Below are 72,089 nucleotides of genomic sequence, written 5' to 3' on the forward strand. Positions count from 1 at the left end.
AGTCTAAGCTATGTATTTTTAATTAACAGGAAGTATACAGACAGTCATCTCAGGCCTGGTTTGGCAGGTATTGTTCACTTATGCAACTCTTAGTAGACTGACTTTATCCTTGACTTCCACAAAATGTCTACCACTGTGCCAGACACCACATCTACATTAAAGACAAACATGAAGCAAAACTCACAGTAGCAAAGAGCATTACCCCTTCTTACATATTCATTTTAGAAGGAGACATAGAATTTTCTAGAAATCCTTAGCCTCTGTTCCATCTATTTTATTGACCTGCATTGGGATACATTGATGGCCATTAGCAGCTAAGGAAGGCAATGGGCAGCTTTTGCCATCTTTGGTAAGACAGATAATCAGGAATTAAGACTAGCTATTGCATCAGCCAAGCAGTATGTACCTTCTCTGAAGTATTAAACCTGACTATAAGCCCTTTGAATACAAGAGCTGGTGGCATCCCTGGTATGTAATAATGAGATGGAATGAATAAGACAATGATATAAAGTCACCCAGCAAAGAGGTAGCTTGACTTATCGTTTGAACCATTACAGGCAGCTGTATATAATAGCATGGTAGTTACAAGAGCAGGAGGCATGAAGACAGACTGTTTTCTCAAGTCTGAACACAGGTGTGCTGCTCCCTAGATGAGAGAACACTAATAACCCAGCTGAGTCCCACTGGGAATGAACAAATTCAAACATAAAAGTTTGTCCACAGCATGACTCTTATTGGTGTGAAGTTCAAACGCAAGCATAGTGAGTTTAAACAGAACAAGATGGGATAGGAACTCCCTTAAAAGAGACATGTGATGAGAGGACATGGGAGAAGTCTCCAGAAGCTGGGAGGGCTCAGATGCTTTTTGGCTATGAGTACAGTGACTTAACTATTTCTGGGAGCCCCAGCCACTGATGGCAGTATACACCTGACAAGTTGCCTCTGAAGAAAAAGATTCAGTCTTGAATCAGGACAATGTTATGGGCTTTGCTAACTTCTGTTCTGATGTTTCCAGGCCAATAGGGATGAAAAATGGCTTGCTTGTGACTTTGGCATTGGAGGTAGAAAATATACATTGGGTCATCCCTTATCCAGGCAAGAGACCTTTGCATTTTATAAACACCCAGACAAAAAGATGTTATTGTTTATGATTTATTAAAGCCACTTGAGGTCAAAATAGCAAAGCAGCCATACTAGTTAGCCATAGAAGCCAATCAGTGGTGACACACACCTGTAATCCCAGGACTCAGGAGAAAAAGGCAGATGGATCTCTCTGAGTTCAACGGCACTAGGGCTACTCGAGATTGAATCAGTCTAAAAGAGTAACAGGGCTCACCCCTTAAATTCCAGCACTAGAGAGGTATAAAAGATAAGAGCACAGGAGCTCTGTATCAGTCTGAGGTAGAGGCAATGGATAGTGGCTTGGCTGCTTTGTGTCTCTGATCTTCAGCTTGAAGCTTAAACCCCAATATCTGTCTTTGGGTCATTTATTTTTCGTGTTACAAGATTTCTGTTTTAATTTCTTAATAGGAGAGGGACAGAGAGCTGGACTTAGCTTGTAAGCCTAAGAATATGGCCTTCCCCTCACCCTCTCTGGGGAACAGAAAGGGTATAGGAGAGGTAGGGTGTTAGTTGTGGGGAGCAGGGGAGGAGGGGAGGCAGAGGGAATTGAGATTGACAAGTAAAATAATCTTGTTTCTAATTTAAATAAAAACTGGAGAAAGAAAAAAAAAAAGAATGTGGCCTTCCAGCACAGGATAAAGGGACATAGGGAGAATCCCAGCCTCAGTTCTAGGAAGCCTATCTCTGGTAAAGCATCTAAAGTTGTTCTGGCATGTCCTCCTTGCTCTTTACTTAGCAATGTCTGCAAAATGTCAGAAAAGTGAGGTATAGCAAAAGAGACACTTTCCACCAAGGCTACCTGGACACTACATTCAAGCTTATTCCTTGATCCTAGGCACTCTTTCAGACCATCTAAATCCCATTGACCTAGGGGTCAGTACAGGGGTGCCCTAGGAATGGGCCACAGAGATCTGGAGGAAGCACAAGGCTGGCCATAGAGACATCTTCATTTCTAACACTGGAACATTCTAAGTCAACATTTTCTGTGTGGAAATGTGACATGCTTGTAACACTGCCTACTGTGTGGTGGATGATGGACACATTCAACCTGAAATGATCCAAGAGAAGGTACCCTACTTCCTATGTCCATGTTCCTTCTTCCCACCTTCCTCTGAAGAGCATCACAATGATGCCTTTAGCATTTGGAGCACATGTCAATCATCTGATGGTATCCTTTCTCAGTAGTACCTCCTGGGACTGAGCACTTCAGGTCTTCTCAACCAAGAGGAAATGAGTTTTGGTGGGGCCTTGACTGACGAAGTTACATGTTAAAAAAACAAAAAACAGGATTTTTCCCCAAGAGGTACATCATTCTTTATAAATGTTGTTTTCTCATCATCATATTAGCATGCATAACAGGGACAGAGAGCTGATGATGTGAGTAATGCTGACTGTGTGGATGGAAAAGTTGAGTCATACAACATGGCTGCAGACTCTTGATTTAGTGTTGATGTAGCAGGTGCTCTCTACCCACTTTTCGGACCAAATGGGGTCTCATTTCCATAAGCAATGCACTCAAGGCAATATGGCTTTTCTAGTAAAAACAAGTGTCTTCTAAAACAGAGTTTGATGGTTTAGGGGCACACACATTCTGTCTAGACATATGACAGTTTTAAAATACCATATGGTTAAACCACACTACAATTAGCAATGGATTTCCAGATGCTACATGAAATGTCTAGAGCATTGGGTGCCCTGAGCAGCCCCAACCAAAGATAGCATGAGTAATATTTGTGAGTTAGTTTTACTCACCCCAAAGAATATAAAGTCCCAGCTTAGATACTGAAGGAAAACTCAATCTCTCCTCATCTTCTAAGGATCTCTTGATGATCAGTCTATTTAATGTGGAGATATTGAGACAGGCTTGTCATTAAGCCAAGTCATAAAATAGATAGTATTTCAAGAGCTGATGGCTCTGACTTATGTCATTATTATGGGAAATAAATCCTGGACTCAAGATGTATGTAGCTGAGTTGATAGACTGTTTGCCTAACACATACAAGGACCTGGGTTAAGTCCGTAGCACTGCACAAAAGCATAAAACTGGACATGGTTTTCAGGCTCATGCCTGAAACCCCAGCACTCAGGAAGTAAAGACAAGACAATCGGATATTCAAGGTCATCCTTAGCATTATAATGAGTGTAAGACCAGCCTAGGCTACAAGAGAACTTCTCAAAAGAAAAAAGAAAAAAGCCTTTAATCTCCAAATATAAGTCAGTAGAAATATCAGATGTCGGTTTAAAGCCCATCTGAAATTTCATGTTAACTATTCATTTTTATGGAACTTACAAACAAGGCAAAGAGGTAGGGAGGCACATTTTCTATCATGACCCAGCTTTTAAATCAGAAAGCACATCTGTCTTCAAAGGATACAAAATCCTTGCTTTTCCAATCTTTACTGAGCCTGTTCTCTCTATCAGGCACTAACACATCAAGGTTCAGTCCTGCCAGCTCAGTGGGAGGAGGCATCGAGGAAATGATTGACAGTAGAGTGTGTGCCTGAGCAAAGGTGTTTTGTAGTTGGAGTATATTTCACAGAGGAGGTCAGGCTCCCTTTTTTAGAAATGGGTGGCAGACTAGAATCAGAGAGTCAGACTAGGAAGACCAAGAGCCAAAGAAGGGAGGCAGGCAGGTGGGACATTTCAGGAACTCATGGTGGTTCTGTGCCCAAGAGTCCAGGATCTATCCTGAAGACACAGTGGAGACTGTGGGAGCATTGAAGTTAAGAAGAAGTGCTCATATAATCATACACCATTTTTAAGAGCATTCTAATGACACACACTAGACAGTATTATCTGGGGAGAGAAGAGAAAAATTTTCAAATGTGGGGTCCACAATTCACATAAATTCCCCCTGCATTTTCTAATTATAGAGCAGCTAAAAGGCCAGGCTTGAGCAAGGTGGTGTAGGTCCAAGTTTCAGCTTAGAAAACTTGGTTTCCTTTTCTGAGTCTGGCTCTGGTCATTTGTGAAACCTGAGATAGAAGATGTCAGCCCTGTTAAGGCTGTGGGAAAGTCACAGGGTATGATGTACAGAAAGTACTCAACCTAGGCCCTGTATAAAATACTCACATATTTTCTCAATGTGAATGTGTGTGTGAGTGTGTGTGTGTGTGTGTGTGTGAGAGAGAGAGAGAGAGAGAGAGAGAGAGAGAGAGAGAGAGAGGGGAGAGGAGAGAGAGAGAGAGAGAGAGAGAGAGAAAGAGAGAGAAAGAGAGAGAGAGAAAGAGAGAGAGACAGACAGACAGACAGAGAGAGTGCGGTGTGTGTGTGTGTGTGTGTGTGTGTGTGTGTGTGTGTGTGTGTGTGTACATGGCACTGACTCCTCAGAGGCTGAGCTGGTACTGTGTAGAGTGACTGTCAGCACTTAACACACAGCCCTTCTGCAGCCCAGGCCTCTGCCTGGAGACCACAGCCAGCACTTCAAACTAACTTGGCAGCAGCAGAGGAGGGCTGACTGCACTTTTATTAAGTTTCACCAAATTTTCCAAAGCTTTGTCGTATCTTTTTTTTTTCAGGTGCCAGGCAAACTAAGGACAAGGAGAAAACAGGGAATGGGCAGTCATCAAACCAAGCTGTATGAGACTCCAGCACTAGCTGTGATTGCTGCTCATGGAGTTTAGGGACAGGGTCAGAGGCTAGGGTGGTGAAGCATGGATGTATCAGGAGGCTCAGGACAGACCCTCTAGTCTACACTGTCTCATAACCCCCCACCAGTGGGAGAATATGCCTGAGTGTCCCATCCGTCAGCCCCAGAACCCTCTTCCTCACGTGGCAGGAAGCCAGGATCAAACCAAACACCTAGTCTTTCAAGTATCAAAGAGCTGTAAACAGGGACACTGATATGCCATCAGGACAATGTACACAGGGACATAGAGGTTCTGCATATCTCATCAGGACAATGTACATGGGTACAAGTAATTGTCTCTCAAATGAAGAATCTGCTTTTTTTATGACAGCCATCTGTCATATCTTCTTGCAACATGGAAGCTTGAGTCTGACCAAGCCAAGATCAGCTGCTGGAGTAACTTAAGATTAAGTTGACCTTGTGCCCTTTTACCACACAGCTGGTCTAAGATCTATTCTCCCTGAAGTCAATCCATTTGACACACGTGGGCCTGACACTGCCCAGGCAGTGCACACCATGTCTGCTAATGTCACTCTGTCTTTAAGCAATGATGTCACAACTCTAACAGAGAGGTAACTGGGTTTAATGTCTTCATTCTAGTAGCTTCCATTTTCTCAAGGAAATACTAAAACTCCATTGGTTTTCCAGAATAAATTGGCTCTGCTGTGGAGGGAAATTGGATGGAGCACAATGCTTTCCCAACCGTCTCTTGATGTGTCCTGGGGGCTCTTGCTTGCTAACTCTGTAATGGCAGCTGGAAGAGTTAGGTCTTCCAACCATGTTGAGGCTGTGGCACAGTATGCCTGGAAGGGTCAGACATCAATTGCTCAAGTTATGATTCTGTCTTCGGGGACACTGTCCAGTTCTTGCTCTTGGATTTGAAAGATAGAGCACATGACTTTCCCTGCCTGTATCTGTTCCCTTGTTTGCAGATCAGAGGTTATGTTCACTCTTCAGCCCTGACTATTTTCTTCAAATGTTCAGAGAGTGAACATTTGAACAGAATATGCACTTCTACCTGTTAGACTTTTTCAGTTTGGTGTGCCTATGAGAAAATAAGTCATCCATATGAAAAAGCAGAAACCATATGCCATAGAGGTTCTGCATAGTGAAACTTTAGCTCCTAAATGTGATGATGCTTAGAGACAGACCTTTGGGAGCTAATTAAGGTTGGGTGTGGTTATGAGAGAGTGGGATCCTACTGATGGGATTGGTGCCTTGTAAAAGACATCATAGCACTCAGGAAGATAAGACAGAAGAATGTCCCACAAGTTCAAGATTGGCCTGGGTGACATAATGAGTCTTGGGCCAGCTTGGGCTCCAAAGTGAGATCCAATCTCAAAGGAAGAAAAAACATACAGGAGAAGAAAGAAGAGAGAGAGAGAGAGAGAGAGAGAGAGAGAGAGAGAGAGAGAGAGAGAGAGAGAAATGCTAGCTATTCCTACTCTATTCTCCACCCAAATTCCTAGAGGAAGGGCTTGTGAGAACATCTAGTTGATGGCTATCTATAAGCCAGGAAGAGTGTCCTCACCAGAAACTAAATTGCCTAGCACAGTGATATTGGGTTTCCCACCTTCTATAACTGAGGTACTTTGTGTTAAGCACCCAGCCTGTAGTATTTAGTTATAGCCGCTGCCGCTGCCACCGCCACCACCACCACCACCAGAAAACAAATGCAGGCAACATTCTCTAAGATAGTCATGGTATGTTTACCTGGGATGTCTTTATGCTTGAAGAAGATCTGCCTTTGGGCAGGCAGGGCAATGGGATACAGACAACACAGCAGAGCTGAGATTTTTAATGCTTTATACAAATGATGGTAACCAACATTGTCATGCGATTTTGTGAATTGTTGCTTAGTTGTGAGTAGAAATTGCCTGAGCTGGACCATAAACTGCCTTAAATAAATACACAGCAGGTAGCCATAAGAAGTAAATGGCCATCTCTAGACCTCTTTGGAAGCAGGCAGGATGGGAGCAGAAAATGTATTAGTAAGAACTGCACAATAAGTGGAAGTCTCCAGCAACATACCAGCGTGTGGAGCAGTCATTTTCAGACCTCTAACAATATAACAGAATAGCTTTTGGCTCTGCCTGATATAACAATGCAAGTTTCATCCTGAACAACACACATCTTGGGTGGTATCATGTATATTCTTATCCTTTTAGAAACATCTCGAATATCATCTTTTCCATGACTTTTATAAATGTCGACTGAAAATGACATTTGTATATTTTTTACATGCTGTAGTGCAGAATTATTTATTAATCTTTCTTTGAGGCTTCAAATGAAACTTGGTCTTACTTTTATAAAGTGCTTACCACATCATGTTACAGGAAGTTGGGTATGGTTTCTGAATTCTGAAGGCAAAACTGTGGACAGAGAAACTACTCAGCAAACATTGGAAAGAATGAGGGAGTAAATGAATGAATGAGGTGAACAATAAATAGAAGAATGAATGATGAACCAGTTAATGAATTAGTTAATGATGAAGGGATGAATCTGTGCTCTTTTGGTGAGTCCTCACTTATCTCAGACTTCTAGAGATTCTTCGACACTGCTTCCAGACCAAAGCTGATGTCTGCATCTGCTCATGTATGAAGCTCTGAAATGTGTTTAAGCACCACCATGTTTCCACCTGCAGAGTCTTGAGTCAGCCATAGCGCTGCCATGATACACAGGCAGTAAGCTTCAGAGCAACATATAATATTCCATAATTTACTAGTATCCATCCCACTGTTGTTTCGCCTTATTTTAAAGATCCCTCAGCTACTAAAAGATACCATAACAGCCTTTACTACTTACTGTGTAGCCTAAGCTTGGAGAGCTGTCCTCTTGTTTCCTAAGGAAGTAATTGTCTCATCATCCATATCCATAACCAACTTCTTAAATAAATGATTTCCTTGCCAGTCACTGAATGGGGGACGTCATGCAGACAAGACAAGTGCTGCTAACACTCAGTCTAGCCTCTGACCAATGCTTTTGAAATAAAATTAAACCAGTCACTTTTAGGGACATCCAAATGTTAAGTTCAGTGTAGTCTCTGAAGTACATATTCCATTAGCTCCTTCTCTGTTATCTATCTTATCTATCAGACAAAGTGGCAAATTCTATCCTGATGCCTGGAATGCCTCCCCTCTAGTCTTTTCCCCTCTAGTCTTTGCTGATATCTGGCCCATGCTTTATTCTTACTAAACACTGTTTAGGCCTGCCCTTACCATTGTGAATCCTCAGGAGAAGACTCCTCAGGGCTGTAGGGTTAGATAGTTGAGGACCTGCCATGAGTCCTAGCATACATTATGGTAGAGGGACAGAGTGAAACAAATAATGCCAGACAGGCAATTGTCCTGACAAAGCTGTGGTAGACACAGCTAATGGCCAAATGACATGTAGAATAGATGAGATGATGTCAAGAGTAATCAGGAAGAATGGTTTCTATTTTATCTTTTTAAAAATGTTTTGTCTGCACATACATGCCCGCATGTCTGTGCACCACATGCATGCAAGTGCCTGTGGAGCCCAGAAGACAGCATCAGATCCTCTTGAAACTGGACTTATAGGGAGCTGGGAGCTGCCATTTGGGTGCTGAGAATCAAACCTGGGTCCTCTGGAAGAACAGTCAGTGCTTTTAATCACTGAGCCATATCTCCAGCCCCTCAGGAAGGAAGATTTAAGCATTTGGTTTTCTCTACCTTTTTTGCTGCCTGCCTTCTACAAGTACTTACTTAATATTAATTAAAATTAACTATGTCCTGGACACTGTCCTTAGGAAAACAACAACGAATAATGTCATGTCCTTGTGCCTTTGCTAAGCTTACATTTTGGTACAAATGAAAATATGTAACTCCAAAAAGAGATACAAATATGCAAAAATAGGCTAAAAAGTAGGTCAGTTCCTCAAAAAGTTAATCAGGATTACCCTATGACCCAACAATCTCACACTTGGGTAGATCCCAAAGGAACTGAAAGCAGGGAGACAGCAGGTATCTATGTACTAGTGTCCATGGCAATAGTCTTCTCAAGAGCCAAAAGATAGGAGCAGCCCAAATGTCCATGGATGATGAGCTGATAAATACAAGGTGGAATAGATAGGTAGATAGGTAGGTAGCTAGGTAGATAGATAGATAGACAGACAGACAGACAGATAGACAGACAGACAGATAGATTGATAGATAACAATAAATGGGGTGTTTTAGAGCATGCTATTGTATGGGTAAGATTTAAAGACTTTAGGATAAGTGAAATAAATGTATATTAAAAGGACCAAGCCTACATTATCCAACTTTCATGAGTCCCCTAGACGATCAGTTTCGCACAGAATATAGAAAGACTCTTTGCAGGAGCTGCAAAAGTGAGGAGGAAGGAGCAGCTTAATGAGAATGAGCCTGACAAAATGAAAAGGTTGTGGAGATGGATGGTGACACCTCTGAGACAATGTTAATAAACTTAATGCCACTGAGCTGCACATGAAGATTGTTAAGATGGTAAACATTAGCTGTGATTTTTACCACAGCAGTCTTTCTTACACTTAAAAAAATGACAAGAAGCTGGAGTGGGGATGATTTTAATTAGAATCGTCTAAGAAGGGCTTCTGAGGTGATTTTGAGTAAAAGCTAATCACAATGAGAAGAACATGAGATGACATGGGATATTTCTGATTTTGTTCTAAACACAACAGAATGCTTTTGAAGTGTTTTGATCAGTTGAAAAATGAATTCAGACATGGTAGCACACACCTTTAATCTCAGTGCTCAAGAGGCAGAGGTGGGTAAATCTCTGGAGTTCCAGGCCAGCCAGGCTACATAGTGAAACCTTGTCTCAAACAAAAGAAAAGAAAAAATACCTTAAAAGATTTTAAAATTAACTTAAAAGACTTTCTCGATTGTGTGTGAAAAACACACAGAGCATTCTTCTGGGAGAAAGCCAGAAGCCAAGAGGTTGTTTAAGAGTTGAGATAATAATGATAACAAGTGAGATATATTGGGTTATAGTTCAAGGGAGCAGCGGATTTGAGTAGGAGGACAAAAGATGGCATCTCTATTTTTGGCTGAGAACTTTGCAAATGGAAGTTCCCTATATTGAGGTGGAAATGACCAGAGGCAAAGCTGGTTGGGGATGATGAATGGTATGGAGAGACAATCAAGAGATTGTTACACAGAGAGTGAGGCATGAGCCCAGTATCTGCCAGATACCAGCACTAACTCCAAGAAGTCATTGGTTAAACTTAATGAATGATAAAAGTGAATGACTCAGTGGAGGCTAGGAGCAAGGGAAAAGTCAATGACTCATAAGGTGGAGGCTGGAAGCAAGGGAAAGTAGATAAGGGAAGAATTAATTCTAAACTTTACAAAATGTGATTTGGCAAAATCATGATTGTAAAAACACCAGTCTAGAATTCCAATGATACTCTCAAACCACAAGTGGGGGCTTTGTTCTGAAACTCATCTTCCTTCCATAGGTACATGCTTATAAAGCCACCAAGCCCTGCCTCATGGTACATAAATGCAGAAGGGGCAGAGGGAGGAGTCAGGTTCTCCATGGTCCTGATGGCTTTGAAATAGGAACAGGGCCACTGAGGCCCCTCTGAAACTCTACCCCACTCCTGCCACTGATTTTACTGTCCACTACACCCCCCCATACACACACACCCTTGGCATTCCCAGTGTGCAGGTGTTATGCGATGACACTCAGTCATGCAAGCAAATACTGGGAGTTTCAGCAGAAGGCCTCACCCTCTAAGGACAGTGATTTAAACTAGCAGGAGACAAGATTATTTCTTTCCACCTGATGCTGGTCTTGAGTTGACTGATCTACTAATTGCTCTTATGGAGCTTCAGGCCAGTTCCTAGTAGGAGTCACAAATTAAGGGGAGGATTTGTGAGAAGAACAGCACTTTCACAATTCAGTGTCACCTGCACAGTGGGGGAAAAAAAAGAAATACCTAGAATTACACTACAAAACAGTTGTGCAGTTGACCACCTGTTTCGTGTGGTGTGTGTGTGTGTGTGTGTGTGTGTGTGTGTGTGTGTGTGTGTAATATATTTATATTATATATGGTGTTTATGTGATTAACTGTGTTTGTCCTGATTCTTTCTTTCATAGGACTGAGGGTACAGGGCATACCAACATCAGCCCCCTTGCCTGTTTCTCTTATGACAAAAATCACCCCACCTACAGCCACCTGGACTACCTCTGCTCAAAACACTGCTATGGCCACCACCCCTGTGACCAGTGACACTCTCAACGCCTCAGTCCTCCCCACTACTGCTGCGTCTCTGACATCTCAGCTCCCCAAGAACATTTCCACTGTCCCCAAAGAAGAGGATGTCACAAGCCCAGCTTTGAAGTGGAATGGCAGCAACACAGACCCCTCACCTTCCGGCTTCTCCTCAACAAGCAGCAATGTCCACTTGACACCCACACCCAAGGAACCCAGCCTTGGCAGTCCCGAAACAAGTGTGCCAGCCACTTCGTCACAGCCACCCACTCTCACTTCTTCTCAGGCGCCAACCTCGACATCTACATCCCAGGCAGCTTCCCCACCTGAGGCTCTGTCTGTCTCCAGTACCTCTAATCACAGCTCCACTGTGAGCAGCATCCAGCCCACAGGAGCTCCAATGGCACCCGGGTCCCCAACCGAGGGTCACAGCTCTAGTCACATACCCACTTCCCGTGTCACAGCAGAGCCAGCACCGAAGGAGAAATCACCCCAAGATGCTGAGCATGGCAAAGTGGTCTGTGAGTCTGAGACCACCACCCCTTTCCTGATCATGCAAGAAGTGGAGAATGCCTTAAGTTCAGGTGAGTTCCTCTCGAGATAAGGTTAATGTTCTCGGTTATGCTAAGTTCAAGCACCCTCCCATGGCAGGCAGGTGGAATGCACCATACCTAAGGATAATAATTATAAGACTCAGTAATTTTTAACAAGAATGCAAGTTTTCAGTCACTCACTATTTGACATTCTTCGTAATCAGTTGTCCTCTGTCTGATGTGTCTTCACAGACTGTCACAGGGATTGTATGTAAAGGAGACCATGGAGTAAAAAGAATTGGGCCAAACTTTCCTAAGTTTTGCTTCCAACAACTTCCTAGCCCCCTCTCAAAATGAAGGAGGCCCCCGCCCACAGCAGGATCTTTTTTCCCCTTTGAATATCACAAAGCCAAAGAGAAAAAACAAAGCTGAACACCAGGGGACCACAGCTGTTTATGTCAGAGAACGGAGAATTGGGAGTCTAAGATTAGAAGTCAGTGGTTTACCTTGCTTGAGGTGGGAATGTCATACATACAGGGTTTTCAAAACTAATATGGGAAGAATCTTTCCCCCACTCCTATGTTGTGGTGCTTCCTGTCATGGCAGCTGGTGGGTATGTCACAAATATAGATTTCGGTTATAACGAAGTTCGAGGTTGTCTGGTCATCACTCTGGAAGAACTTAGATCCAACTAGTTTTGGCTAACCTGGCTGAAGGGGATGCTCTGGCCTTCAAAGACAAGATTAAAACCAAGTAAAAATTCAACTAGGACCCTGGGTGACAGTTACAGCTCTGAGTCCTGACCTGGGCCACACTCTTTCCTTATGCCCTTCTTTTTCCTCATCTATAGTGTCCCACCACACACTGTTCTGGTGGTGACCAGATGACAAACACAGTGCTTAGGAGAGATCCTGGCACAGAGTAACTCAGAAACCTAAATTCTGCTCAGAGTGCTAATGAAATGTTGGCCTTAGAAGCTGATCACTGTAGGGTAGAGGTGGAGAAGGCTTGCTCATTGACACTTGTGCTCCTCCTCGTGGAAAAGAGCATGGATTTTATAGAACTGCATTCATTTTTATTCTCTCAAAATCCCTGTAAAGTTAGTGTCATGTTAGCCTCATTTTGCCACCTTGGAAATTACGGCAGACAGATTTTCAGGAATCTTTTCTAAAACTACACATACCAGACACCAACGTGAAACTACAAACTTCTGGACCTTGGGCAGAGAAAGCTTCCATGAAAACAATTGTCCATGTGGCAAAGAACCAGTGAGGCAAGAATGGCCAGAATTCGAAGTGAAAATGGACCCTAAGCCTTTCCCTGGGTGATTATGGGATAGGCTTGCATTAAGAATATTTCAATCTGATCATGTATGACAAGCTGTCCGTGGTGAGAATAGACATCTTTTGTTGAAAGCAAACAAATGCTGGGAATGAAAATAGTACTGCAGAGTGACAGGAAAGGAGAAAGCTAAAATTAATGAAGGAAGAGCCAATAGGCTAATCAGGCAAGCAATCCCAGAAAATTGAGCAGTAGATGCTGTAGAAACATGTGGACCTTTCAAAGGATAAAAAAATATTTTCAAATCGTATTTCAAAAGCTGGGGGCATACCAATGAGGGAAACAAGAATGAAAGAAACATTTCAACTGGCATGACAGAGTCCACTGCAGAGGCCTGACTGAGGTACAGGAGGCATAGTAAGGACTAGGCCTGAGACAGGAGAGAACAGAAACCGGAAGTCAGGATCACACCCTGTGGAAAGAACGCCTCCATGAGAGCAGAGACTGGCTTGAAGGATCTGCTCTCCTACCTTCCATCTGCCCTCCTATTCTACCTCCCTCTGACATGTAGTCAGAAACCAAGTAAGGCCAATAGTGTATTGGAGAGCCAGGTGGAGAAGGGTAGAGGGCAAGCCGGCAGAAGGTCAGAAGAGACTTATTTGTATCCCATTGATACCTTGTTAACAACTCCATGTCAGTACTAAACATGTCCTTAGGTATGTGCCTCTGTTACTGTCTCTCCCTGACTTCCTGCCCAAGTACGGAGGAGGTACCTAAAGCAAAGTGGATTGTGTTAAATCCATCTCTCATAAAGAGACCATTCAAATACAAGTCTGTGGGCACGGTCCCTGCCACCGTTTCCTTCCTAGTTTGGGCTCTTAGCACCATTGCCTGTGTGTCTGCTTCCCTTTGCTTCTCCTTCCAGAATTCTATAGATGGACAACTTGATACTCTAAAGTACAAAGTCGAAACTTGGCGAAATGGATATTCAGGGTCTGATACATCTACTACTTCCTAAAATCTCCTACTTTCTTTACTGGAACTTTCAGGAATGTTCTGGTATTTTGGCTTGGTCTTTAGCTCACATATCTTCTTTTCTTCAACCTAGCAGGGCCAAAGATTCAAAATTAGTGGCACAACTGGGTCGTGGTCCTTGGTAGGTCAAGAGAATATGCACACACAGGAACTCTGCGTGAATAGAAGCTTGAATGGGTGGGGAAGAGAGAAGAATAGCAGGGGAGGGTGATTATCAAGTCCAGGCCCAGGTACATTCGTAGAACATGGAGAATTTGTCCCTTAAGATCTCCTTTAATACAAAAATACTTAAAGTGCATCTGCCGGGACCCACTGTCTGCCCTTTGAGATTCAAGTAAAGGGAAAGAACACAAGTGACTCGCAATTCCACTCCTTGCTTCTAACCCAACAACAAACCAAGGCAGGCGGGATGAGCATGGGAGCCATGAGATTCAGTCTGTTCATTGCATAGGTGAAGAGACTATTCCCTGGAGGAGCAATGTGCCTTGCTCAAGGTTATGCCTCTCTCAGGAACAGAGCTGGGCCCAAAGTGATCTGGCTCTGGGCCAAGCCAGCATTGCTGCACGTACCTAATCAGGCCTTGGCTCCCCTGAGTTTCTGCTTCCAGACAGCTGTGCAGGGATGCTCTTGTTCAGAGATTTGTTGCTGCAGTAGTAAGACCACACTTTGTATGACAATTGGTCTTATTCTGAGTGAGTTTACATAGCATATTTCTATTACTCCATCTGGTCAACAAATACTTAGACCTAGTCTACTGATTCATTGGGAAACAAAGCAAATTTTATATGAGTTCAAATCAAACAGAGAGAGTGTGATACTCCATGCCGAAGGGAGCTGGGAGCTTCAAGAAATGAAAAGCGTCTGAGCAAATGGGTCTGGAAGAAATCTGCAGAGGTGAGAGTCCAGAAGTACTACACATAATGCTGAGGGGAGCCTACTGCAGCTGAAGGGCTGCCTGCTCTCAGTGAGGAAGCCGGCACCTTCCCTAAACACAAACAGTCCGTAACTAAAATCGTACTCACTGGGTTTCAAAGACCCAGTGCAGAAAAGAACGGAAAGTCAACAATTTTTATATTGTTTACAGGCTGAGATGGCAATGTTTTAGATATATGAATTTAAATAAAAATGATTTTTTAAATGAAGAAGCAGCAGCTGCAAGCAGATCCCATGGTGCTGTGGCTCTAACGGTCTAATTGCTTCCCATCTGAAGCAGGATGAAGGTCCAGGGTTTAGGTCATGCCCACAAAGATCAGCATGCCCTCCACTCGTACAGACTCTCTACTCTAGAATTTTCCTACCCTCAAGCTCCCTGGCAACTTTCCTATTAGCTGGGCACAGAGAATCCTCCTGCCTCAGAGCCTTTGTGCTCACTGTTCCCCTGCCTGAAACATCCACCCACCTCTTTTTAATGGATCAGTGCTGTTCCTTGTCTGGACTCTATTCAACTGCCGTCTCCTTAGCATACCTCTGCTCCACTAAGTGGAATGATAACTGCCATCAATGCAAATCCCTTTACCATGCTTCACATGTCTTGCTGTTCTCTGACAGCATCCCCTCTATCAGGAGATTCCCTGCTTTCTGCTGTAGGCTAATGGAAGGACCCTGATCACAGGGAATAAGGGGGAGGTTACATCTCCAACCCTCTGATGTGGCAGATCCTCAGCAGCAGTCAGTGGATCAATGAAAGTGTCCATCAGCCAGCACCAGGGGAGCTGCTGCATTTATCTGAGACCCATTTTTATCAATAAGATGACTATGGAGAACATCTGTAGGATGTAACTATTAGAAGGTTTAGGTAGCATGTACACTTAGCTATTGCACAGTGCCCCCAAACAATGGCTTTGGTTATTGTTTTACTATTATTTGCTATTTTATTAACTTTTTGATATTGCAACTATTACCATCTTTGTTATCATATTTGCCATAATGAAGGTTGCCCGAAATCTTCAATAAGCATTTACTAAGCTAAGTATCCAGCTCTATACTAAAGATACATGTAGCTATGCATAACAGTAACTTCTCTGGAAATTTTCAATGTAGCCTGTATATGGCTCAGAAAGTAATGAAGAGTTCCAGTCTTCCTGGACTGGTACATCACCAATAAAGGAGGAAAGAGCTTCAGGAGGGATTCCAGAGACCCTAGGTCATGAGGTAAGGTTGTTAGCTGTACCTGGTAGTGCACTGGTAGTCACTGAAGGGAAATTTAGTCTAAGAATTATACTTAATCAGTATTCAACAGAAGGAAAAATGTGCTTGGTAAATTGTAAGCAGTTGAGGACCAAAAAGACACACCAGTTCATACATGGTTTCTGGTTGCTCATCATCAATTATAGATAGGTCATGTTATTTAACTATTCTACTGTTAGGGCTTTCCACTCTAAGCTGAATACAGGAGAGGCTATCTTAAAGTGCTTTGTGCTTGTTGTACTATGCTAATGGTTTATTGCACTGACCAATGTCTAAGAAATGAGATCCTTGTTTGTGAGAGCCTTGCTTGGAGATCAGACCATTCCCTGACACAGGCTCCCCTTACACAATCCTTAGAATACACCAGCAAGGGCAGATCAGCTGCATCTGTTCTAAAGGTGAAAACTATGTACACAGAGACCAACTTACTCAAGCCTCACATGAGTGACAGGGCCGGGGCTCAAACTCCATCCTCCAGACAGGTCTTAAGCCAAGGCTTCCTTCTACTGAATACATCCTGTCTGACGTAATGGAAACACAGAGTCAGGAGAGCTAACAGTCACCAGCACACTTAAATAGGCTACATGGGATACTGTCTGATCTCACCACCTGGGTCACCAGTGGGAGGAGAAGAAGGTGGTGTTGGCAACCATCGAAAGTCAGCTGAACAGTAGACAAGTGTTCTGATTTGCAACTTTTGTCTAACTAGTAAGGAAAAAAAGAGTAGCTGGTGTTAAATTTGGGTCATAGTGTTATTAAGCCAGAGCCCCTCGTGTGTAAATACTATGATGGTTTTCATTCCCTGAGAAAAGGCAGTGCAATGCACAGATCAGGACAGAGTGAGTGTAGGAGGGAGGGGCTGAGATGCTGAGCAAGTTACTCACATTGTCTTCAGGTGGCACTCACAGGCACTTCACAGTTGTACTCATTCTGCTTGTTACAGTGTAAAATCCACGTGTTCATTGAGAATGTGATGCATTTTCCATTACAATGAGAAGGGCAGGGCTGTGAAAACTGGTGGCATTTTCTGAACTGTAAATTGCTGGTTTGAAGCCTAGCTTTTATTCAGCAGGAACTGTGCTAATAAACACCCCTAAAGGGCAGCACTGCAGAGATATCTGGACATCTCTGTGTCTCCAGCTCCAGGAATTTTCTGTGTAAAAGACATCCATATGTTTGAGATGAATGTAGACTTGAAAAAAAGAATTAACTGATAGGAAAGATAAAAGAATCACTTAAAATTATACCTAGGAAAGGTTTAGGAGTGGAAAAATGTGTATCGTAATAAGTTAATGATCATATTTCAAAAACATTAAAAATCAGATAAAGGAGTTAACATTAATTTAATATAAAAACATATGTATGAGAAGAGCATATGAAAGGGATGCTAGCTTTCCTTAGCATGTTTTTTGAATGCTCAGGGTGTATCAGAAGGCAATACTCTTAAAGAGCACGTTGTTCGGCATTCTGTTTACAAATACATCATACATGGTTGGACCTAGACCCCTTCAATGGGTGGCACATCTTTCTATTCTCTTCCTCCCACTTACTATGTCTTCTCCATCACCAACTAGTATTATTATTATTATTAACTACTTATTTGTTTTTAATGGTCATTGAGTGGCTTGCCTTCACATAAGTCTGTATACCATGTGTATGCAATACCCACAGAGGCTAGAAGAGGAAATTGGCTCTTCTTGACCTGGAGATACAGACAGTTATGAGCTTTAATCTGGGTTCTGGGAACAGAACCCAGGTCATCTGGAAGAGCAACCAGAGGTCTCAACCACTGAGCCATCTCTCCAGCCGCACCAAGTATTATAGACATTCAACTATTAGTATCTCCTAATCTCATCCCCATTTCCTCATGCTCATTCAGGTCTCTCAAAACCACATGGCAGAAGCCTCCAAGCCAGTCTCTCCACCACCTCATCTCCCTAACCTTGCTAATTCACCACAGAGCAACCAGAGTGGGGAATTAAGTACAAATCAGACAGAACTTGTATCACCACCTTCCATCAATATCTCAGCCTTCAACACAAAGCTCCCAAGTTTGCACTTTATGTGGGCTCTACCTGCCACCCCTGTGGCATTCAAACACCGCCCCTCACTCTTAGCATCCCGTGACTAGCTGCAGCTCAGGTTCATGAGTCTGCTGGTCTTCCTCATTCTATGGTCATCATCTATGCAATGCTTCTTTCTGGAACCTTCTCCAGCACCTCACTCCAATTCAGTCCTGGAATCTCAGCTCAAACATCGCTTGTTATGGATGTTTCCTATGTGAATTGCAATCCAGTACTTATCTTTCAGTTACCATTTACACACAGCTCAGCTGTAACCCTTCTCCACAGTAGGATGATAGACTTAACCATGTGGCTCTTTGCTTATTGTTATCACCGCTTCTCAAGATACATGGGGATTGAGTGAAACTGTCTGTTTTGACTCAAAAATATATTCCTGTGCCTAGTTCAGTGTAGGTTTCAATAAATACTCAGAAAATGAACATTTTGTTTGTTTTATATAGAAACTGACACGTTTTCTTAACTCTGTATATTCTGAGTTTTGAATTGAAAATGAAAAAAAGTGAACATCCTCACCTGTGTATACAAAGATACCTCTGTACCCTCAAGTCCATCTCAAGGGCTTTTTGCTGTAATGATGGGTCTCCACCCTCTTCCACACCCAAAACACCTCTTTTTGCCCACTTTGGGCCTTACCATGAGCATTGGGTGCTATGACTGTTCTTTTGAACTACATTCACACTTTCTTCTTATGGGCTGGATTCTCTTTGCTAACTTTCAAACCTTACTAATTGCCAATAGACTCTGATTATTAGATGCTATTTCAGTTAAAACACAATCATCTATTTCTCCTTTGACTTACCTTCACTACTTAAACCTTAATCTAATTTTGAGGTATTTCTAAGATACCCTTTAAAAAATATATGTCAAGGTAATAAAACCAGCTATTTACCATTTATATTGTCATCCAGTAACAAGACAACCATTGCATATTTTAATTGCCCCAATGCCATCTTTTATTATATTTGGAGAATTTCTGTCTCCATGGAGCAATTTTTCTTTTCTATTCAGATTTGACTTTCATCAACGAGAGGTGAAAGGTGTTTTTAAAGATGCTTCACTGAGAAAATGAAAGTTAGCATATAAACCCAGATAATGCTATTAAGAAACCCTACAGCCTGATGGCTCATTGGAAGATACGGATGAGGATCTTATCTCCACTCTGGACCTTTAGACTGTCCTAGCTCAGGAGAGTATTCCATTTTAGTTACAGAGTAACTGGTCAGGAAATGGAGGGTAAGTCATCTTCTACCCATCAGCTTTGTCAGAAAAGAATCTAAAGATCTCATTCCAGGGGACTGAGTTGGGATTATTGTGTTAGCAAAACTTATAAGTGATGCTGAATTGATATTGTCCTCAACATGTCCACTCCCTTGATCCCAGGAAAAATAATATTGGTTATAACAGATGGCATTTTTGCAGTGTCTTACATTCATGGCTAGATAATTGATCTTCAATGAGTAGACCACTGGTTTAAAGATGAAGGTGAGTTTTATGCTAAAATTAAGAAAATCTCACTAAGTCGGTGGAAGTTAGCCATTGGACACTCTATAGCATGTTTCCATTTAGAGATGGTGTGAAGTAACTTCAAAGGTGACCTGCAGCAAGGCAAGGGTGGTGGTGATGGTACAAACTCTACCATCAAACTGTCTGGCTCAGATCTCTTCAGCACCTTTTGCTACATGAGAGGCCTTGGGGTAAGCTGGTCTATCACTGGACATCATCTTCAAGACGAGGTCACATAGAACTGTACCTATTCTGTAAAATTCTTACCAAGACTAAGACAACTGCACAAAATTCCTCTGGTACATTTAGCAGTAAGTGATGTCAGCTGTTATGATTACAGTTAGATTCTTAATTTTAGGGGTGGCAACTGCTGGCTTAGGCTCTTCTAGACTGGTTTTCTTAGCTTGAAATCTTAGAATATTTATAAAACACTTTAAGACTCCCAAAGGGACACTTACAGTGAGTCTTGGGTAATAAAAGCCTATGAAAGTACCTGTCTTTAGTACAATACAGAAAAGGATAATCTAAACAGTGTGAAGGAGAATAACTGCTCCCCTCTGAAACAGTAACACTTTCACTTGGGAAACCAAAGGGAGTGGGATGAAAAATGAAATAGCTAGAGTTTTCTGGCTAAAAGGAGCAATCTTGGAGAACTAGGGGGAAGCAAGCTAAGAAGAGGCATACCGGTGAGGAGCAGAGCAATGCTCTCCCCTAACTTGCATCACAGTTGGGAAATGAGTTTTCTTTCCAGTGTTTTTAACTGGAAAGCCTCAGAGGCCTGAGTCTGGGAAAATTTAAACTTGGTAAATATAGTGTCTGAAAGCAGGCCCTATGGGGCCTTGGTGATTAATTGCATGGGGACAAGGCTGAATTTAACTAATGGTTCTTAGGAGATCTCTGATTCCTTGGGATTACTATAATTACATTGATGTCACTGCCCTCACCCAAAGTTATTGGGGTGACTGACCTGGGGAATAAGTGACCTGAAACAGTAATAATTAAAAACAATAAACATGCACATTACTTGGCAAAAGGGGAGGACTGTGCCTAAGGCTCTGACAATGGCCTTACTGGCTTGCTTGTATCCTGTGAACAGGGAGACTTCCAGAGTGGAAGGTTGCACTAACACTGGGCTGCCCCAAAGGGAAAGGGGCCCTCACCTGGCAGAGTGGATGAGTTCAACCAGGGACCTCTGCCAACTCTTCCATCTTGTTATTTCCCTCAGTATGGTTTCATCCACGGGCAGCCTTCGCATTCATTATTATAGGGAAGAGATTATAACAATGGCACAACCTTCGTCTCTCAATGTTCCTGGAGACAAGGTGTCATCCTTCCTGTAATATATCATCCCCCCAGGCAATGTTCACAGAGATGACTTGGGAGTCGAAGACCCCAGGCTAGTCCTTAATGCACCTGATTCCCTGCAGACAGAGTACGGAACTCCCACTCTGGCCAACTAAATGTGAACTGTGTTCCCAACAGCCCTGGGGTTGCTGTGTGGCAATCAGCTTAGGCAGCACTATACTATGAAAAAGGGATAAGCAAGATCATTGCTATTCTCGGATACGCCAGGTAGCTCATGTTACAGATGTCAAAAGAGAGCTGAGACTGGGTAATCTAAACAGGTAGTTAAAATGAATTCCAAGTGAGAAGGAGGTCCCATTTGTGTTGGGAAAGACTGTAATTGTAAGCGAAGTGAAGAAACTTTAAAACCATGGTAACGGAGAACGGCCAGAAATGGTTTCATTAATTGTAAGCCTGTGCCCCCATGCTTCCTTACAGTGAGTACAGTGCCATGCACCCATGAGACAGCAAAGCTGAGAGGAAATGGCACTGGGATATATAGTTCATGGCATTTATTATCTTAACCAATATTAACCTTTCCAATACTTATTTTCAGCTGTATGCTTTATGTAGCAAAGTGTTTATCTATTGTTTATTTGTAAGGTATATGTGTGTACGTGTTCATGTTTATATATGTAGAGAGTGTACATGCATGGCATGTGTGTGTACAGTGTGTGTGGAAGCTAGAAGTCAGAGTCAGGTGTCTTTCTCAGTCACTCTTCACCTTAGTTTTCCAGACAGGATGTCTCACTGAAGCTGAAAGTTACCTATTTGGCTGCAGTGATTGCCAGTGAACCAGGGACACACCCATCTTCTGCCTTCCCAGCACTGAGATTAGAGGTGTTCCCAGGCTTTTATGTGGGTGCCAAGGATCCAAACTCAAGTATTCATACTTGAGTGACAAGGCCTTAACCGACTGATCCATCTCCCTGGCCCATAGAAGTACTTTTAGGTTGAAGGTCAACTATTCTCCAAACCAGGTCTTCAAAATGTGTGATGTCTAAAAGTACAGTTGTGCCCCTGGCCCAAGTCTGAAGCAATCTGCACGCCCACCCATTTTCCTACTAACTAGCTGTTAGATACAAGTATGAAAGAAGGGAAGAACTCCAGATGGGTAACAGTTGCCTAATTCTGGCCAGTTGGCTTCTTACCCTGTGTTTGAGGGAATGGCTACACTATACAAGTCAATGATGTAAAAGTTTAGGAAGGGCTTGGTAGAGAAAAGGAAGAACGCACAGAAGCAAGCTTGGGTTGTCTTCATTAAAACTCTTCTATAGAATAGCATGCAAAGCATATGATGATCAAGAGCTTTCTTCCCTACACCACATGCACTAACAAAGTGTGATTAAACAAGCTCTCAGGCTGGGGAGATGGCTCAGCTGGCAAAGTGCTTGTGTACAAGCCTGAGGATCTGAGTTCAAGCCTGAGCACTAACCTAAAACAAAGGGCTTGGTGTTGCATGTTTGTCCTCTCAGTGTAAGGGGAAGAGACAGGCAGGTCCCTGGGGCTCAATGGCCAGCTAGTCTCATCTAATTAGTGCACCCTGGATCCAAATGAGAGACACTGTCATACAAAGCAAGGAGGACACCTCCATATCGAAAGCTGTCTGATGGGGAAGGTCTTTCTGTATATGTGTTTCTCTTATTGGTTGATGAATAAAACACTGTTTGGCTAGTGGCCAGGCAGAAAGGATAGACAGGACTACAAGGTGAGAAGAATCCTGGGAAGTGTAGGCAGACAGTCATCATCATACAGAGCCCAGGAAGAGAGGATGCGGCAGGCATTCTCCGGTACGCCAAGACCACATGGAAATACATAGATTAATAGAAATGGGTTAATAATCAAGACAGCGCTAGCCAATAAGAAGCCCTAGTCACTATCCAATGGTTTCATAATTAATATAAGTCTTGTCTTTTATTTGGGTCTCTCAAGGGCAGCAGGACCCTGCCAGGACAAAGAGCTTCTTGTTGTAAAATGTGCCCAACATGGGGCAAAGGACCTCCACCATCAGCTGTTCTCTGATTTCTACATGCACATGTGAGCACATGCACACACACATGCACATGAACATGCACACATCTCTGTGCATACTCCAAAATTATTAATTTTAATTGATTAATAATAAATTAGCTATATTTCAGAGGAAATCAGAATTATCTTACACATTTCTTGTTTTAGGCGGAAGTATGGTTTGGTATTCCTGGCTTTTAGAGATTTCCAATTGGGAGCAGGCAGACCCCTCACACTTGTCTCATCAGCTTGACAATATATCTCATTTCTGTGTCTTGGGTATAAATATGCATAACTAGCCATAGCTACAGATGTCAGTCTCAGTTATGCCAGAGTCAGAGAAGCTGTGTGCCTCTTCCCAGAATGCTTCTGGGGTTCCTTCACATTTCCACAATACCATCCCTGACCTTCAGAGTTCTTGGTGATTGGTCCTGAATACACAGACCTTTCACGACCCTTTTTAATTTCCACTGCACCTTCTTATGTAGACATGGTTAATTTCTGTGAATCCTGTGACCTTGGGAAAGTCACTCCATCTCCTAGTTCAAGTGAAGAGACTAGCTAAAAGATCTCAGTGAAACTCCTCTCCTTTTGTGCTAGTTCACAAAACACTTCCTTCTGCCTGTTCTTCCCAGGGACTTTATCAGCAGAAGGCAAGGATTAGCTTGTCTGCCCAAATCCTGCCCACCCAGAGGTATGATTCATTCACACCTCTTCTCAAGACTTGTTTCATCTTTCCCAGACCCATCTCTCTCAGTTACAGGTAGAAATATCAAGTTTGGCATTGCCTCCCTCCCTCCCTCCCTCCCTTCCTATCTGCCAGTCTAAACCTGGACTCTCCTGTGTGTTTCCCAGATACTGATGCTTGCCTCAGCAAGCCACTGGCATGATGTTCTCTGTACTCAACATTCCTAGATCAAGAGGAAGTCAGGAGTCCATCCAAAACAGCCTTTGAGACCAGGAGGTTCATTCAAAACAGCCTTGTGAGATTATAAAATAACAGAGGAAACAAATTTAACTCCCACAGCATGGAGAAGAGTAAGGGAGGAAAAGGGGTAAGAGTCAAGCAGGATCCATGGCCAGAAGTCAGCATGACCTTCAGTAATGCAAAGATACCATCCATTTAGTGGTTGTATGTGAGAAGTAAAGGCGGATTTCTTTCACTCTCTCATCTCATCCCACTCACAACATATATCCCATCATTATCACCTCCACCACCACTAAATAGATGGCACAGACCCATGGTTATGGCCAACTTTCAGCCTTCTTTATCCACTCATCCTCTATCATAAAGTTTTGAACAACAAAAAAGTCTGTATTGAGCATGAACAAATATTTCTTGTCATTTTCCCCTAAACAATGTAATCTAATGGCTATTTACATATCATATATACCTGACTCTTTATACTAAATAATCCAAAGGTTATTTACAGTATATGGAAAATGTGCATAGACTATATGCAAATGTTCTTACATTTTCTATAAGGAACTTGAATAACGGGTTTTTGTGTCTGCAGCAGACACAGTCCCTCATGGATGCTGTGAAATGACTACCACACTGCACATTTGGCAGCAATGTGGGCAGTTATTTTGGGACACACACAAACACATGCACACTCATCACACACACACACACACACACACACACACACACACACACACACACACTCATAACCAGTGCCATGGATTCTCATATCTTAACTTGCTGTACTGTGACTTGTGACTGCTTCTAATTAGTCCTCTTCCCAACACACACGTCACCACCAGAGAAATGTCTGTTACCATGTATACAGGGTTATTTAATATCCAGTTGTTACTGTGTTTGACTCATCTTTGCAGTGCCTATAGGAGGACCCAAACTACCACACAGTTCTGAATTAGACCCTAACCCCGAAGAGTCAACAGAAGGCTTGATCTAATGTCTGGCCCAGTTCTAGCACTCCAGTGAAGGTGGCAGGAGCAGTTAGTGGATAGCAGCATGGATTCCAAGCAAGCATGTCCTTTGTAGCAGGCCCTTCTAGTTACCAACATAGTCTGGGGCCCTACACCTCTGTCCTTAGTTCCTCCATCTGTAAAGTGGAGGTAGCAAAAGTATTTAGTTTACACAGTTCTTATGTGGGATAGATGTATTGAAAAACCGAAGCTTATAGAATGAAAAGCAGGAAAGCATTAGTTGCTGTTGTTTATACTATCACTGCTTGTTGCTATCATTATCATTGATATTAGGAGGAAGGATATCACTCCTGCAAAGATGGAAGAGTCTACCATGATAAATGGAAATCCAAGGCACATTCTATTCTGGTACTCAATCCCTACCCCAACACACCCACAGACAGACACTTTGAAAGAGAAAGAACTCAATGCAAAGTGCCCTGGGTTCCTGATGACCTTCAATAAAGAAACTGTCACACATTCTGAAGTGGCCACCTGTTCCTGTCTATAGCTCTCTGACTTTATGAACCAGGAAGAAGGAAAGAAAGCGTGATAATACAGAACAGTTGAGAGTTGTTAATGAGTCTTCTCAAATACAGCAGGAGTGTGTGCACACACCCAGAACCTGGATCAAGTGCTCACACACTTCTCAAACGCAGCAGGAATGTGTGCACACACCCAGGACCTGAGTCAAGTGCTCGCACATATGAACTAAATTCTCTGGCTGCATGGCTCATGTGTCAAAACAATGGACAGGAGCTAAGCACTCTCCTTTTCCTCATCCTTGGACACTCCTCCATTGCCTGTTCCAGCCCCTGTGCTCTCAAACAACACTTGTAATAGCACTGGTCAAGTATATTCACAGGGTGTTTGGATCCACCCTATCGTGTCCTAGCATTTTCATTCTGAATGCATTTGGAAAATATCCCCAACATAAATGTCAAATGAAAGGCTTCTTTCATACTAATTGGGGAGGTGAATCCTCTCAAGGAGAAAACTCTAAAAGTGGGAACTTCAGGGTTAAGTTATATAGGAGGTAGGACTGACATGGGAAGAGAGCCCTTGAGTTTGAGACAACAAGAAAGTCCACACATCTGTGGGTTAGAGGCAAGCATGGAGAGAGAGGCCTCTTAAAATGTTTATTCCAGGACTGCCTCTGGGCATCGACAAAGGGAACAGTGCCTGTCCATATCTCAGCAGGGGCATGTCCTTTTAGGAGTTTGCTATGACTGTTGCACAGGTCTAATCTGTCTGCAGTCAGTTATTGCTAAATAACTCTTTTCCAGACAACCCCTACAGCCATCCATGGAGATTCACCATTAAATAGTGTGGAGGGTGAAGGTCTAATGTGGGGTAGGATGGAGTCCTAGAGGTAGGTTCTTGGAAAAGACCCAGACCAGAGTATTCAGGATGCATAGGTACAAAGCCTGTGTTGAAGAATGTCCTGGTACAGTGACTGGGGTCAAAACTTCCAGTTACCATGTTTCCTGCCAATATTACTATGAGTGATTCAACACCAAAGGAAAAGGTTAAGTACCCACCATGGGCCAGAGACAGTGCCTGGTGCTAAAACTATGAAAAGGATGGAAGAAGATACAAGATGGCTATGATGAGAATCTGCCTGAAGAAGCTCAAAAACACAATCCAGTGTTTGAAAGCCAGAGACACACTGTCAGTTACTCAAGAGTGTCCATCAGAGAAAGCATCTCAGAAGCCTTGATATTTAGTTATGTCATAAAGGGAAAAAGCAAAAACAAAGCAAACAAATGAACCAAGAAGACAAGAGCTGAAGAGCCCCTGGAATGGGCTACAGGAAGTAACTAGCATGGTGATGATTACCATGCAAAAGGCAGGTGAAATGAACCCTGGGTTCAGATGTCACTTAGCTCCATGATTTGCCAAATGTAAAACTTTAATGAAGATCTCAACCTTTCCTGGCCTCGGCTTCCTCATATATTCAGCTCAGAAAGGGAATTAAATGAGAGGTGTAACCTTCTTGGTCAAGGACTGGCCCAAAGTAATCACCTGCAAAAGACAGGAGCCATGGTAATCCTTGAACCTGTTTATTTTCCTTCCCGACCATTATGAAAATGACAAAAAAAAAAAAAAAAAAAAAAAAAAAAAAGGGTACTGGGAGAAATCCAGGCTTTGGGATGGCATGAACTTCATGGAGGCTTTGATTTCTGGATCTTCAAGAGCCCCTTGGTTAGGCAGAACATGTTGTCACAGTACAGTCTGCTGGCACAGGGGGATGTCTTGTATTTTGACTTACGCAATATGCAGATACATTTCCTCCAATTCTCCAATGTCTGCCCGTCCCACAGCTTTATGGCATGAGTCACACCTGGTCTGTAAATAATGGATCCCAAGGAGGAAGAACTAAAATGCCAGCAAACTTCCTCACACCCCTTCCCAGCACATAACCAGAGAGATCCTGTACATTCTTTGTGAGCAAAACTTTCCCCACAATCAAATCTTTCTCCTTTTTCTTCTCCAAGTCCTATCTTAGGGAAGAAAAAGGAGAATAAAATGACAAGGGGAATTCCAGGTTAAACAAAAGTTGGGGGAACAGCATTTGTTTGCACAAGGCAAAACAAAACAAACAAACAAAAACCCCAAAACCTTTTCAGTTGCCATAGAAAGCAGGGCTCACAGGAGCTTAGCAGCTGCCCCCCTCCCCCGCGCACACACACATACCACCAAGCCCTCCAAGTGCAATTTCCCAGGCCAGACACAGCTGCTGAGGGAAAGCTCAGAACACAGGATCTTCTGGGCTCAGGCTAAATCTCCTTCCAGAAGATTCCAAATCCTGGGGTTGGAGATGGGGTGGAGATGGGGGTGGGGAGGTTGTACCACTCCCTTCCAAGAGCCAGTAGGTGACCAAGCGTCTCATGGAAAGGTCCCAAACTTCAGAACAAACTATTTTACCTTATACCCTTTGCTTCATATTAGTGGAACCAACTCTCTAAGGGCCCTTTGCCCAGTGTTCCCCGGGAGACTACCAGGCAAAATGTCACCTGTAACCTCCATCTCTGGTAATGAGGATGATGTCACCTGTGGTCACAGAGGGTGGCCTTGAGTATTGGAACTGCTCCTGGAGCTGGATGGCCATGATGATGTGGAGAAGAAGCAGGACACTCTGTTACTCGCCGTCTCCACACAAAAAAGAAAAGTTCTTGAGTTGGGGGAACCGCCTGATTTATTTTAAAAGGAGGTGGTTTATAAATAAACTGGGTAAATGGCAGAGTTGGAGGAAATCCAGGTGCTTAGAGTTAGAGAAGACACCCTGCAGAAGGTCAGACCTACAGTGTCCTACACTAAACTACCCTTAGGGTGGTTTAGGAGTCCTTTAGTGGAGCCGGCTATATTCCTTTCCCTTTGAGGGGGGAGGAGGGGTTAAATTAAAAGGTCAGTTTTTAAAAACTGTTCCTAATTGCAAAGACTGCATCTTTTCTAATCGTCCAATGCCCCCTCAGCTTACCTTGCAGTTCTAGCCCTCCCTTTGAAAGCTCACAGTAGAGCTCTTAAGCGGCTTCCATGAACTTTGAATTGTTCTAATTTCAGCACAGTTTGGAGGCCAAGAAGCTAAGCACTGCCTTTCAAAACAGGAGTGGAGATTTTTCATAAGAGCATCTGACCTCTGGCTTTCTCCACTCAACTAGATCTGTGCTTCTCAGCAATCGGCACCATGTTCTACCAAATGCCATAAAACAGGGAGATAATCATACCAATGATTACGTTCATCTGGCTCAAAGGCCTTCTGAAAGAAATGGGCATGCAAGTTTTCCTGGAGTGTGCAAGCTCTGAAATGGTGGTTATGGCTGGTCTCCATGGAAACATCCAGGTCTTCTCGTTGTCTTCATGTTAGCAATGAACTTTGGCTCTCGCTTGTAAGCACTGGGAATGTAGATGCCTGATGTAGCCTTTCACCTAAAATTTTAGGAGGATTACTAAAGAGTTAAGAAGTAGCTTTGCTTCTTGGCTATGTCCTACTTCTTTTGGTAGAGAGGATGTTGGAGAAAGCAATAAGCACAAGCCATTCATGGAAGGAAGGTGGTCATAAAAGAGATGCCAAAGAATATACAATTGATAAATCTCTAAGGATGTGGGGAAGATTCATGTGCAAGAGATAGAAAACGGTCCAGGATCATGCACTGAACAATCTTCAGATTGGTGTGTGTGTGTGTGACATCTCATTTACCTGGATTAAAGTCATGTGAGATGTACAGAACATACAAATCAACCCAGTTGACTAAACAGCTCCTGGTCACACAGGCAACCATGGTTACTCACAAGAGTCTAATCCATCTTTAATACTTCTAAGGTAGAATAAAAGTACATACATTATTAGTCCAAAATGCATACAGAAAGAGTTCTGTACTCCAAAGATATATTCAGAGGCAGGATGCTTTTTTTTAATTTTATTTATTAGTTCCAGTTAGGGAACAAGCTTATTTCACATGTAAGTCCCTTCTCCCTCTCCCTCCCCTCACTCCCATCCCTCCTCCCCCACCCCCAGCCCACCTCCCACTCCATCCACCCTCAACTCCCCAGGCAGGGTAGGGCCCTCAACAGGGGCTCTGCAAAGTCCCCCAAATCTTCCTGTGCTGGTCCTGGGCCCTTCCCCATGTGTCCAAGGCCAGAGTGTAACCCTTCACGTGGGATGGGCTCTCAAAGTCCCTTCTTGCACCAGGGAAAAATACTAATCCACCACCAGAGGCTCCCTGGAGTGCAGAGGCCTCCTTATTGACATCCATGTTCAGGGGTCTGGATCAGTCTTGTACTGGCCTCCCCGACAGCATCTGGGGTCGATGTGCTCTCCCTTGTTCAGACCAATTGTTCCTGTGGGATTTCTCCAACCTGGTACAGACCCCTTCGCTCTTCAATCCTCCCTCTCTTCAACTAAATTCCCGATTTCAGCTCAGTGTATATCTGTGGATGTCTGTCTCTGCTTCCATCAGCCACTGGATGAGGGCTCTAGTTCCAGGATGCTTATTTTTATAGGGTCACGTGCCTAAAGGGTTGGTCTGTCAGTCTGTCTATTCACCTTCCCGTTATTATTGCTTAGGAACAAAATGTCAAGCTACAGCATGAAGCATCTGTGTTCCTTTATAACTATGTTGCTGCAACAATGGCAACAAAAGTGTTACCTGAACAATTGACCTTGCTTTGCATACCAAACGACTTCATTCTGTATAATCCAAATCTCCTGTTTGACTATGGAAGGTGGCCTTACTTCCCCAAGAGAAGAGAAGCATTGTTTTTCTTTTTTTCTCAAGAATATTTTTATTAGTTCAAATTAGAAACAAGCCTGCTTCACATGTCAATCCCTTCTCCCTCTCCCTCCCCTCATCCCCCACCCCCTACCAACCCCTACCCCAGCTCCCCTCTACTTCCCAGGGAGGGCAAGGTCCTCCACGGGGTATCCCCAAAGTCTGTCATATCATCCTGGGCAGGGCCTAGGCCCTCCTCCATGTGTCCAGGCTTAGAGAGCATTCCTCCATGTGGAATGGGCTCCTAAAGTCCTTTCTTAGGCCAGGGATACATACTGATCTACTACTGGAGGTCCCATAGAGTGCTGAAACCTCCTGACTGACATCCACATTCAGGGGATCTGGATCAGTCCAGTGATGGCCTCCCAGACATCAGTCTAGTGTCCCCCTTGTTCAGGTCAGCTGTTTCTGTGGGTTTCACCAGTCTGGCCCCGACCTCTTTGCTCATCACTCCTCCCTCTCTGCAACTGGGTTCCAGGAGTTCAGTTCAGTGTTTAGCTGTGGATCTCTGTTTCTGCTTCCCTCAGCCACTGGATGAAGGCTCTAGGATGGCATATAAGGTAGTCATCAGTCTCATTATAGAGAAAGGGCATTTAGGGTAGCCTCTCCATGGTTGTGGTAGATTTGCTGAAGGAGGCAGAGGCGGGAGAAGCGTTGTTTTTCAACTGCTTTGTTTTGATGACATCCATGAAATCTGTGTATCTCCTACCAAAGTGACCCCTGTGAGGTGGACATCGCTGAAACAACTGTGTGCTTGTGGTTTATTAAAAATTCAGCCGCATTACTTCATAGTGGCACTTGAATGGGACACCTTTCTCCCAATATTTCACAAAACAAAACAGGAAAAGAAAGACCTTGGGAGATTTACAATCATCTTCCCCTGCAGAAGCAATGCTGGCAACTGACTGTCATCATTCTTGAAAGAACTGTGAGATATCACTGTGTACTGCCCTTCATATTCCAGAGTACCCAACAAGTCATGATAAATGCTAAAAGAAATATTGACTATTTACTGAACCTCACCTTGTTTTTTTTGTTTTTGTTTTTGTTTTTTGAAGTTCAGTAACAATATTGAAGTCCTGGCTTTTGTTCTATCTATTTCCATCAGAATGGTCTGAGGTAAATAGCTTTTTCCTCTACCAGGTGAGACATGGTAGGTATTATGTACTCTGAAGTCAAAAAATTAACTGTTTCATTGTCTTTTCTGGTCTTTTTCTCCTTTACAGGCAGTATTGCTGCCATCACCGTGACAGTCATTGCTGTGGTGTTGTTGGTGTTTGGAGCTGCAGCATACCTAAAGATCAGGTAAGATACTCCTTCCTCCTTGGAAAAAACAAGATTCCATTTGTTAGAGTCCAGGGCAAAGGCTGTTTTGCCACTGGCTTGTTTTGTGATGGGCATCTCATCCCTCAGAAATACAGGCAGGGAAGTGAATGTGGCCAGGAAACTAACCCCACACTAGACAGGGGTGGGCAGTTTGTAGAAGAAAACACTGAGTGTGCGGCATACTGATGTCATAGGACAAGGTTTAACTGGAGTCTGGAGTCTCTAGGCAGACACTCGGCACCTGAATGAAATTTTAGCTCCTTGGACTAACCTAGAGGTCTCTCAGACCTGGCCCTTGCCCTTTGCATCTAGGTCCAGTTCAGGCTCCCCTTCAGTTCTCAGAGCACGCCAATACTGCCTCCCAGGCCTTTGGTAGCCTATGCTACCCCATCCCCACTGCTTCATTTGAAGCTCTTCTGTGCGTCCTCTGAATGTGCATTCCTTTCCTCAGAGAGCTTTCCTTTTCAGTTTCGGGCCCTGTCATTTATCCTTTTAGTTCTTCTTTGCTTTCATCCACAATGCTATCAATGTTTATTATATATTTCATGTATTTGTGTGCTTAATTATTGTCTCTTTTCCTCATAAATATATGAGCTTCATGAGCCTTTGAAACTTGCTAAAGTTTCACATCACATGTACTGTGTGCATACACACATGTGTGTACACATCATATACACAAGTACACACATATCAGACACAGATACACACATACATACATTAGACATAGATACACACATACACACATATGATATGCACATATACACACACATCAGACACAGAAACACACATCAGATACACACACACACATCAGATATACACACACAGACATTAGTCATAGACACACACACATACCATATAGACATACATCAGACACAAACACACACATACATCAGATACACAGACACATACCATACAAACATATACACAGACATTAGACATAGACTCATGCACATACATACACACATGCCATATACACACACATCAGATGCACACACACACATCATACAAGCACGCGCGCGCACACACACACACACACACACACACACACACACACACACACACACACTCCTGTCTTACTTCTATGTTCCTTCCTCACAGAGCATCTGCTGCTCCTACCTCATCCCCTTGTGCCTGTCCCTTATAAGGACACATCCCCATCCCCTTATCAGCCCCCTCATCTCCAGTGGTCACCAGGGAATTCACCCCTCCTCCTTCCCTTATATTACCCCATCTTTTGTTATCACTTGACATCAAATCTGTCTAATAATTGTATCAAGAATGAGAGGGCTTCATAGCATCACCTCAATCTAGGGTACAAAGACAGAAGAGGAAAAGGAGAAACAAAAACGCCTGAGTTACTCGTGTCCAAAAGCCTTTATAAAAACACACAGATGTTGCCTTCAGATTTAAAAAAAAGAAAAAACCTTTGTCTTCATTAAGTCTGAATTTCTTTGAGTATCAAACTTAATTTTATGACTCACGAGGTTGTGAGTGGTACTCTCCACTCTAGTTTAACTACTAGTTTACTGTTATAGATATCTTGTTTTTATGAGTTAAGTAGTTTCATTGCTACTCTTTGTAACAAAGAGTATGCTAAAAATATATCCCTGCCCCAGCCAGAGGAACTTACAGATAAATTATGATCATTTTTCAAATCACCGATGGTGTTGTTCTACAGAACTATAACACCAAAAAAACATGACCTTGGCACAAATGTCCACCTACTTACTATATTCTCCACACACACATACCAAAAAAAGATGTTAAGATCAACTAGAGGACTCTTTGTCTTGACTTTAAGAATTCAAAATTACCATTTCAAACAAATACTGCCTATCTGCCAGCTTGAACGGCAATTAAAGATTCCAGATGCTGGGAGATGTTAGTTCAAGTCCTAGCTCTACCATGTTATGGCAGCCTGTGCCTGTTATGGTGAATCATTAGCCCTCACTCCCTCACCTGTGAAGAATGGTGTGCATACTCAAAGAGTGGACAGACACTGTGTGCCAAGAGCAAGTCCTTCTGCCACCATCATCAAAAAGGTAAGCTGAATAGAGTCTTAGTAACATACACACAGAGAGAGATTTACATACACACATAGATAAACTCACACACACACACACACACACACACACACACACACACACACAGACACACACACACACACACACACACACACACACACACACACATTTATGATCACCAGCCATGTGGCAGGCATCTCCCTAAACAATGGGACCATCTTAGTGAAGCAAGAGAGTCCTGCCCTCATAGAATGTACCACACTTAGAAAATGAGCATGCCATTATAAATTGTTCTGTGCACTGATGAAAACTGAATAAAATGCTATTTATACTTCTCTCCAGCTTTGACACCAGATACATTGGGGGCAAAACTGAATTAATTTCTGCTCTTTCCCCCATTTGTCTCTTTCCCACATGGAGAGGGTCCACAGTGGTGTGAGTATATGGGAGCTGCTTATGTAGTCATCTCCCCACATTTGGCACTGTAAACTTAAGGATAAGCTAGTCACACCCATGCATTAGAAAACCCCTAAGGAAAGCCCCTTTCTACTTCCCCATTACATTTGGGGGGGATGGTTAATTGTTTTCATGAATCTTGGGCCATGCTAAAATCCCTTCAAGTGTTATCTTGCTAGACCCTTGGAAAATACCTCTAATTGATCCTTCTTCAAAAAATATAGTCAGCTCCATTAATGCCTGCCCCTCCCCATGTGTGTGTGTATGTGTGTGTGTGATGTATGTATTATGTGTGTATATGTATGATCTGTATGTGTGTGTGCATGTGTGTAACATTACCCTTCATTTGACCTAGAAATTCATTTTGCCTCTATCATCCCATATTTCTAAGCACAATGGCATGCAAGTGTTCCCTTACCTGGTGGACTCTTATCACTTGCCAACTCACTGAAACCCCATACTGTTTGCTACAGTCCTGGCAGAGCCAATGTCCCTGTGAGCTCAAAGCCACTGCAAAGGTTGCCTCACCTCGAAAACACAGTATACCTTACAAGCTCTGCTGACTTTACCTTTCTCCCCAAGTGCTCATTTCCTCCAAAGGCATCGGGAAACTCATTAGCCATCTGTTTTCACACTTCTGTTCTCCAGTGGCCTATGACCTCCAGTTTTATCACAGAGTCTGCTGCCTAGAGAACTGTATCTTTTAATAAACGGAGTGATCATAGGATGTGGCTTATACAATTGACCTGCCTGAACTTCTTAGAGCTCTCCTGTTATGGATCCATCTTGACCAGCAGCAGTTTCATGTGGCGGGGGGGGGGGGGCACACAGGAGCTCTGCATTCATGCTCAGCACCACACTGGCCTTTTTACTGTAGCTGTCGACTTAGTGTGAGGATGAAACGATGGGTTTGGAGTGCCCAAAGAGACCATAGCATGGTGTAGTGCAGGACCCATGGACGAGTGTCTCAGTCTACACCATCTTCCTTTGTAAAATGTATCTATAACAAAACACGAAACTCCATGCTTAGACAGGGATTAAGTTGGGATGCCTGCACATGTTCAATGAGGAGGCTGAGGGGAGCCACTGGGGAGACTGAATGCTGTTACAGCCATCCTTTTCAGAACTGGGTACATTATGTCATGTTCAGTAGGCATGGTATATTCAAACATGAGGCTGGAAGAATGACTATATCATTGGCATCCCCACTTGGTGGACACAAAAAATTCATAGGAGAAAGAGAAGAGGGGAAAGAAAAGGATGAGGTGGCAGCTCGGTAGTGTGACTGTGTGTTGTATGGCAGCTTCCTGGTGATACTATCTGTCAGTGGGGTTGCATTTGTGTTAGACATTCATGAGCAGAAACTATCTCAGGCTGTCTCTACTCCAAGGCTCATTTGCAAATTTAATGAGAAGCAGAGGCCCTCCCTACCTCTTGCAGAATGGTGTCTTTAATTAGTGATGATTGAAGTGTGGTGGAAGTCAGTTCTGTTTTGTTTAAATTGCTCAAATCTGCTCAGCTAGGAGATAATCTCCCCACACAAGAGCCCACATCTGCAGAAGTGGATGAAGCTATGATTAGGTGTGCCAGTGACCCTTCACAAAGTACATGTGATCTCGATTTTCAGACAAGATGGGACCTGGCTCTTCACATGTCTTTGTTAGTGGTTAGCTATCTTGCTTTGTGTGATTGCAGATGGCTTCTGCTTGTTTTGGATTTCATGACTAGTCCCAGCCAGCTGTAAAGGCCAGGATCATTTACAATATGTTGTCTACATCCTGGATATTTTCAGATTAGCTTTTGGAGTTCTGGGTATCTAGTTTATTTGATTCACACCTCTGTGGCTTTCTAGGCTCTGCTGAACAAAATTGCCAGTGGGGGTGAGGGGCGTATCACAAACAATTTCCAGCGACTCTGACCCTGATTCTGATTGGGTAGGTCAGGATGGGGTCCTTACAACCTCATTTCTAGCTACCTCACAAAAGATGCCAAAACTGGTGGTCCAAGAACTATACTTCGAATAGTTCTGCTTTATCCTTATATCCTGACACTTCCAAGAGACACTTTGCTGTGGAGGTCCCCCAGATGTACAGCTCTGTCCCTTCATGCTCCTATGACTTTGAACAAACTAGAGGTGTTTGGTTCATCCAGTTTTTAAATTCCCATGTGGCTGGCCTCCAACTCACCCTGACATACAAAGTTCCTGGATGCACCTTCCTGCTGTTTCCACTTGCTTCCCAGGAACTAACGATGTATGGAAGTCTCTTCCACTGGAGCCATAAAAAGGCTCTGGTACAGCTAACTGCAAGGGACTAAATTTGGTCAACAGCAAGAGTAATCTTAGAGGCTGGTTCACCTGTAGGGATGCAGGGGTGAGGAAGTAGGAACCACTTGTTTACGCCACACAGACTTTCATTGATCAACTCTCCATGCTGGGTCTGTTGAGAGAGGTGAGGCCTCCCGCCCTCATCTGTAGTGATGGTCTGACAGATAATAACTGTAAAAACTGAAAGAGGTAAATGTGAAGGTGATTGGCTATTGAAAATTTTAGTTTGAAAATAATACCTTTGAAAAAAACAGACTATGAAAGAAGGTTTTGAAAGTAATATTTGGAAATGTGCCCCTCATTGGGATTTTGGTAGAAAGAGGCAGAACTGATAAGGCCCTCAGTTGTGACACTTTGCCACTAAGTTGCTGTAGTAACTGGCTGACTAAGCCTGGCTCCTTGTTTCCTCAATCGTCTCATCTTTAAAACCGTGCCCCAGAGCGTTCAAGTCCTAACTTGGACAGATAGTTACTCAAATCACTGGCCTTAGACGATGCTGTATGAAGGCAAGATGGACACCCTGTCACTGATGCCTGCAACTTTTCCATGAATTGACACATTCAATGTGAAAAGTTGCTTTTATTTTTAATAGGAACTTGGTCGATGCAACACAGATGTCTTGTGTGTTCCTGTCCCCAACACCTTTGCCCTCATTCCCACCTCTGTTGTTAGGATGTGTTCCAGACATCCACAAGACTTACCCTTCATCTCCTCAGGTGTCTGCTCAAATGATGCCTCCAGGAGACCTTCTCTGGGCACCATTCAGAACTGTGATCCCCACCTCACACCTTGCTTTGTTTTCCCCCACTACACTTGCCACCACCTACCACATAATTATTTGTAGCATGTCTATTATGTACCCATCTCATAATATAAGGTTCCTAAGGATAAGTATTTAAGTGTACTTAGTTGGTCAAAGTGTCCTTAAGTTTCCAAAGTAGGGTCCTTAAACTAAGTTTTTAATAAATGGGTCCAGGAAGGGGTGTGACAACTAGAAATCTGGAGCAGCTGGTATGAACGGAAAGAGGAGACCGTGACAGCTACACCAGACATCTTTGCTAGCAGAATTCAGAGTCCAAAGCTTAATTACTAAAGGTTAATGACTGCAGCCTTTCCCCCAAACCAGGTCCTGTCTTAATGTCTGTGTTTCTTTCCTGCTCAGCTCATGGTAAGCACTGATGATTGAAAACCAGATCTTCCCCTGCCAAAAGGGGGGTCTTGGGGTACATCATCAACACAGGTGGAGGCTTTGCCAAGAGCTGGGATGCACCCTTTGCAAAACAGCAGGTGTTGTCTAAAATATATCTTATTTAAGCTCAAAGAAAGTGAAACACACACTCGTTGCCAAAGACAATAAAGTAAAGACAAGACAATGAAATAAGAGACTAGTCCATGTTTCCCCTCTCTGGACAATAGGAGTTTCCTCTTTTACTTCTTAGACTTTACTTGCAGTGCTCATCTGGAAAGATCCCCATTTGTGCAATCAAAATGCGCCATGGCTTAAGAAGCTCTGGCCCAGAAAGGAAGGTTTAAATGCTCACTAACTCTTCTCTCTGTATCACATACCCACACTGTGTTTCATTTCCTGTGTCCACAACAGCCCAGCTTGAACCCCAGGATATCCAATTCTTGTTCCAGCCCCTGAATAAGTTAAGAGCAAACCGTGCAGGTTCAATCCCATCTTTCTCTCTTTAGTGCCCCCCATTTTGGTTTATCCATGTCCCTTGCATTTCTTTCCTTACTCAGTAGCACTCACTGTTCAACCATAAAGGTGAAGTAAAATGGAAGCCAAGACTAGTGTTTTTCTTCATTCTCCTCTTGTTTGTACAGTAGATACCTCTTTCAATACAGCAAACTCAGGGGTAGTATTGACCCAAGTGCCTCAATTAACAACAGACTGTAAAACCTGGGGGCCACAGGAGTTTTAATCCTTTGACTTCACTATGCCATAATAACATAAGATTCAAGTGACAATGATATCAGAAACTGGACTTACTACTATGTCTGGAGTAGTTCAGTGCTCTGTTTCATTGTTTGCAGATTTAGCATGGGCTTGTGTGAGTTTCATTACAATAAAAGTTACAAAGCAGTATTGGCCAATATTTATTGAGTGCCAAGACTTTAAAATGCATTACCTCATTGAATCCTTCTAACAACTTTAATGCATTTTTTAACTCCCCATTTTATAAATGAAGGAACAAGGAGGTCAAAAACCTATTCAGGACATACATGTATTGGCCAAACTGACAGTTTATAAGAATAAAATTATATGAAAGAGATTAAAATGCCACAAGAAGTTAAATTACCTTCAAGGCAAAGCAGGGGCTCTCCATCAATGAAGGCATAGAGTTATTAGGAACATGTTTGCCAAACTTACAACAGTAAGTCATGCTGAAAAAGAGGGTGGGCTCCAGTGTTAGAATGCCTGGGGTTTATTTTCTCATGGGGCAGCTCCCATTTCTTGGTCATCCTATTAGTGGTTGTTTGGAACAGGAGGTTTTTAAGTAAGGAGAGGGTTGGCCATAACTAGCTCATGATTTTCACCTACCTCGATGATCTCTGCTCTCCCTGGGTGTCCAGGTTGCTACTTGTGTTCTTGGTCTTTCTCACATCCACACACAGGTGATTATGGGCTGATCATGTAAACAGATTATTTTGTGGAGCATTTTCAAGTGTCCTGGGATATAGAGAGGTCCACTGAATCAGCTCGAAAAAGCTATACTGGAACTCTGAAATGAATAGAGCAAGGAGCTGGTTCTAGAAAAATGTTACCTCTTTGCCAGTCCCTGGCTGGTGTCAGTAAGCTGCAGGAGGGAGGGGCAATTTTTTAGCAGTGGATGGAAATGGAGCAAGTGTCTTTTGTGTACCTCAGGTTGTGTTCCTATTTTGCTTATTCTTCACCTCTGGCTGAGAAAAGACTGTGAGAACCAGGCATGTTTATCTGCACCATATTTAGCATCCATGATTTCCAGTCCAACCTGAGCCCCCAGGATCTAAATTCAGCTCTTATCCTTCACATTCCCAGAGTCTGATTGTCGCCTCAGCCCAGCAAAGAGCTCAGTCTATGCAGGCTCTGATGTGCATTGGCATTATGGGAGGCTATGACACGTGTAAGAATTCACACGCTCCCATGAACCGCATGTTTGTGTTGCTCTTTCAATCCTGTCATTCATTTTGGTCTTTAAATGGACATGCTATTCGCAGAGAAGCACCCATCTTTGTGAACAGATTCACTTTTGTGAGCGCTCAAGGTGTATCTTTTTCAGTTCCTGTGTCTTCCACAGATAATTATGGATGACTTACTGTGTGCCAGATATTCTAGATGCCAGAAATAGAACCATGAGCAAACATAGCAGCCACTACCCTCATGAAACATATAGTCTAGTTGAAGAGGAGAAGTAATTACAAGGCAATTATAGGAATCACATAGTATTTTGGAAGATATGTGAACTAGGAAACAGTAAGTGCAAAAGCCCTGAGGCAACAGAGCTGGGCATGGGACAGGGAGGGAGAGGCAAGTGGAGCGAGGGAGAGGCAAGTGGAGCTCTGTGATTTTGAGGCCATTCTGGTCTACAGAAATAGTTCCAGGACAGTCTCCAATGCTACAGAGAAATCTTGTCTCAGAAAAAAAAAAAGAAAGAAAGAAAGACAAGAAAAAGAAAATGTGATGACAATCTGATCTCAGTGTCTTACAGAAATCATAAATGTGCTACAGCCCCTTAGGATAACCAGCATAGCCATGTTAGTCCATGTTGCCATTGGACTAAGGGGCCCATCAGACTGGGGTGGGGGGCTGAGTTCTGATAAGTTCATTTTTAGATTGGGATGGGGATTTGACACATAGCTCAGTTGGATGGTGCAGGGCATATCAAGTACACTTCCCGAAGGCCATTTTCCTCATCAGAGAAACACTGCTTTCTCCCAGTCTTGATTTTGAGGATCAACTAAAAACTGAACATAGACACACTGTATAAATGAAAGACCAAGAGCAGCAGTAACAGCAATAGTGTCTGTGGCTGTGTGGATGTTGCTTTGGGGGTAATTACCTCCAGGACCTACATCAAGATGCTGGGCCCCAAGCTCCCAAGCTTCCCTTCCTCTCTTACTGGGAAGCTGTGGAAATGGAGCCTCCGGTCCCCTCTCCTGCACTGGATGTGAAGGAGAAAAGACTCAGCCGATCTCAGCAGAAAGGGCCAGGCTGGCTCCTAGGCCGCTGTTGTTAATTGGAGCTGACATAGTCCAGGGTTATCCTGCTGGACGATTTCATGCCTTTCGCTCCCATGGACCTGTGAGCATCCTGGGTTCAGGCTGCAGGGTTTTAACTTGTCCACAGATGACACATCTAACAAGTGACCTTATCTTCTTCTTCTCACACAGGCATTCCTCCTACGGAAGGCTGCTGGACGACCACGACTATGGGTCCTGGGGAAACTACAACAACCCTCTCTATGATGACTCCTAACAAAGAAAGGTGGCTGGGGACAAGAAGTGTCTGTCCTTTATTTATAAGTGCTTATCCAGTAGAATTATTAACAAGTACCTGATGCTCATTGAAAGACAATCGCAAGCCCTATTCTGTTGGTATGATTGTTTTGTTTTGTTGTTTTTTCCCCTCCCTTTCCTCTGCTGCTACTGCAACATCCCCTTTCTGGTACAAAAGAACCATTTTGTAAAGGCCAGTGGAGGCCGATTTGCAGCTGACACGGGCCATCTTTGCACTGACCAGGCCAGTCACCATGAGGTGGAAGCTGCAGCCCCCACCATGGAACCCACTTCGGAAGGACTAAGGAAAGGGGCTTGGGGTGCTTTGTTGGGGATTTGATTTTAGGGGAACTTTTGGTTTGGGTTATTTCTTAAACTTCTCTATAGGAAATTACATAAGTATCTGTCAATGAGGAGAAAGGAATGAATCCCTGGAGGCTAGCACCCTGTGTGGGGGAAGCAGAGGTTTCTTGATTTCTTTTTAATCCCCATTCACCTGGCTATATCTGACAGGACACCTACCTGGTCCTACAAGCAGACAGACAACTCTTAGCTGCCTAATTAAGGAAAGATGAAAGAGGGCTGTGCCCAGGAGACCAGAAGTCAAGAGCAAAGTAGCATAGTGGGCTGTCAATCTCAGCACACTCTCAAACTGTTCTCTCCATCCCGGCCACAGAAGGCAATGGGGATCCCAGCACACTAGCTTTCTGAAAAGTTACAGCACAGTTCCAAAAGAGAAACTGGAAGGAGGTCAGCTTGAAGAACAGAAAGGGAGAGGCACATGGAACACAAGGGGTGGGGGAAGAAGGGAGAGACAAAAGCTTACATGCATCAAGGACCCTCTTGAAGCAAGTAGGAGCCAACTCCCCATTGTAATGGGAGATATCTAAATCTTGGAGGAGCCCATAGAACTCTCACTTCACACCCATAAAGCAACAGGTTCACTGCCTTACTGTCTATATTGGGTAATGGCTATATGCTATTTTAAAAGAATGTTAAAAGAGGCAGTTAATCTTCCATAGGAAAGAGACACCAATAATTGCCTGTTTGTTCTCCCCAATACCTACATTTCTCCTTCTTCCTTTTAACAAAAGAACACCTCTGCATTACCAGTCTCAAAATCCTGCACAACAAATTTTGAGAAATAGTCATTTTTCTTGACCGGCATCCATTTATTTCACTTATTATCCATCAGGAAATGATGTTTCCTTCTTCCCCCAGGGACATTTGAAAATGTCTAGTGGCAATTTTTGATTGCTGCTACTTCTCTGGGAGCACTACTAAGGGGTAGAGGCCTACTAAACCCCCTGCTTTGCCCAGGACAACCTGCCACCACAAACAGCCTCCTAGCCTAAAACATCAAAGGCTGACATGGAGGTTGAGATTTATTGTGATGTCCTTGTGATGTGAAAAGACACTCATACGTCAGTAAAACCCTTTCATCTTTAACAAAGTGAAACATCAATCTTTTTTCTCCAAAGTGTTTAGTTTGTTGACTGATAGGTTGATTTCTGGCACGTGCGTTGCCTTATATTCGATTGTGTTTCTAGAGCGCTTTACTATAGGGCTACACCTCGGTTCTCCTGCAGCATCAGAATTGGTACCCAGCTCCTTATGTCCTGATTTCATGTAGTGGAAAGCATACATCTTAAAATATGTTACAATGTCCTATGATGTCATAGAGAACAAGAAGCCATCAGTCTTTAATTCCTCAGACACATCCTGCCCCATGACTCTGTTGAAGAAAAACACTATAGTGCTATCCTGAACCCCTCTGGTGTGGAGACCATAAATGGGGGTACTTCCCACAACCAGCCATCCCAAGCACTGGGGAAAATTCTTCCTAAACCTCAGAGGTGCCAAAAAGGAAGGAGCAATCCTCAAAGGTAGTCTGTAAGCAGAGTGGGTGGAAAGAAATGGGTTTGCAGAAATGAAGATATCCCTGAATATGAACCAATACACACACACACACACACACACACACACACACACACACACACACACACACACACACACACACACACACCTAAAAACAAAGGGTATGCCCTCTGGCCATGCTTGACCTAAACAACTGTCCCTAGGTACTACCCTGACCCCTTCACGGGTCTCCAGTTCGGCAAAGGACAAGCAATACAAACACAGCATCCTACATCTCATTTTCCTCCACCAGCCAGAACCATTTTGACACACAGCACAAAGGTCTCCATGAAATACTTTAGGATAATGTACTTCAGATATTACTTCTGGGGTCAGTCCTAGGCCAAAGGAAGCAGCTTTCTCCTGAGAACCCTCACCTGTTAGAAACCAAGGACACAGCAAGAATTTTTTTCACACCAAAGGCTGGCATTGTGCATGAGCATGTGATTGCTTTTGCTCTGTTTAATTTCCGGTTGCTTCCAGGAAAGCACAGTGCAGTCACATGCAACAAGGTGGAGCTTTCCCTCAAAACTCATGAACACCCCTTGCTATGCCTGTTAGTATAAAATGTGCAAGTATGAGAACTTACTTTGCCAAATATGTTTCTCTTCTTTTGAATTGGCCAAGAGATTTCTGCAATTTTTTCTATAGATGTTGCCACACACACACACACACACACACACACACACACACCTCTGAAATACATGCCAATAATTGATGTCCTTTACCTCAGGGAGAGTTAGTTCAAGTCTACACAAGGGAAATTAGTGGCCCTAGATCTAAACAGTCACACCCCATCGTGGATGGGACTTACTGTGATACTTCCGGAGGAAGTCAGAGTAGAAAGCAAGCTAGGAGCCTCTTCTCAATGGACTGCAAATGACCAGGGATTGGTATGCAACTCCACTTTCTTTTCCTGTGGCCCTGGTGGGACCCCTTGTCCTCCCTGCACAGCTGTATCTTCATTTATAAAATGGGGATGATGCTTTCATTGTGGCCTCGCCCCTTCCTACCTCACAGACATATTGTGAGGATTACTGAAATTGTGTCTACAGTGTTTTCAGTTTCTGGAGAAAAACTATTTATGGACGTTTCAAGTATTATATAGATATATAAGTGATCTCAGTTTCTTATTTGCTATTATACTGGTGTCTTGTTTTTACTTATCCTACAAAACAACAGTTAATGTCATGGCCACATCAGATGGCTACCAGAGCTCTGAACATCATCCCTCCTACACACCTGACTGATGCAGGGTTAACTGTTCCTGGGACCACAAAGGATGATCTCTCCCCCTGACTGAAAAAATGGCCCAGGACACAGGTCTCACAGATATGCATCAGGATCTAGGTAGGATGACATACAATGGATGCCTGAGCACTAACGGCAGAAGACCTCTGACTTCCACATCCCGAGGTCTCAGAGTAGCTTATGGTTTAATGTGATCTGTTCACCCTTCATCTTGCTTGCAAGGGTGCATGGTTTGATCCTATGCATCTTGAAAATTTGTGAATGGTCCAGATGCTAATTTGCACGTTGATTCACCTTTGCCTTTAACCTTCTTTTGAGGGCAAATGGATGTACCATTTCAACTTTGATCTCGGGAATGTTAGTTGATACTGGCTCGTTGCCACATTTCTCTCTTGGAGTAAGTTAGCTGACATTGTCGAAAGATGGGATATTTGATATTTGATGATGTCATATCTACATTTGTTGTAAGATCTATTGCATACCAATTATAAATCTACCAATTAAAGTGGTTAAAAGCCTGAGTCTAGCTGTGGTGATTCACATTGTGAGATTTTTGTTATCCAGGTCACTGGGTTCATTTTTACTGGTCTTATTAAGTAGCTCCAATTTGTTCTTAATGAAATTGCACCCCCCATCAATAAATAATATTTTCTGTAGCATGGGAAGGTCGCTCTGATCTTGAAACAGGCTGGGAAAGTGTTAGTGTTAAACGAACCTTCTGAGCAGTGATTTCACTCTCAAATATTCTGTGTGTTTTATCCGGCAGAGGTACAAGTAAACATTTTGATTCAGTGAGTGAGACAGCAAGCATAATCAAGCCACATTAAAGTGCATTGGCATTAGCAGTGCATGTGGTGTTTGCTTCACTCCATTTCAAAAAATTAAATTCAGCATATTCATCCTTATCTGACAGCTAATTAGCAGGCAATTTCAGCCATCCAGAGTATAATTTCAACCTCAAGAAGCTAACCAAATATTATTTTGATTTTGAAGGAAATAGCCACAGTAAATCCCATGCATTTTGCTGCGTATGGGAGGAGTGAACCAGCTGCAAACTAGGAAAAAAATAATAAATGTTTCCTTTCTTCTTTCTTCCCCTTGAGACCTAGCCTAATCGAGTCCTACCAGGCTTTGAACTTAACTATGTAGCTCAAGCTGGTCTTGAGCTCCTGACTTTCTACCTCCATCTCAAAGGTGTTAGAATTATAGGCATACACCACAAGGGCGGCATAGACATTACTAACTAGATGATGAATGTATACCTAAAATCGGGTTTGGTCCATTTAATTGCCCGGTTACCAGTAACACAGCGTCGAAGACTTGCTAGGACATCATAAGGAAGGGAGACCAAACCTGGAACAAGCCCCCCCTGTTGGTTGTTTTCGGTGATGTCATCTGGATATGTATCCCTTGAAGGCTCTGGTAGCAGAGGCCTGGTCAGCAGTCTGTGGCACTCCTGGGGTTTTGTGAGATCTTTGTGAAGGAAGAAAGTTAGGCAATTGAGAGCAAATCCTTGAGGACGTCTGGGGACCCTGGACCCTCCTCTGTCTTTTGCTGCACTCCCACTTTTGGCTTTCACTCCCACTCCAGGCCCATGAGAAGCAGGACCATGGACTCTGAAAACATTTAAGCCAGAACTAACCGCCTTAGCAGCTGTTTCACACAGAAGACAACTGACACGTGATTACTCCTTGAGGCCCACCTTGAGCACAAAAGCATCACAAGACTCCTATCTGATGCTTTATTAGGCAAGGAAGATAACTTTCTAGAGAACTTAAGGTCAGTTCCCAGCACCCTTGATAGGCAGTTTACAACTACCTATAACTCCAGCTCCAGGGAACCTGACATCCTCTTCTGGTTTCTTTGGGCACCTGCACTCCTCTCTCTCTCTCTCTCTCTCTCTCTCTCTCTCTCTCTCTCTCTCTCTTGACACCTGCTTTTAAAAAAGATAGCAGTTTCAAAAGAAAATGAAAATTAAAAAGGGCAACCATTTCATAAAATTAATGATCATAACATATAACAAATACATAAACAAGTAATTTTTTAATTATTTAAATTTTTAAAAAGCTTGCCTGAATGGAAGTGGTAACAAAGTGCTTTAAATGTAATAGAAAGCAAAGACTTAAAGAGAATGTGTAGCCAGGGCTGGGGAGATGACTCAGTCAATAAAGTACTTGCTGTGAAGGCATGAGGACCTGAGTTCAGACTCCAGCACCCACGTGAAAACCATGCATGGCAATGCATGGCTGCAATCCCGGAGCTGGAGATCAGGGTCACGGACGGGGGATCCTGATGATATGCTGGCCAGAGAGATGGGGGGGAGCTTGTCTCAAAAAGTAAGATGGAGAGCAAGAGAGAAAGACACCTGATAACATCCTCTGGCCTTCTTGTGCATTCAAACACATGTGAACACACATATGAACACATCCACACTCAAATACCATACATTCACACACAAAGAATATGTAGCATTGACACACCCTAAGTTCTTAGGTTCAAATCAGTTTCTTTCCTTATGTTACAATTTGTTGTCAACCTCAAATCATGATCTTTTCAGGTATTTAGAACATTTGGGACATTTTACTCATCAACAATTGGTTAGTTAGTGTGTTGGCCTTTGTAAAAACTAATGGTTGCAAAGCACCGATCTTGTTGAGGGAAAACTGTAAGAGGTGGCATGCTTCGCTGAAAGGACCTCATCCTTGGCCAGTGCAGAGCCGGCTATACACATGTCACCAGAACGCTTCACTGCACCAACACACCATCAGTTTTCATCAACAAATGCATCAGTTTCTATAGGAACCAATAAATTGAATATTTACAATAAAAAGAAGTGATCGTAACTCACTGGAGGACTCTGATGCCAGTGGGCCTCGTCTGTATTAGAGGTCATTATATGCTCCCCACATACACAGATGGGAAACTCTAAGATGTGAGGCTTAGTCTTCAATACACTAAATCTGTCCATACACTTGGTAATGAATGAGATGGACTAGCTTTCCCAATAGTTTAAGTCTAGTTAGTGGCAGGATTGGGACTCATACCAACTCTTTCTGTCATCAGAGCCCTTTCCACCCAAGAGACCAGTATTCATAAGCCTAACCATGCTACCTCCTGCTAACACGGGGCTTTCCACCCCTTGCTCAGGCCCCGCTCAGCTATTCTGAGCAATCTCAAGTGGTCTGGCATGTAGCCAACAGCAAGCCCAGTCAGTTCCCAGCACATGTTCCCTGCCAGGCACCGTCACCTTTGTGCTAACTCCCGCTATCTGCCAAGCTGTGTTCTCTAGGAGGAGACTGCCTGCCTTCCTGTCCTGAGAGAACATCACTATGGGGCCATGGGCTCTTGGAATTTCAGTATGAAGCTCTCATTTCCCTGATACCCACAAGAATTAGGTTTGAGTCCCCAGAAGAGTAGATTAGGGATGCTGCCTTTGTCGTCACCCGTGCTGCTACTAAATGGTACTCCATTGTGTCAGCTTGTCTTCCCTCGGAGCAGTAATGATGATGTCTTTTCCTCACTTAGCACTTACTGTGAGCCACAAACTGTTTTGAGTACTTGATAAGGCTTAACATTCCTGTGAGACAGATACTATTAAAATGCTCATAGTATGGATGAAGATGCTAAGGGCCAAAGATGTGTTTAAAATAGTAAATTAATAAATAAATAAAAAGTAGCCTGTGGTCACAGGTGGTGGGGCAGAGATGAAATGTTGACCAATGGTCTTCAGAATCCATGAGCTGGACCACTGTCAAGCAGAATCCTCATTCCATGCCAGAATGTCCTTGTACCTATACTCTGCCAGCCATCAGCCATTCCTATCCATGTGGGACAACCCTCAGCTAGAGATGGGTGCCCAGCACAGAAGCAGGATCCTCCCTATAGAAAGGGTTCTGAAGTGGCCCATTTCACATCTGGATCCCTGCATGGTGACACTTGCTCTTGCTAATGCTTTTGGTCTTCTGAATGCAGCACAACCCCTGACTGGTCACATGGCAGTCTCTATGTTGTCTCTGTCTACAATCTATTCTTCTGTTCAAGGTAATTATATGTTTCTACTTTGTTTTCTCTCAGCAACACAACAGTCCAGACTAGTTGAAAGATGCTGGAAGGAGGTTCATTTTGACTCGAAGTTCCATGGGCAACATCTTCAAGGGACTGCACTTGGCAGTGACCTTTTTATTTAGTCTCACAGCAGTGGTACAAGGAATCGTATAGCGAGAGAGAGAGAGAGAGAGAGAGAGAGAGAGAGAGAGAGAGAGAGAGAGAGAGTTAGTTCTGGTCTCTTCCATAGAAGTCAGAAATATTCAGTTGTGAGGGTTTGTCTTAGTTAGGGTTTTATTGCTGTGAAGAGACACCATGACCACAGAAACTCCTATAAAGAAAACCATTTAACTGGGGCTGGTTTTCAGTTCAGAGGTTTACTCCATTATCGTCATGGCAGGAAGCACAGTGGTGTGCAGGCAGACATGGTGCTAGAAGAGCTGAGAGTTCTACATCTGGCTCTGTAGGCAGCAGGAAGAGACTGCCACATTGGACCTAGCTTGAGCATCTCCAATCTCAAAGCTCACCATCCCCTAGTGACACATCTCCAACAAAGCCATCCCTACTCCAACAACACCTTCTAATAGTGCTACTCCCTATGGGCCTTTGGGAGCCATTTTTATTTAAACCACCACAGGGCTCCACACCAATGACTTCCCCTAATCCCAGTCATCTTCCACAGGCCCTACCTCAAAACATCATAGAAGATTATTTCTACCATCTCTATGTATCATCATGGATATTAAATCTCATTATCATGGATACTATATGGGTTCTGGAATACGAATTAAATTAGGTACAATGGTTTGGCTCTCAAATGCCCTGTAAAGGCTTACCTGTAAAGCCTGGTCCCTAAAATGTCACTTTAAGAAAACAGTAGGGCCATTGGGAGGCAGAGCCTAGCTAGAGGCTAGTAGGTCATTGGGACATGCTTTTGAAAGGAGCTGCAGGACCTTAACACCCTCCTCACTCTCATTTGTTCCTGGCCATGAGGTGAGCGGTTTTGTTCCCCCATGAGTTCCTATCATGGTCATGGTGCTTTAACATTGGCCCAAGGAAAGGAGAACAACCAGCCATGGCTGAAACCTCCAAGCTGCCAGCAGGGAAGAAATCTCTGTGGTTAATTTTCTCAGGTATTTCATTAAAGTGATGGAAAGCTGACTGATATGGACATAGTATGAAGATGGAACCATATTTAATCACTATCAACTCAACATCAGGAGTCTCCAGGCTTCAGACCCACAAAATCATTAATGACAAAGTCCAGAACCCCATCTTGTCTCCCTACTATTTCCTCCTTTGCACATGGACAGAACTGAGTTTGACAAATCCTGCTGGGAGGAGTATTGAAACACTAAACCAGTCATAAAGTCAGGCATTGTCAGGAAGGATGAGAAACAGAAGTTCAAAGCCAGCCCTGGGGCCAAGGACAGTCAGCTCTGCTACAGGCGTTATCAGGAAAAGCAAAAGCAAGAGCACTGCTCTGCATATTCCAAGAACTTACATTAAAATGTTAAAGCAAAATTAAGTATTTCATAAAGAACTTGGGATCTTACACACACTTAGAAAAATCGGGAGGAAGAGAGCAGTTAAGGAAGCCATCAGCAGTCACTGCTCAAATTCTAAGGTTTCAAATCACACAAAGGGAGGGAAGGCTCTCAGGAACTCACAGGAGCTCAACTGAGAGCAAAGCTTTCTGGAGAAGATCAAGTTACCTTTTTGTATTTTTCATTTCTTGTCTGAAAACCTGTCATAGACAAATGTGAGCTAGAGCCACATAAGAAAAAGGATCCAAGAGGTGCCCTATCTGGCTACTTTGCATTAGGAAAGAGGTCTTAGAAAAGGTGACCATTGCAAGCCCAAAATAATCATAGTCTGGCATGCTTCCTCCCTGAGGAGCAAGGAACGACTGTAGGTCACTGCATCTCTAGGCAGACATATCCCATTCCTAGATAACACGTAGTCTTCCTCTGGTGCCAAATTATAGCACTTTAACTCACTTTCTAGTGGGAAGAAGATGAGGAAAGATGGGAAGAGACCCGGTGTGTGTGTGTGTGTGTGTGTGTGTGTGTGTGTGTGGTATGTGTGTGGTGTGTGTGTGTGTGTGTGTGTGTGTGTGTGTGTGTGTGTGTGTGTGTGTGTGTGTATGTGTGTGTGTGTGTTTGTGTGATATGTGTGTATGTGTGTGTGTGTGTGTGTGTGTGTGTGTGTGTGTATATGTGTGTATGTGTGTGTGTGTGTGTGTGTGTGTGTGTGTGTGTGTGTGTGTGTGTGTATTTGTGTGATATGTATGTGTATGTGTGTGGTGTGTGTGTGTGTGTGTGTGTGTGTGTGGTATGTGTGTGTGTATATATGTGATATGTATGTGTATGTGTGGTGTGTGTGTGTGTGTGTGTGTGTGTGTGTTTGTGTGATATGTATGTGTATGTGTGGTGTGTGTGTGTGTGTGTGTGTTGTGTGATATGTATGTGTATGTGTGTGTGTGTGTGTGTGTGTGTGTGTGTGATATGTATGTGTATGTGTGTGTGGTGTGTGTGTGTGTGTGTGTGTGTGTGTGTGTGTGTGTGTGTGTGTGTGTGGTATGTGTGTGTATATGTAATATGTATGTGTATGTGTTTGTGTGGTATGTGTGTGTGTGGTATGTGTGTGTGTGTACACATGTACATGTCAAAGCACAGAAAAAGTATGTAGATACTAAAACTTCCTCTTCACCCAGTAACATAACCATGTTTCAGTTTGTACCTTTCACCTTCCACTAGCTATGACATGTTCCCAGTGCCCTCTGTCAACATCTCATGTGCTCGTGACTTTTCAAGGCAGAATGACTCAACCTTTGTATCAAAACATCAATAAAACCTGAGACCTAGGAGGAAGAAAGAGAACTACTGAGCTGGGTAATGCCCCTCCCCAACTTAAAACATTTTCAAAAGACAAATGAACTAAGAAAAAATGAGACAAATAAGGAAAGAATGGGCAAAGGAGGGCTGCATGTAAGTACATAATGTGCCAAATCTTCTCCTTCTCCCTCCTTATTTTCATTGTTCTTCCTTCTTTCTTCTACCATCACTTCAGCCTACCTCATCTTCCTCACTCAAAAAAGAAAGAAAATGTAGAGGGAGAAAACGAAGAATGTGTTTGAACCCATTCAGCACTTAACCTACTACACTCAAAGTCATGGAAAATTCTACATGCCATATACCCACCAGCTCTTGGCAGCTCCCCCATCTCCATTTGTGGGTCTCTGAAAACTATACATTCCTCAGAAAGACTACAGTGGCATGAGAATAAAGAAAGAAAAGACACATGTACACAGGAAATCTGGGTCAAGGGGGCTGTGTGCCCTCTGACAGAGTGGTACCAACTACATAACCATAGTTATCAACCATAGTATATATAAGTATAGTAGAAGAGTAGAAGCTAACTAGTCTAGGTAGGAGATGTCTGTCCATCGGAGAGCAGTCTGAGGCTGTAAACCTTTAGGAGAAGGAAGCTGCAGCTGCTAGTTTTTACATGCACTGCCATCGTTTGCACTAAAACCTGAGGAAGATTTTGCCAATTTGCCATGGGTCTTAGGCATTGGTCCTTGATATGGCTGTGTCATGCCCACAATACACATTCACTCAGGGCTTCTTCAGCAGCCCACAGTTAGGCATATCCATACCATCGAAGATGTAAAATAGTATTTGGCACTGAGCAAGGCCTACCAGAGCATGTTCTTGCTTCTCATTTTAGAGATGGAGAAACTCAGCCTACTCAAGTTGGACACAATGTAATGTCGGTTTATGGACCCTGTCTGTAAACTAAGACTCGCCAAGCACATGCTATGGGAATAGACATAGGTCTGGGTACTTTGCTAACATAAAAATCCTCATAGCTGCTCTACCATAGAGACACTACCATCAGCAAGGGAACCAAGGCTCATGAAGTGGGTAGCTGTGACTTCTCTTCGGTAGTGAATCTAGATCCAAATTCAAGAGTTTGACCTTAGACCCCGATGCTGTGTCCCAAAATTGATACTGCATCTATCTCCTTACCTGTCCTTGATGGTCATTGATCATGTACCCAGCTCTGAGCCACACAGAACTTAGGGTACAGAGAAATAAGAGTCACACTTTTTTTTCAAATTACTAATTTTGTACCATATCTTTTCTTCTTGTTGGATGTTTGGGCAATGTAACATCTGAACATCGATCTGTCCTTAAGTGTCAGTACTAACAGTCGGTAGGTTTGACAGTGTTAGACCTCATATTCCTCATGTATAAAACATAGATGGCAATGATTTCCTGGCAGTGCCATCACAAAGACTAAATAAAGCAGGCAGGTGCACACCTGTCTTCTCAGCATTCACTTAGGAGGCAGAGGAAGGAGGAGTGTGAGTGAGTGAGTGGGTTTAGGGTCAATGTCTCTCAAAAATCAAACAACAAAAAAACTTAAGTTGATGGGGAATGTTCTGTGTATATGTTTGTCTTTTTGGTTGTTGGCCAATAGGGAAGCAAGATAGGTAGGACTAGGAGACAAGGAGGATTCTGGGAAGTGTAGGCAGAGAGGAGCCTTCATAGGATACCAGGAAGTGACATAGCAGGCCAGAATCAGAATATAAGCAGGGACAAACAGGAAATTGATCTCTTCTCTTCTCTAAGGAGAAGCTGAGCAGATGACATGTAGGACACCAGAGGAGTAACAGGTCTCTAGACCTTTCTGCAGTAAAAGAAGACCATGTGGAAATACTTAGATTAGTAGCTATGGGTTAGTAATTAAGCCAGAGATAGCAAATATATAAGAAGCCATAGTCACAGGCCAACAGTATTCATAACTAATACAGCATCTGTGTGTTTATTTGGGGGCTCAAGGGCCGGGGGACTTGCCAGGCCAGAAAACTGACGTTACACTAAGTAAGATCTTTTTGCATCGTTGCTCAATCAACACTTATCCTTGTCCCTTGTCTTTTTTCTCTATTCTAAGAAGGAATGAGAGAATAGAGCTAGAAATGCAAATGTTGTCAGTGGGTGAGTGACAACTGAAAAAGAAAGAGTTGAGAAACCTGGGTTTTGTTCCTGAAAACCCTGCTAACAGAATAAATTGTCAAATAATTAGTAAAAGAAAACCCTCCACATTTTGACATGCTTTTTACAACATCAAGATTTCATATGTAAAACCAAATACTTCAAAATATTCAGGCTAGGGAATGTGGGTTTTGGCTAATTAATAGAGAAATGTGTCTGGTGCTTCCTTTTTGTTGGTGGAGTCTTGGAAACAGGAGGCCATAAAGGACAGTTTATGTTTTGACAAAATGGTACCGATAAAGGTATCAGTATGAGCAAGCTAAAACATGGCTGCCACCAGATAGCCAAGAAACCCCAAAGTAAATAGTAAATAGTGATAACTGGTTTTGACAAACTGCCACTTCTGTATAGTTTTATATAAATATAGCCTTTATAGGTCAGGAGCCTTTACCTGAGTCTTTGCCCCATTTCTGCCAGCATGCCTATGTCTATCTGTTTTTCTGTGTATCTGTGCCTGCCTGGGTGTGGCCCCATGTGGCCAAAAGTAGGCCTTGGCAAGCTGCCTGGCTGGTGACCTTTGCCTAGAATGAATAAAGCTTGGCGTATCTGCCCTAGATGACTGGAGTGTTTTTCAACACCCCACCACCACCCCACCCCACCTTTGGCTTCCTGTGACTTTCCTTTTTTACTGGCATCAAAACATTGACCTCATGTGGGGTCTTGGCAATTAGAATGGCAGTTTTCATTGTGCTGAAGATCCAGCACTCCCAGCATCTATGTTGTAGAAGACAAAGTTTTCTTTGCTAAGCTCATGTACAGGACTAACTGTAAGGGTCGAGATGTCTTCTTTCCCAGTGGTTTCCTGCTCCCTCTTCAGGAACAGTGAACACCCCACTGAAGCCTCCCACCTTTCACAGCGAAAGCTTCAGCTACCTGAGGGAGCATCTCCTGATTTCATGGCTGCCTCTCAGCTTCCCCTGAAATCAGTTTACAGTCAAAGTCCACATCCTACCTTTACTTGATGGGCATTCCCAGGCTATGTTCATAGGAGTTTACAAAACTGTCAAGAATTCCTTTACCACAACATAGCCTTTAGGATCATCGCATCTGGCCAACCTTAGATCCCCATTGTCACATTTTATACCTCTCACTCCAGCACATCACGTTATCTTATGACAAATTGACATTGACCCCCAAGGAAGCATTTGTTTCAGCAGTGGGGCAATAACAACTGCAAATATGCTTCATTTGGGATAAAGTTCTGTTTATAAGAAATCTTCCTAAGACTGAGCCTCTCAGTATAAACCATCTTAAGTCAAGTGGTGCATGTTTCCAAATATACCATGAATCATGGATGATGTCTTTGCTTAAAATGGGGATTCCTGCCTGTTAACTAATTATACTGGCATCAATTCCCTCTGAGCTAGAAAAAGATCTCAAGTCTCAGGTGAGTTATTTTTGGCAGAGGTAATTCCATGTCCCAGAGATGAAGTTCTTTGCATAATCAGGTTTCAACATGTCAGTAGCAATTTGGAATGATATTGAAGTGTTTCTGACTTTTGAAAGGCTTCCAAATGTCCCTAAGTCTGTTCAGTGTTTTCTAAGAAGAAAAATAAAAGCTGAACATTTTGTCAGTTTAAAGAATATATTAATACATGGATGCTGAGCCCCATGCTTGGACATTCTGTTCTGAAATAGGCCACCCCATATCCAAAGAAAAAAGAACAGCCTAAAAAAGTTGACGTCAAAAGCTTGAAATGCTTAACAAAGAGGAGTCATGGAGTATGTAAATAGTCCATTAATTAAAAAAATAAAAACAGCTTATATTTAGCTCATTTTCAAGTTGATATCCAATTTCATTAATTGTCCCTTCTAGGAATTTGAGACATTGGAAGACAGGAATGATGCCCAAAATATTGACAGCAAACGAAAAGCAGCATTCTTCAAAAGCTACACATGAAATAAATAGGGAAGGTAGAAGAGAAATAGCCATTAGTCTAGAAGAGAAGAAGCCATTGGTCTAGATGGAAAAGGTCAGGTTGAAAAACACCCAGGCCCACAGACATTTTATGAAAGAAAAGTATAACCTACCAACATGCAAGAATATTTCCAACCTTGGTAGTAATTTTCAAAATTTTTAACTAAACCAGAAACATCAGTTTGCATAATAAATTCAGATGAAGAATTAATTCCCAACTTTCAAAACCAGAAAGGGTCTCAGGAGTCCCCCACATATACACTGAGGGGCTTTTAGCAGTTGATAGTTGCTGAGAATCATTCTGTTTTGATGGCCCACTATAGGTTGCCTGTGCTCAAAAAACTAACTATACACACATACACATATAGGTTGCACTGGTTAGACTTAGTGAGTTGTATTTTTTAGAAGAGGACATGAAGTCATTTGTTGATCCATTGGGATATGTTGATACATTGGCCTGTGTTGATCCATTGGGATGTGTCAACCCGTTGGGATGGGAATGGGAATGATCTGGAGGAAGTTGGAGGGAAACACTCGGGGATGGATATTTTCATATGTCATATCATATATATGCAGGAAATTCTCAAAGAATAATTTTTAAAGAACAATAAAGACTTAAGTCCGAAATTGAAAGGAAGAACCAAGGTATCCAATGCTACTTTTCAAGGAATCCTGCTGTATTTCTAGTGGGATATGGTACAAATCTTCAATAGTCCAGAAGCCTGAGAAATATACTTCAGAATAGTGGACACTTCAGAGGCCTATGTGCAGGAGGCTCACTGGGGAGTGTTGTGGAATATTAGTTGGAGATGTTTTATATTCATTTATGCTCTGGAATATTTGTTTAATGATGCAAAGATGTATTGTATTCTTTTGTTGCATTTATTTAACTCAGTGAAGCTGTGCCACTTTGCCTGTCTAAAATACCTGATTGGTTTAACAAAGAGCTGAACAGCCAATAGCAAGACAGGAGAGAGAAATAGGCCAGGCTGCCAGGCAGAGAGAATAAATAGAAGGAAGAGAAGAGGGGGAGTGAGAAAAAGGAGAGGAAGATGAGGACAACAGGGGCCAGCTACCCAGCAACACTGCCAGCCATAGAGTGAAAAGGAAAGAGAGATAGAATAGAGAAAGGTAAAGGCCCTTTCAGAGGCAAAAGGTAGACAGGATAATTTAATTTAAGAAAAGCTAGCTAGAAATAAGCCAAGCATTCATAAGAAAGAAGATGTCTTTGTGTATTTATTTAAGAGCTGGGTGGTGGCATGGGGTAGGGCCTAGGCCTGGCCCAGGATGGTGTGGTAGACTTTGGGGAGCTCCTTTTGAGGGCCTTACCCTGCCTGGGGAGTAGGGGGGGATGGCTAGGGGCAGGTGGGATGTTGGGGGAGAGGGGAGGTAAAGGGAGAAGGGACTGACATCTGAAGCAAGCTTTTTCCTAATTTGAACTAATAAAATAAAATAAAAAATAAAAAAAGAGCTGGGTAGTGGGCCCCCAAAGAGTAAAGGAAAAAAAAAGAAAAAACAAACAACTACAGGGGAGAGATTTGGGGATTAACACTTGAAAAGGAGAGAGGGGAGCTTAGCAAGGAGGATCTGCAAAACTGTGCCTACAAAAGTCTTTACTAACCCTCCAAGAATCTCTGGAGTAAAGGGCACTTAGACATTTTCTCAAATTGGTCACTATTTATTCTCCTACCTCCGCTTCTGACCGGACCATAACCTTGGACAAGGCAGATCACTCCATCACACAGTAATTCCCAGAAATGGAACCCAGCTGGTGGTAACCTGCCACTAACATGGCCTCCAGGTGGCAGAAAAAATTGCACAGACCTGAACAGGAATAACCCTAGAACTCCACGATACTCACTGTACTCAGCTCCTTGCATCATTTGGTTCTGGTTGCTTCACATAAGGAAAACTAACATCCTAGTCATTATAGCTAACTGGCTTCAGTTACCAATTCTAAAGCCTTTACTCTCTGGACTGCCTTAGTAACTGGGCCTCTGAGGTGCCACTCACTGGTCACTATGAATTCTTCCAACTGTGGTTGCTACACTTGTCCATGTGCTGTTAACATGGGAAAATGTTCACCAAGACCAACCTGAGTGCATCACTGGGTAAGGGTCAATTACTCCTGCTAGCAGAGCGACAGCCTCCTTTGCCTCCTACTTCCTTGGTTTATATAGCCTTTGAAGCAACCAAGCAGCAATCCTGCCTTAGTGAGAGCTTGCTGTGTAACTTAGTGGAACCCAGAGTTGCAGGAAAGTGAAGAATCAGATTCCTAACAAGGTCACTGGGCTGGTAGCAAGCAAATTCACTGGTGTTTTCACCTCTTGCACCTTGGATGAGATTGTTACACATTTTAAAAACTTATCACCATAAAAAATTCATTGATTGGGGATGAATAGTTAATTCTAGAGTGTGGTGTCCCATCCCCATAAGGCACCCTCTTAAAGATAGCACCTCAGCCAAAACTTCAACAGGACTTAGTAGGTGTGCTGGTCTGCGGCTGTTGGATACTGAAGCCTATGAAGTAACAGTGGCCGCCTTGAGGATGTATCTACCACTGCACCTGGTTTGCTACAACTGGTCTTTTGTTCCATTGAAATTCCATGTGGAATCCCACGCTGCAGATCACACTCTCTCTGAACTCTTAGTTGATGGAGTTGGCATCATCCTGAACATAGAAAACTCCCTACATTTGAGGTAGGTGTTAAATCTAGTATAGAAGTTCCACAGCCTGACTTCCTGCAGTCCCTTTCTGTCTTAGGCTCACAGAAGTTGACAATTTTATACATCACTTAGTATGTGGGCTAAAGCAATATTCCCAACTGTGCAATATACTGTCTCTATATATCAGAGATCCCTATCAATTATTGAATTCTTTTTTGGTGATAGGAAATGCAAAGTATGATCACCTTTATACTTTGGAAACAATGTTCCAGTGTGCCACAGACCACTAGGCTAAAAGTTGCATTGTGCTGTAGGCACTGAAATTTTCTGGGGTTTGTCCCCTACCCTCTAGAGTGCATCATTTTAATTTTCTGTTGTTACATTAAAGTTGTCACAGATTCAGCTTACAACATTACCCATATGCTACCTCACAGCTCTGTAGGTCAGAAGTCCAACAAGATTAATCTGGCTTCTCTGTTTCAAATCTCACAAGGCCACCAAGTGTCAGCTGCACATTGTCCAGTTTGTTGCAGAAGAGTGCATCACAGTTCCAGCTACCACATACCACAATTTAGCTGTGTCCCATGTAGCACCCGGAGATTTTTATTGCTTCCAAATCTTTAAAATAATGCTTGAACATGAAATGTCAAGTCACACTTGCTGTGCTTACAATCTTCACTATTTCTTCTCAAATTAAAACCTGTGGACTATATGTTCACCAACTGTTCTGTATAAATAAAACAGTGAGTGATTTTCATATTTCAATGAAATCTCTTCTACTGCCTGAAACTCATGCCTTCAGCACAAGTTTAAGGTCTTTAATATACATATTTCTGTCTACATCACAACTTACAAAGCCATTCATTATGTGAACAAAGATTTCCTATGACAAGGGGTTTCAGGAATAATTTTTAAGTGGTCAAGCAATTTTAAGAAATATAGCCTGGTAAATACCAGAATCCCATTTAAATTGAATCACAGTGGTCCTGAAACGCTTCAAAGCTCTGTTTTTACTGTGATCATGAGCTTTTGGTAGTAACTGCCCCATCAGATTCTACTTCCTTGATATTGAGTAACACACAAAAGAGCCATTTCAAAAGAAATGTGACCAATTACCTCTCAACATGACATTCATAATTAACTCTATGAGGTTATGATGATGTCTGTGATAAGTATCCTTTTGTCACAGGTAGCTATATTTCAAAGGACCATCTTCCACTTTGGTAACATCTGGCCAGTACCACAGAGTTCTCTACCATGTGGAAAGCACAGTATTTAACTTTCTTTTGGAAGCTGGATTTGTTCCCTATGGAGGTTACTTTGGAACAAATTGCTACTTGCCTATATCCAATTTCTCCTTCCTCCTCTATTTCAGAACTTCCTGTTTTAGAGGGACACTGTGATGCTCAGATAAAGTCTGCCTATGTGTCACCTGTCAGAGGAGAACCATCTCATGACTTGGTTCTGGTCAATGAGATGTAAAGTGCACTGTCTATAGGGAACCACTGGGAAGTCTCTGCCAGAGAGTGATGGGCTCACTCTCCCTGATTCCTGTTGGCAAAATGGGATCATGATGGCTGCTAGACCAGCAACCACCTTTACTATGAAAGAAAGAACTGTAAAGACAAAAGTCAAGATGGTTTCATAATGAGAAAGGAATCTATAGCCCTGATGGCACCATGAAGCCCTATGCCAGCACTATCTAGACTGCCTGTTCCTGGACTTGAGAGAAATAAGTGAATCTATTATTCCAGTTACAGCTATTTGAGAGTTAGTCTCTCTTCTGTGTAACTGAAGTTGTTGTTAGTGAGAACTTTGCAAAAAGATTGCATTTAGGGAAAGGTACAAAAGCTACAATGGTCTTATGCCTATAGTTGATGGTATTTTATTTTACAACAGGTGACAAGTAAAGAAATTTTAGGTTACTTGTTCAGTAACATTCAAAGTTCCATTATTTATTGTTATGTTTTCTAATACTATCTGTGTGTGTGTGTGTGTGTGTGTGTGTGTGTGTGTGTGTGTGTGTGTGTGTGTGTGTGTGAGTGTGTGTGTGTGTGTGAGTGTGTGTGTGTGTGAGTGTGTGTGTGTGTGTGTGTGTGTGTGTGTGTGTGTGTGTGTGTGTGCAGTCACATGGAGCTCAAAGATTTATTTACCCCAATTCATGTCAATTCATAGAGTATATTTATTGTACTGATGGTCCATGCTGTGGAATTTTGTTCATGTACTCTGAGTTACAATGTTTATCTGAGCATTATCATTACATTTGCATTTCAACAAATCTGCTAAGTCTTGGAAACATTTTGATGAAGTTGTAATCTCATTCAATGACTAAAATAAATATACATGCATAAAGGTATGAAACAACAATGATTTAAAAAGAAAGAAAACAAGAGGGAGTATATGGGAGAGTTTGGAGGAGAAGGAGGAAATGGTGCTGTAATTTCAAAAAACAAATAACATTAAGAAATAACAACTATAAATCATGACACCAAGAAAATGCAACGGTAGTAAAACGTTATAGAAAAATGTTCAGATTATGAGGCTTTCTATGTACCCTAGTCTGTAATGGCCTCACCTCATATTTAGGTATTTGGAGATATGAGGTAGATGGAAAGCCTGTAGGTCTCAGAACTGGAAAGAAAAAGTAATGAAGTATCCAAAGACATATATGCAGTGACACCAAGCTTGCCTGTAAACTACCAAGAATTATGATGAAGAATGGATATAAAATATTCACCACAAACTGGGACCAAAGTAACATGTACATACATGAATGCATGCTCACATATGCATACATTCATTCAAATATGTGTAAAATAAGCAGAAAGTACTTTCTAAATTTTGCATGAACCAAATGCAAGAAAACATTTGAGACAATATTATCATGTATAGATAGAGGAGGAGAAGAGGGTCATTTTGAAGAGGAGTTAACAGCTGAAACTGGAGGGTGGGCCATCCACAAGGACTATCTGACATATAGATCTATTGAGCATTGTGGGAAGGAAGTAATAGCCAAGAATTTGAAGGGATCTTGCCTCTGTCATTCCATCTCCTTCCTTAGGTAGCCTGGGGGAAATCTGTCACTGTTTTCAGCAGTGACTGAGCTCTATGGGGTTCAAAGCTGATTTGAGCACAGTAGTGGAGATGGGCCAAATATCTGACCCAAGCAGTCCTTTAACAAGCAAATATCTTCAGAACATTTTGGTTGGTTAGGAGCAAAAACAGGATTTCTCTTCTAATAAAATCTGTGAATTCCACTTGACAAAATGCTGTTTATTTTTCTTATTTGTATATGTGTATGAAATTGTCAAGAGAATAAAAATATTTTTTACAAAGAAGTAAGATATTTGAGAAGTGATAATGTCATGGAGCTATCAGGAACTGGACTAGTGCTTGTATGAAAGCATCCCAGAGGGGTTTCTGGCATGAACAGGACCACTATCTCTGCAGAAGGTTCTCACTAAAAACTAAATTTCTTTTACATTGAACTTAGACATCCCAGCTTTCCAGAACTGTGAAAAATAAATTTTAATTATTCATGAGCCATCAGTCTATTGACCTTTGCTCTACTAGCCTGAGTGGATGAAGACTACAGCTATGGTTCAATAAGAGAGCCCTGGTAAGCTGCACACAGCATTAGAGTAGGTTAGTGACTACAGATACTTTGGGTCACTGAGATCCTAAGGGCGAAGGTTTTCAAGGTTATATGGAGATGCAGACTCTTCATCTCCCTTACAGCTCACTCTTACATAATCACAAAGGTCACTGTATTTTGTCTGCTCTGTGTATCCTCCAACAACTAGTCTTGTCAGAGATTTCAGTTTGCTAAAATAAGAACTAGGCGTCTCCATTTCTGGGACCTGGGACTGTTAGACTAAGTAAATGTTCCGATTCCCTTGAGTCTCTTCTGCTGAAAACAAACACCAGCCCACTTCTCTGGCCTAATGAAATCTTAGCAAGCTGACAACTGAAGACAGTTCCACAAGTTTGCCTTCCTGAGCTTTTGGCTTTTCACCAAGAACAAGCCATGGTTTTCTCAAGAATCCAAAGTATTGATCAACGTTGTCACCCATGCCCCAGACTCACCAGGTTTTAAATTCTGAAGAATAGAGCCAGCACATGGCTACTTTTCCCTTCCCCATTGTCCGATGAGAAAGATAGTCAATGCTGTAAATCTTGACAGCCTGGAGGAAACCCAGGATGTTGTATGTTGTCAGCCTTGAGAAAGAGACGCCAGCTTCATAAAGAAAATGCTAAGGGCTTAGCCTTAAGAATCCCAAAACCTTCACACATAATGTCTTCTAAATAATTTAGAAGTTGTGCTTATTAGTTGAATCTTTAGCCACAGTACTCCAGGACCACTGAAGAGACAGTGCCTCCGGCATGAAAAGGACCAGATTTGAAAAGATCCTGACAGCAGTGCCCTAAGGTGCCTAGGGAAAAGAAACCATGGTCTAGTCTCAAGGAATGTAGAATCTAGGGGAAAGTACATCTGACCAATGAATTAATAAAGTATGAACAGCCTGAATACGGCAAGTGCCAAGGTGTGTTTGAATTTAAATATAAATCATGACACGCAAAGGCTCCCCTTTCTATCTGTAAAGAAAAGGGCATTTAATTCTATTACAAGACCTTTTCTTATGTGTGATTGTCTTTTGAGTCTAAAGCACCACACCCCATTAGAACATTGCTTTATATAACTCTGAAAACTTAAAATCAAAGTTAAAAGTTAATCTTTGCCATTTCTTGTGGGGTGGGAGGGTAATTAAATCAGAGTCAAAAGGAGTCAACTGTAAATGGGAAATATTATGTGACTGCCTGTTCTAGTAATTTGGGAAAATGAGAAATATTGACATGGCTACCTGTTGTTTCAGTTTGGTAATACAAAAATATTCCCTAGAATTCTTATGACAAAATATATCATATGAAAAAATGTAATAAAATGGAATTGGTGGCAATGAACATGACTGAACAAGTATCTGTGGAGTAGGGTTTCGCGCCCTGTGGGCACACCTGAGCCATACAGTAGACTTACTCTTAGCTTTTGAAGGTCCTACAAACTGATTTCTCAGCCATTTTCATGCCTTCTTTTGAGAACTTTATCATATCTGTATCCTGTTTTCTAATTGGGTTGGTTTGGGTTGGGTGTTATTGGTTTTGATGGTTTTGATTCTTTGATATTTTTCAGTTCTTTATATTTTGGGGATATTAATCCTGTGTCAGATGTATTGCTGGCAAAGATTCTCTCCCATTCTGTGGGCTTCTTCTTCACTTGATTGTTTTGTTTTTTTTTTTTTTTAATTTTACAAGGTTCACTGTATCCATTGTTGGCTTTGATTCTTAATTCTTGAGCAAATCAAGTCCTATTCAGAAAGTCCTTCCTTATACCTGTGTCACATGGGGTACAGCTTGTGCTCTCTTGCAGCAGATTCAGTGTTTCAGTTCATGGTTAGGTCTTTGAACCATGAAAGGGATTGAAATGAAGAAAGGGAAAGGAGGAAATGATGGTATTATATTTTAATTTCAAAATTAAAATATTTCAAAAATGGAATGTGCATGGAAGATTGAGATGAAACAGCAGCCATTTGTCTCTGACAGTCATTGTGCTTGGAGAGGATGACAGGTGCAGTGCCAGCAGGATCCATGTTGCCACTCACTGCTGCCCAAGGTCATGCTCACCTTCCTGATTGTCCCTTCTGCTGTCCAGCAGAGATCCTGCATCCATCGACGGATGTGTGGCTGGGAATCAAAGCAGGCAACCGTTTCTGTTAATCCCCCCTCTCAGCTCTCCCTTCTTTCTCATTCCAGTGGTTCAGTGTGCCCAGCTTTCAGATCAATTGCTTTCAACTCAGCCTTCAGACCTTTACTTCTCCAGCCTCTTACATCCACAGCATAGAGAGGTCAGCTTCCTAGTTTACCTGCGATGTTATAATGTATTGAAAGGGCCATTCTGGGTCTAGAGAGATGGCCTAGACATTAAGAACATAGATTGTTTTTCCAGAAGACCCACATTTGGTTCCAAGCACCCTTATCAGTAGGCTCACAACCACTTTTAACTACAGCCCCATGGAGCAAATTTAATACTGTCTTCTGGAACCCTTGAACATCCCATACACAAATATACATGAATACATATAACATAAAAATAAATGTAAATCTTTAAAAAGAAAAAAATTAAAGGGTCATCGCATTCCAGTATTAGACCAAGTACCTTTCCCATATACTATCCTAATTTTATCCTCATGATATGAATATAAGGTTGGTATCACAACCCCTGCTTCCAGATAGGAAAACAAAATCTGAAAGAAATGAGCCAGCTTACCTAATAGAAAGTTTGAGTATTGCAATGCATTCCCCTTGGACAGTTGTCCCTACCCATCCACTTGGTGCAGCAAAGAGGCTGCAGCATGGATACAATTGCAAGACCAGTAGGAAAGGAAATAGATGGTGTAATGACTAAGGAAATTAATCAAATAATGAAGTCAGTCTAGACTAAATTAGAAGCAGGAAAGGAGCAGAAGTTAGTGAAGCTCCACAGAGTCTCACAACCACACAAGGTAAAAGTATAGCCGCTAGCCTTCTTTCATAGATTAGAAAGCAAAGGAAGTATAAGACTCCCAAGTGAGTAAATCAAAATTAAGCCAGTTTTAAGCACCCTGGCTCTTCAACATCAGAATTTATAAGCTTATGACTCATAGTTAGTTTCTATTGCTGCAATAAAGTAGACCTGAGATAATCAAATAAAGGGGTTACTTTAGCTCATAGTTTTGGAGGTTAACCATGATGGATGGGCATATTATGCCGGGGCCTGTTGAGAAACAGGGCATCAGGATATATGGCAGAACAAAACTGACCACCTCAGGGAAACAAAAGATACAGTAAGAGTTAGGAGCTAGTGTCCAAAAACCAAAGGAGGTCCTATAAGGTCCCACTTCTCAAAAGGTCCACCCTCTCCCAATGGCAGCAGTCTATGAATCAAGTCTTCAGCACATGGACCTTTGAAAGACTTCAGTATCCAAACCACAGAACTGAACCAATAAGAAGAGGGAGGAGGAAATGATAGTAAAATTAAGAAGCCAAAGTTGAATTGGGAAGAAAGTAGGAAAAGATGACAATGTTCATGCAACCAAAATGGTCTCCTGGTCCTGTGTTGTAGTTTTGGTTCTATACAGATTGTGGAGAAATTATAAATACCTCTTTCTCATCCTCATGCAGCTTACATTCCAAGAATCAAGACAGACATGAAATTTTAATTTTAATGACTACTATATTACCAGCAATTTATTTTAAATGACTATATGTATAATGTGTGATGTTTGGGTGGGCATTTTAATTTATGCCCTAGAGGTGAGGTTAATATCTGAATTACCGTAATCAGGGAAATGGAATATGTTTTGTGAGGTAGCTAGTTAGCATTTTTAAACAAATCAAAGTTATCCACAGGCAGCTACCCTATGTCCATCATCACCTTAATATCAGACCAACAACAAGGCTGTTAATTAGTGTAATAGATTCTATAGATGATTTTTCTTTGGTCAAATAAATAATCTTCTATTTGAATGGAATAACCATAAGTATAGACATACTCATCCTGGAATAAATAATGTGGGAGTCAGAAAGTCTAATAGCAGCATGCCCTTTGGATTTGTGTGTTAGCCTTAATATTTCTTCTAAATGTGTATCCTAACTTGACCCTGCTTAGAAATTTAGCTGAATCCTATTGCCAAGATGTGTGTGCATCTGCTTCCACTGAGCCCTTTAAATGGCTTTCCTTGGTGCATACAAAGACAGAAAGCTGGGATTCATAGAGGTAACAATACAGGCTTTGGGACAGTTCGGGCTTATTTGATGGTATCTGTTGCACAGATTTGAAGTTTGCCTTCAGTAGTAAGTATAACACCCCTGCTGATTGTGAATTTTGGGTTAAATACAATTCCAAATGACCAAGGTAGTCTAGTTCATTTTACAATAGCAACTGGATTTCAAATATAAGTGCCTCAAGGGTATTAGCATACAAGGTAATGTGGAAATGCATGTTGTCTATTCCTGCCCTAGTCTTATAACTCACCATTAGAATATACATAATGAAGGGATGTAAGATACACTGTAGCCAAAAGACCAACAAAGCTTATACCTTTTAAAGACAAAATGCTGCCTGTATGCATGCACTGACTTAGCAGAGGTGAAAAGAAAGTGCCTATTCACATGTAGGATGGTAGGTAAAGATGTCAATTAGTTGGAATTAAAACAAGACACACAAACACATGAATACATGAGTGATACATTTCAAAGGAAACTCCAAAGAAAAGAATACCATTTGAACACACAACTTGTCCATTTGGAAACAAACGAAGTCAAACTAAAATAGTGATGTGTGTAGAAAAGAGGATTGTTCTTGTTCAACTCAGATAAGCCTTCAACCCAGTCCAGGAAGAACTCCGACCTTGGCTGATTTGCTTGGGCATATTATCTATGTAACTGTGTTTTAAGCATATCTTGTAGGCAGTGGTGTGCTTGACCTAAGTGGCAGTTGGTGGGCTTCTTCGGGAATCACTGTGCTTGGCAATGCCAGTTTTTGTACCGATGCCCAATTAGCCCACAATTCCACAGTGGAAAACAAACCTCATTCATTTGCATAATTGTTTCCTTTGCTGCTTCCTTTATAAAAAATAATGAGCCATTATGCACATCATTAAAGCAAGCGAGGGCCCAGCTGACAAGAATCACATGAGAAGGTCAAGAGAAATTAGCATTAAGGCTGGTCTGCTATGCAGAAGGCCAATCCAATATGCACTGTCTCCTGGGAGCAGTCTCCCTCAGGCCTCCACCTTGGGTTTTCACTGAGTTCAGGCTTCCTGAAAGAAATGTGATACAGTTTCAACCAGCCCTTTTCCCCATTTCCTTTTCTTCCTGGCTTCTAAATGGGAAGTATCTGACTTGATGTCTGAGCAGTTTGCAACAGATCCTCTCACCTCCTTACCCTGGGTCATTCTCTGTAACAAGTATCAGGAACCGATAAAACACTAATGTAAATAAGCTAGGTTCTTCAGTCCCAAGAAGATTCATGATGAGGTCTATGGAGACTGCTTCCTCTTCCATCTCAGTGGCTGGAGCATGGCAGAAGCTAAGTGTCTTTTCCCCCAGTTACGTCTTATCTCTAAATAGTTTTTCTAAATTTTACTTATTTATTTAGTGTGTGTGTGTGTGTGTGTGTGTGTGTGTGTGTGTGTGTGTGTGTGAGAGAAGAGAGAGAGAGAGAGAGAGAGAGAGAGAGAGAGAGAGAGAAGGGTGGGGAAGGCACCTGTGTCACAGCACACTTGTGGAGGTCAAAAGACAATGGAGTGAAGAGGTTGACTCCTTCCACCGTCATGACTTGTGGAGATTAATAGGCTCACCAGGATTGCGTGGCAAACACCTTTGCCAGCTGAACCATCTCCTCCACTCTAAACATTGACTTTTTTATTTTATTTTTATTTTATTTATTGTTAGAGTGTGTGTGTGTGTGTGTGTGTGTGTGTGTGTGTGTGTGTGTGTGATACATGTGAGCACAGATACGTACAAGTCACAATACAACTTTCAGGAGCCAATTCTCTCCTTTCACCAGGCTTGTAAGATTCAAGTTCAGATCTTCAGGTTTGTGTGGGAAGTGCTTTTACTGACTGGGTATTTTCTTCTAAGATCATCTTTCTTATGATGCTAATGGCCCCTTCTCCTGGGCATCTTACATACCTGGTCCATTTCTTCTCCCTCAGATTCAGTGTCCCAGTTGCTAGAGGGAGATCTGAGGGGCAGAGGTTGCTGGAAACGCAGAGGCTCAGGCCTCCACTCCAGACTTACGAATCCAACTAAACATTTTAACAAAGTCCCAGGCTACTGCTTTCCACTTCAAAGTATGAGAAGCAGACATGGGGGGAAGAGGGGGACTCCTTTGGTTTGGTTGCTTCTTCTATGGTGTCTGAGCACCTCCTATTGCTCGGCATTGGTTAAAGGATTCCTGTGCTAGAATTATGGGGTGGCCCAGCACAGCACTGGACCCTGGACAGGTAGGATCACAGATCACAGCAGCTTACCTGCCACTGATCCTCCCAGGAGGGAAGAGTGTGCTGCACACCTTGCAGACCCCCATGGGGTTGTACTCAGAACAGAGTGAATGACTGAGGGCTGTAGGAAGCAGGGTTAGTGGAGAGTGGGTTGTTTCCTGCAGATGGATATGACTGGATCTTTTGAATAAATCTGCAGGCCATCATGGGCTAGGACAAAAGCAGACATTTCTTTTAACTTGTTCACAAGAGGGATATTTGGTTGGTGGGGCCTTATCAACAAGAACCTTGTGGGGAAGAAAACTCACAGAATATCCACAGTCACTCAAGTCACTCAGCCTCTGGTTTCACTAGTGGTCAAGGCCACATTCAGTACTGAACCTTAGCTTTAGGCTTTAAGTCGCATAGCAAAGCCACATTATAAAAATGCATAGTGATGTCAGGCTATAAAATTATAGGCATGTCTCTGGACTGCAGTGGGATGTCTCATTCTTACCTTTGATCTGTCTCTCACTCACCATATGGTCCTCCTTATCTAACATGTGACAGGTACAAAATAAATATTTATTGAGTCATGAAAAAAAGGCAGGCATGTAACTAGCAAGCATGGTATCTAGACTATGAGAGATACTAAGTATTTACAGTCCCATCTCTGTTTTACCTTAGGCTTAGTCATATAATAACCAGATCCAAATAAACAGACCAACATAACCCAGAAACTGTCTTTAGTGTATAAAAGAATTTAATCTATGGTAAATTAACTACTTTATTCGGTAAGAAAGAACATAGTATTTGATTATTCAATAAAGGTCAGAAGACATCGATTCTGTCGACATTATTTGAATTCCTTGTACATGCCAGGCTCTCCCATACATGATCTAATTTCATCCCAACCTGAGGGAGCAATCGTTCTCATCCCCATTTCACAGGCCAAGAAATTGAAGAGGCTTTTACTCAGTCAAAACTGGCCCTGCTTATCATATCTAATCAGGGTATTCACCAAGGTAACTCATGATCTGTCATGATAATACAATGATAACCCGGTAGTGTGATAGAGCTTTCATAGCAACAGAGGTACCAGTCACAATTTGGAAGACGCCAAGAGTAGAAGAACATTGAGTTTACTGGGCTAGTTAGTAATAAGAACAGTGAGGAAGATGGACAGGTAGAAAATGCTTTGGACTTGGTTTGCCAGGAGGATGTAGATAAAATCTGACAGTAACTAGAAGATCATTGGAGAAGCTGACAATAGAAAGAGACAGTCTAGGGTATACAGTAACTATCAATTTTTCTGGCCCACGTTCTATCTGATTAATTTAGACCATCCGGAGTCATGCACCAGGACTGTGTTTTTCAATCCCCGAAAGAAAAATGCTCTTGCTGCCTCATGTTAACAAAAGTATTGCAGAGTGGCTAAGAATACAGACTCTGACTCCAACCTTTCAAAGATCAGATCCCAGCCTGTTTGCTTTGTGGCCATGGCTCTGGGCTCATTATTTAATTTATCACTGCTTCAGTTTCCATCTGCAAAACACAGTCAATAAGAGCTTCTATTCATAGCACTATGGGGATGGGATAAGTTAATATATATGAATTACTTAGAATAGTGCCTGGGACAGGGTACCCCATGTAATGAGAGGCAGTTATTGTTATGAGTCAGGCTTATGTTTCTGATTTACACAAAAGTCAATAAAATAAAGTGATCGTGTGAGACTTATCCAAACGAAAGAGCAGTGTGGCCCAGAAACCATCTTTAGTATATAAAAGAATTCAGTAGTCTGTGGTGAAGCATTGAGATAACTTGATCTCACATCTTACCCTCTACCTGGAGTCTGTCTGACACTGCGCCTAATGATATTTTGAGAAATTTCTGTGGCATCGCATCCTAAAATTAATAACATCCCCTTACCCCTAACAAGAGAGAGAGAGAGAGAGAGAGAGAGAGAGAGAGAGAGAGAGAGATTACTCATGTGTTCATCATGTGAGAAATTCTGTCTCTGAATCCCACTTCCGGAGTTGTGTGTTCCATTTGATTGTTTGTTTGGTTTGGTTTTTGGTTTATTTTGAGTCAGCATCGCATTGTGTAGCCCTGGATGGTCTGAAACTCTAGATTGTCCTGCCTCAGCCTCTTGAGTGTTGGAATTCAAATGTGTGTCACTCTGACTCATTTAGAATCCCCTTTTAAAGCCCCTTTCCTAGACTGTACCACGTATACAATCCATTATACCAAGCAGGATACACAGCTCATTCTGATACAGGAATAAGCAATTTAGTTAGGGAGGTACTGAAAAAAAATGTATGAAAAACAGATAAGAATGGGAGCTGTCAATAAGGGGTCTTATAGCTAGTCCCCTAAACACCAAACAACCCAATTAAAAAGTGGGGTACAGAACTAAATAGACAATTCTCAATAGAGGAATCTAAAATGGCTGAAAGACACATAAGAAAGTGTTCAACATCCTTAGTCATCAGGGAAATGCAAATCAAAACAACTCTGAGATACCATCTTACTCCTGGCAGAATGGCTAAAATCAAAAACACCAATGACAGTTTATGCTGGAGAGGATGCGGAGAAAGAGGAACACTCCTCCACTGCTGGTGGGAGTGCCAACTTGTACTGCCACTGTGGAAAACAGTATGGCGACTCCTCAAGAAAATGGGAATGAGTCTACCACAAGATCCAGCAATTCCACTCCTAGGCATATACCCAAAAGAAGCACATTAATATAACAAGGACATATGTTCAACCATGTTCAGAGCAGCATTATTTGTAATAGCCAGAAACTGGAAGCAGCCTAGATGCCCCTCAACCGAAGAATGGGTAGAGAAATTGTGGTACATTTACACTCAGCAGAAAAAAAACAATGGAATCTTGAAATTTGCAGGAAAATGGATGGAACTCAAAGAAACCATTCTGAGCGAGGTAACCCAATCACAAAAAAACAAACATGATATGTACTCACTCATATGTGGACCTGCTTTATGATACACAGTAGGTACCATGCTTTATCAGAGCTGTTTTTAATGATGTTGCTCAAAATGGTTTCCTCCTAGATGATGACTGAGAAACTAATTTAAAAAAAATGATGCCAAGTACCACAAGAATAACAGAACTGTGCTGTCTTCTGGGATTTTGTTTTTTACTTTGTTGTTGTTGTTGTTTGTTTGTTTGTTTGTTTTTGTTTGTTTTTTGTTTTTTTTAAATGGAGTGTGCTGGATGTCTCTACAATTTTATTCAAAGGACTACAGAAACTGGAAAAGCTGTTGCTTCTATTGATGAATAACATATTGTCATTATTGGCATATATATATATATATGCTAATTGAAACTCAAATATGTGATGAATCCAAGGTGCTTCAGTTAGTGCTCACCTGTGCATGCAAATTTGATTTCATCTTTAGTAAGTAGTAAAGTTATATGCTTGCCAAAAAAATAAGTGACACACTGGAAGACAAATGTCACACAATTTCAATTTTATATGTAACCTAGAAATGATGAACTTATGGGAACAGAGAGCAGAATTATGGCTATTAGGCTTCAATGTGGGACTTTTAACAATGGGGAAATGATTGATTTAAGGATATAAAACTGCAGTTGGACAAGAGGCATAGACTCTGTGAAGTCTTGAGGTCTATTGAGAGCATGGTAAATACGGTTGATAACAATATGCTATATTTTAAAAGTTGTGAGATAGTATACTTTAAGTGTTTTCAAAACAAAAATGATGAATATGTGTGATATAAGTTGTTAATTGGTTTAATTTAGCCATGCCATTGTGAACATACTGTATTCTGAATCATAATTGTGCATGACTTTATTTATGAACTAAATAAATGAATGAAAAAATAATAAAATAAAATAAAATAAAAGCAGCAGGAAAGCAAAAAACAAAAAAAGAAGAAGGGGGTCTTATATCCTAGGAAGGTCTGAAGTGATCGATTTCTTAACAGAAGACAGGGAGACCTGTGACTCTCAGGTAGCCACCTGGCAGAATCTGTGCCTTCCTGGCTGGGCACAGGCAATGTTACCTGAGGCTAGATTGAGGGAAACAGAGATGAGACTTCACCTCCCTCAGTGTTCTCTCACACTCTGAACTTCTGGAAGCCAGAAAGGAAAAGACCTCAATCAATATCATTGCTGTGAGTCAGCTTCCCAGAAGATGCCGGAGGGTAGGGAGGGAGGACTGTGTGCCTTAATAGTAAGTATACAGAAACTAGCACCCTAACCATGCCTAGTAAGAAAGGAAGTAGTTAGCTGAAAGAGCTGAAAGTGAGGGGAGACATCATCTTGCTGAAGTGTCCTCAGGACAGATGTCATCTGTCTCAGATAAGACCAGATCCTATGACACGGTTGATGAGTTTTATTAATGATTCCTAACTTTAAAAGAAAATACCAGGAAGCCTACGTCTCCTAAAGTCGTTTATA

At 42.3% G+C, this 72,089-nt stretch overlaps 1 protein-coding gene across 1 annotated transcript; it reads left to right on the top strand.

The window, feature by feature from the left end:
* Positions 1-10,803: 10,803 nt before the first annotated feature.
* Parm1 (prostate androgen-regulated mucin-like protein 1) lies at positions 10,804-40,743 on the top strand. Its single transcript, XM_035452409.1, is given in 3 exon segments — positions 10,804-11,551; positions 31,376-31,454; positions 40,659-40,743. Coding segments are annotated over 3 exon segments (912 nt in total).
* Positions 40,744-72,089: the final 31,346 nt, after the last annotated feature.

The sequence above is a fragment of the Cricetulus griseus genome (assembly GCF_003668045.3).
Source record: "Cricetulus griseus strain 17A/GY chromosome 1 unlocalized genomic scaffold, alternate assembly CriGri-PICRH-1.0 chr1_1, whole genome shotgun sequence".
Lineage (NCBI taxonomy): Eukaryota > Metazoa > Chordata > Mammalia > Rodentia > Cricetidae > Cricetulus > Cricetulus griseus.